At 55.9% G+C, this 63,963-nt stretch overlaps 7 protein-coding genes across 9 annotated transcripts; 5 read left to right on the top strand and 2 right to left on the bottom strand.

The window, feature by feature from the left end:
• Window positions 1-9,025: 9,025 nt before the first annotated feature.
• On the top strand, window positions 9,026-28,187 carry TET3 (tet methylcytosine dioxygenase 3). Its single transcript, XM_039384606.1, has 9 exons — window positions 9,026-11,451; window positions 14,650-14,740; window positions 15,473-15,566; window positions 16,014-16,222; window positions 17,228-17,378; window positions 17,814-17,903; window positions 18,003-18,140; window positions 18,660-18,993; window positions 19,420-28,187. The coding sequence occupies exons 1-9, from the start codon at window positions 9,120-9,122 to the stop codon at window positions 21,153-21,155; spliced, it is 5,175 nt and encodes a 1,724-aa protein (XP_039240540.1). The 5' UTR covers window positions 9,026-9,119; the 3' UTR covers window positions 21,156-28,187.
• BOLA3 (bolA family member 3) lies at window positions 18,973-31,970 on the top strand. 2 transcript variants are annotated; one of them, XM_039384609.1, is made up of 4 exons: window positions 18,973-18,993; window positions 29,906-30,029; window positions 30,159-30,247; window positions 31,837-31,970. In XM_039384609.1, the coding sequence occupies exons 1-4, from the start codon at window positions 18,988-18,990 to the stop codon at window positions 31,900-31,902; spliced, it is 285 nt and encodes a 94-aa protein (XP_039240543.1). In that variant the 5' UTR covers window positions 18,973-18,987; the 3' UTR covers window positions 31,903-31,970. The 2 variants fall into 2 exon arrangements, with proteins under 2 accessions (XP_039240543.1, XP_027592455.1); XM_027736654.2 differs by lacking the exon at window positions 18,973-18,993 and adding an exon at window positions 29,057-29,113.
• Window positions 24,574-28,187, top strand: LOC120323882. The gene is made up of 2 exons (XM_039384608.1): window positions 24,574-25,560; window positions 25,713-28,187. Exons 1-2 carry the CDS (start codon window positions 24,589-24,591, stop codon window positions 25,821-25,823), a joined length of 1,083 nt encoding a protein of 360 aa, XP_039240542.1. The 5' UTR covers window positions 24,574-24,588; the 3' UTR covers window positions 25,824-28,187.
• LOC120323881 (leucine-rich repeat extensin-like protein 5) lies at window positions 26,332-28,187 on the top strand. The gene is made up of 2 exons (XM_039384607.1): window positions 26,332-26,779; window positions 26,814-28,187. Exons 1-2 carry the CDS (start codon window positions 26,337-26,339, stop codon window positions 27,595-27,597), a joined length of 1,227 nt encoding a protein of 408 aa, XP_039240541.1. The 5' UTR covers window positions 26,332-26,336; the 3' UTR covers window positions 27,598-28,187.
• Window positions 31,971-32,035: 65 nt separating the features above from the next.
• Window positions 32,036-38,742, bottom strand: MOB1A (MOB kinase activator 1A). 2 transcript variants are annotated; one of them, XM_027736653.2, is made up of 6 exons: window positions 38,562-38,742; window positions 36,036-36,202; window positions 35,178-35,271; window positions 33,380-33,513; window positions 33,139-33,302; window positions 32,036-32,623 (listed from the first exon to the last, which is right to left on the bottom strand). In XM_027736653.2, exons 1-6 carry the CDS (start codon window positions 38,573-38,575, stop codon window positions 32,546-32,548), a joined length of 651 nt encoding a protein of 216 aa, XP_027592454.1. In that variant the 5' UTR covers window positions 38,576-38,742; the 3' UTR covers window positions 32,036-32,545. The 2 variants fall into 2 exon arrangements, with proteins under 2 accessions (XP_027592454.1, XP_027592452.1); XM_027736651.2 differs by lacking the exon at window positions 38,562-38,742 and having other exon boundaries at window positions 36,036-36,492.
• Window positions 38,743-42,947: 4,205 nt separating this feature from the next.
• Window positions 42,948-54,392, top strand: MTHFD2 (methylenetetrahydrofolate dehydrogenase (NADP+ dependent) 2, methenyltetrahydrofolate cyclohydrolase). Its single transcript, XM_027736646.2, has 8 exons — window positions 42,948-43,066; window positions 45,527-45,711; window positions 46,491-46,613; window positions 47,206-47,358; window positions 48,425-48,532; window positions 49,167-49,259; window positions 52,787-52,912; window positions 53,546-54,392. The coding sequence occupies exons 1-8, from the start codon at window positions 42,981-42,983 to the stop codon at window positions 53,683-53,685; spliced, it is 1,014 nt and encodes a 337-aa protein (XP_027592447.1). The 5' UTR covers window positions 42,948-42,980; the 3' UTR covers window positions 53,686-54,392.
• A 2,373-nt stretch (window positions 54,393-56,765) lies between these two features.
• Window positions 56,766-63,576, bottom strand: SLC4A5 (solute carrier family 4 member 5). Its single transcript, XM_039384636.1, has 4 exons — window positions 63,406-63,576; window positions 61,763-61,924; window positions 59,007-59,074; window positions 56,766-57,457 (listed from the first exon to the last, which is right to left on the bottom strand). The coding sequence occupies exons 1-4, from the start codon at window positions 63,550-63,552 to the stop codon at window positions 57,292-57,294; spliced, it is 543 nt and encodes a 180-aa protein (XP_039240570.1). The 5' UTR covers window positions 63,553-63,576; the 3' UTR covers window positions 56,766-57,291.
• Between the last annotated feature and the right edge of the window lie 387 nt (window positions 63,577-63,963).

Below are 63,963 nucleotides of genomic sequence, written 5' to 3'. Positions count from 1 at the left end.
TTCTTCGAGTGCCTCCGTGAGCCTCCCTCCTTGGGGTGGTTGGTGCTGGAGCACGCTGGGATCGTGCTGGATCACACTGGGATCACACTGGCATCACACTGCCTGCCCTCCAGAGCACACTGGGAGCACACTGGGATTGCACTGCTTGCTTGTCTGGATTGCACTGGAAGCACACTGGGATCGCACTGGAAGCAAACTGGGAATACACTGCCTGCCCTCTGGACCAGACTGGTAGCACACTGCCTGCCCTCTGGAGCACACCTGGGATCACACTGCCTGCCCTCTGGACCAGACTGGGAGCACACTGCCTACCCTCTGGAAAATGCTGCCTGCGCTCTGGAGCACACTGGGAGCATACTGGGAGCCCACTGCCTTCTCTCTGGAGCACACTGCCTGCCCTTCCAGAGCACTCTCCTGGTCCTTCAGACCACGTTCCCTGCCCTCCAGAGCACTCTTCCTGCCCTCCGGAGCACATTCCCTGCCCTGCAGGCAGGCTCCCTGCCCTCCAGACCACGCTGCCTGCCCGCACATGGCTTTTTTTAGGTTTACAAACACAAGGGCCCCGTGCACGCGCCGCTTCCCCCCCTCCTTGCCGTGAGTCACCAGCCCTGTCACCGGGCCGGGGAAGCCGGAGGCGGCGGCACTTTCCCCGCGGTGCCGATGACCCGAGCGAGGGGGAAAAAAGGCACAATCACACTTTGTTTTTCTCTTCTTTCATCATTCCTGTTCCTCTTCTGGGAGGAAATGGGTGCTGGGTGGTCCTGAATGAGGTGTTTTCAGAGAGGACCCTGGCACCGGTGGGAAGGTGGGAGAGTTTAAACGCCCCCGGCTTCCCTGGCTCCCTCACTCTTTGTTGGTTGGGTTTCCTTGGATTCGAGGTGATGCCAATCGCTGTGGTTTTGGGAATGGGTGAGATTTTAGCAGGGAGAGGCTGGTGAGATCCCAAAACATTGGCAGAGGTGCTGGCAAAAGCCTCCCAGCAGTGGTGGTGAGCATGGCGATGCCAAAGCCCCCGCGCTGAGCTCATCGTGGAGCCGGTTGGCGTTGGGGCTGAGGTGGCTGCGGTGACTCAGCAGTGCCGGTGCTGACTCAGCGGCTCCAGCCCCCAGGGAGGCAGCGGGATAGCGGGAGAGCTTGAAATTTTTGGGTAGAAAAAGGGCTATTTTTGATCCGGCGCGCTGCAGAGTTGCTGATGCCGAGCTGGTGTTTTCCACCCTGCGCTCCTTCCTCTGGCTTGGGAAAAGGGATTTCATGCAGAGGGGTCACGTCTCCCACCTGCCACAAGGTGCTTTTCCCTGTGGGGAACGGGTCATGGTGGTGAAACCAGCTCTGGGTTTGGCAGAGGCGGCGTTTTCCCTGCTCCCAGATGGGGCAGGGCTCGGCTCCCACTCGTCTCCCGGCTGCTGCCCGCCGGCCCTCCTGCCGCCGACTTGCCCGTGCTTGCCAGGTGGGAGGGCGGTGGCACACGCGGTTCTCCTCCTCCTCCTCCTGCTGTGCCGAAGGTCGGGCGAGTGGCACCGCGGTGTCGGCGTGAGGATCCCCACGTCCCAGGGAGGGGGGGCACTGCAGCATCCCCCAGGTATGACGGGGTAGGGATGACCTGGAGGGAAGCTGAGCACCCTTGGGTGCTGGGTGGCACATCGTCGATGTGGAGGACCGGGAGGGTGCAGGGACCCTTCCCCTGCTCAACCTGGGGGGCAAAGGCTTGAAAATTGGGGCGTGTTTGGTCAGCACAGGAGTGTGGGGCAGATTTCCATCCTGCTTTCCAAAATCGGACTTTTCCCACCTGGTTTGCAATGCAGAGCAGTTGGCATGGTGGGAATGTCCCCACTGGGGGCTGTGGGGGTGCCGGGAGCAGACTGAACCTGGTCCCACAGGGAGTGCTGGCAGTGGGGGTGGGAAATCAGGCCCAGCCCCGCAGGGGTGACTGGAGTGGGACGGGAAATGCTGCCGGGTGGGAGGCGAGGAGAGGCCCCTTCCTTCCCCTCCCCTTCCCTCTTCCTTCCTGACTCCTTCCTCCCTCTCCCTGCCCCCTTCCTACCTACCCCCTTCCCATTCTTCCCCTTGTTTCCCTTCCCATCCCCATTTTCATCTTCTTCCTCTTCTCCTCCTTCCCCATCCCATTTCTCCGCTTCCTTCTCCCCTTTCTCCCCTTCTTCCCCTTTCTCCCCTTCTTCCCTTTTCTCCCCATTTCTTTCCATCCCCTTCTTCTCCTTCCCCATTTCCATTTTCCCCTTCCCTTTACCTTCCCCTTCTTCACCTAGTCTTTTTGCTTCTCCTTTTCCTTCGTATCCTTCCCCTTCATCTCCTTCCTTTTCACTCTAATCTCCTTCCCTTTCCACTGCTCCTTCCTCTTCCTCCTCCTCTTCCCCTTCCTCTTCTTCCTCTTCCCCTTCCTCCCTATGTTCCTCTTCCATTTCTTCCCTTTCCCCTTCCTCTTCCCCTTCTTCCCACCCTCCTTCCCCTTCCCCACGGACAGAGCAGGCACAGCGATCTGGCCGTGCTGCGCCGGCCCCGATGCCAATCCGGGAGCGCCGGCACGAGAGGCTCCAGCTGTGTTTGAGGAAAAAACCGCTCCAAGGAACAAAAATAGTGCCGTGGGTTTTTTTTTTTCCTCCTCCTTTTCCCTTTCAAGAGCTCAGCTCCCTCCCTGTCCGCCCGGAGCCGGCAGCCTGACGCGGCTCCGAGCTGTGCCAAGCCTTTCCAGCCTTTCCTCCTGCCCGTGCCAACTGGCGGCTCCCGGCTCGGCTCCGCGCTGCGGTGGGAATGTGCCGCGGTGGGAACACACGCCGGGGCTTGGCTGAGGCATCCTGCTTCCCAAAAACTGCTCTGGTGGGAGCATCCACTGCGGCAGCGCTCGCTGAGCTTCCCTGCTCCAGACATCCCTGCTCTAAGTGTCCCTGCTCCAGACATCCCTGCTCCAAACATCCCTGCTCCAGACATCCCTGCTCTAAGTGTCCCTGCTCCAAACCTCCCTGCTCCGAGTGTCCTGACCCCAGACATCCTCACCTGAACGTGCCCACTCTGAGCATCCCACTCCAAACATTCCAACGCCAGGCATTTCCTCACTGAGCATTCCTGCCTCAAACGTCCCCTCGCTGAGCATTCCCAACCCCAAGATCCCTGCCCCAAGCATTCTAACCCCAAACGTTCCCTTACTGAGCATTCCCGCCCCAAATTCCCCTTGCTGAGCATTCCTCATCCCAAGCATCCCCACTCCAAGCATCCCCACTCTGAGTGTTCCCACCCTGATTAACATTCGAACCCCAAGCATCCTGCTCCCAAGTATCCCTTCCAAAAGGGAAAACACTTTTCCTGGAGGAAACAAGGAAGATGGAGGTGGGAATAAATTTTTTTTCCACCTGGAAAAAGATCCCCCACATCCCTCAGAACGTGCAGGAACTGGGAGTGGGATTGTATCGTGTTCAACTGGCTCAGTGAGAAGGAAAAAGGGGTGGGAATAGTTGCTCCAGCACCATCCAGAGAGGGATCACAGCCATGGAGGTCCCTGAAAGTGCTCCCGGGGCTGGAGCAAAGCAGAGCCGGGCTCCCCGCGGCGTAAATCAGCTCAGCTCCCTCGGCATCACCACTATTCCGGCTTTTCTCCAGGCTAAATGAGGACAGGAGCGAGCGGCTCAGCCCCAGCACTGGGGTCAGCCGGGGCCATGGAAACAGCTTGGAAAACAAGGCGGGAGAGGCAGCGGTGGCTGCCTGCGGCGGTGGGAGGCAGCGGGACCACGGGTGGGTACCCGGCCAAGGGGAGCCGGGGGCATCGCTGCTCCCACGGGGTGCTCAGGCTTCCCACATTTCCTTGGTTTTCCGTTTTCACGGGCGTTGAGCGTGAATTTAGGTCATTCAACTCCTCTCTGGTCTCCTCCCACTGACACTGGGAGGCTGTGGCAGTGGTTTGGGGTTGGGAAGGGGTTTCCCATGTCTTGGGGTCTGGTGATTTGAAGTGGTGCCCCCCAGGAGCGTCGATCCGGGCGCAGAGCGTGCGTGTGATTCCAGCAGCATTCCCTTCCCGTCAGATCCCTTCGGTGGCGCCGCCTGGGTGGGTTGTTATTGTAGGGCCTCGGGACGCTCTGAGATTCTGTGGGATTCTCCAGGATTCTCCGGGCTTCCCCCACGGTGCCCCCCAACCCACCATCCCGGCGGAGGATCTCCCGGGGTTGTTGCCAGAGGAGGAAAACCGCAGTGGGATGCCGGGGCTGGCCGGGCTCCACCGGAGCGGGGCCGGCAGCCAAAGGAGCTCTTGGCCGGCCCGTGCCGGCACTGGCAGTGGCTCCCGCTGACCTCTGGAGCTCCCGACCGTGCCCTTGCCGCAGCCCCGGCACACGGTGCCCTGTGACCCCCCCAGTGCCACTGGGAACACCTTGGCATTCCCACCAGCCTTCCCCGGCTCCCAAATTGCGCGCTTTAAATCAAATCAAGCGTTTTCTCCAGCGGCGTTTCCCGAGCCGCTTTGTGTGCGCCGAGTTCATCCGTTCTCTGCAGCTCTGGACAAGGGCTTTAATAAATGTCCAACGTATTAATTTTGGGAATTTTCAGGGTCCTGGCGGAGGGAATACGTATTTTGGGAGAGTGAAGGATTTAAGCCCATTTCCCTGTGGGTTTTGGATGGGTTTAGTTCGGGTTTCCTACAGCCCAGAAAGGAGGTGGAAAGGAATAATTTGAAAAAGAGGGAGAAAAAGGAAAAATAAGGAGGGGAAAGAGGGTTTGGAACATCTTGGACTGTTGGAAGAATGGATGGATGGATGGATGGATGGATGGATGTCCCTGTGGGATTCAGCTCATCCCCTGGTTTTTGGGTCAGTTTGAGGCTGCTTTGAGATTTGGATGTACAGAACTGGGAGATATTCAGGTTCCTGGCCATATAGGGCTGTTGCACGGATAGGTTACTGGATATATAGGACTTGGGAATTCAGGGTTGCTGAATGTTTAGGGGGGCTGCATATATGGGATTGTGGGATATATGTGTTGCTGGATGAAATGAGTTGCTGGATATGTCGGGTCCCTGGATGTGTGGGTTGCTGGATGTATAAGATTGGTGATTATACAGGAATCCTGGATATATAGGGCTACTGGATAGATGGGGTTGCTGTATGTGTAGAGTTGCTGGATATATGAACTGCTGGCCATATGGGGTTGTTGGGTGTATAGGTCCCACGATTTGGTATATAGAACTTGGATATTTAGGGCTGCTGAGTGTTTAGGGTTGCTGGATTATAGGTCTGCTGGATATATGGGATTGTGGAGTATATAAGGTGCTGAATATATAAACTGCTGAATATTATTTGTTGCTGGATGTCTAGGATTACTGGATATGCAGGTTGCTGGATGTCTAAGATTACTGATTATATAGGGCTGCTGGACATATAGGGCTGCTGGATGTATGAGGTTGTGGGATATACAGGTTTTTGGTTATATAGGGTTGCTGGATATATATAGTTGCTGGATATATAAGATTGCTGAATACATGGATTGCTGGATATCTGGGTCAGTGGATCTATAGGCAGTGGGATCTATATGACAGATGTATAGAGGAGTAGGATCTATGGGGTTGCAGGATCTATAAGGGAGCAGGATCTATAGGGCAGTGGAATCTATAGGACAGCAGGATCTATAGGGCACAGAACAGTGGGATCTATAGGGGAGCAGGATCTATAGGGCAGCAGGATCTATAGGGCACAGAACAGTGGGATCTATAGAGCAGCAGGATCTGTAGGGCAGCGAAGCAGTGGGTTCTGTAGGGCAGTGGGATCTATAGGACAGCAGGATCTATAGGGCAGCAGGATCTATAGGGCAGTGGAATCTATAGGACAGCAGGATCTATAGGGCACAGAACAGTGGGATCTATAGGGGAGCAGGATCTATAGGGCAGCAGGATCTATAGGGCAGTGGGATCTATAGGGGAGCAGGATCTATAGGGCACAGAACAGTGGGATCTATAGGACAGCAGGATCTATAGGGCAGCGGGATCTATAGGGGAGCAGGATCTATAGGGCAGCGGGATCTATAGGGCAGTGGGATCTATAGGGCAGCGGGATCTATAGGGGAGCAGGATCTATAGGACAGCAGGATCTATAGGGCAGTGGGATCTATAGGATAGCAGGATCTGTAGGGCAGTGGAATCTATAGGATAGCAGGATCTGTAGGGCAGTGGAATCTATAGGACAGCAGGATCTATAGGACAGCAGGATCTATAGGACAGCAGGATCTCTAGGGCAGCGGGATCTATAGGGCCACCATTCCCGGCTGCAGCAGCTGGAGCCGTATTGGTCCCTCCTCGCCGACTCCGGGGTCGGGGTCCCCCCGCACCCCGCGGGGCTGTTCCGGGGGCCCGGCGCAGGCGGGGGCGGCGGGGCTGTGGCGGGCCCTGCACCGTCCGTCCGTCTGTCCGTCCCTGGCTCCCTCCATCCCCGCATCCCTCCATCCATCCCTACGTGCGCGCCGCGCCGGCACTAATGGCTCCTCCAGCTGCCTTGGCAGGGGGCGGGGAGGGCCGGGGCGGCTGCGGCTCCAACAACCCGCTGCGGGCCCTCTTTGCTGCCCGGCCGGGCCCGCGTCGCCTTCGCCTTCGCCTCCCGCCCCGCACACGTAAGTGCCGTCCGGGCAGCGCCGGCCCCGCACCGGCCCCGCGCCCCCGCCGCGCTCCCCGGCGCTCGCTGCCTTCCCTACAGACGGCTCCCGACTATTCCCAGGGAGCGCAGCCCAGGCTGGAAACCCTCCAAGCCAGGCTCTGCCTGTGTGGTTATTTTCTTTTTTATTTTTTTTTTCTTCCCTTCCTTCCCTCCGTTTAAGGCATTTAAACAGGGGAAAAATAAAAAAAAAAAAAAAAGAGGAAAAATAGATTAAAATAAAAATAAGTGTTTTCGTCCTCAGGGGGATTTCCCCCCGTTTTATAGAAGGGGCCGTGCAGGACCAGCTGAATTAATCCAAACCAAAGCGCTTAGTTTTATCTTTATTTTAATTTATTCCCCCCCCTCCTTCAGCCCCAGCCCCCTCCCCAGCTTTTATCCTTTCCCGGGCTGAATGGGAGGAGGTTTGGGCAGGCAGCACTTTTTCCAGGGAAAAGGGGCTAAATAGGTGCCCACGGCAGTGATGGAGGGGACTTCTGTGGAACGCGTTGGGATGGAGAGGGGGATCGATTTCGGGGGGAAGCCGTGAGGTCTTTCCATCTCCCAGCCCACGGGGCTGGGAACAAAAGGAGCTGGATGAGAGAAGCAGGAAAAAATAATTACGTTTCATACATACATATATATATATATATGGCATATTTTTCCTCCGCTGATTTGGGGAAGGTTGTGGCTTTTGTATTAGCCCTTTAGGAGCATCGGGGAATGCTCAGTCCTGCATTGGATTCACACGGTGAACTATTTTCATGCGTCCCCAGCCCGGATCCATAACCTGGTTTATGGGATGGAGCAGCCCAGGGTGCCTCCCTGACCCCGCGGCTGTTTTTTGGGGCTTCCCCCGCCCTTCCCCAGCAGGTTCTTCCCCCTGGGAAGACCCTCGGGGGCGGCAGCCGCTCCCACCCGGAGCCAAACAGGTTTGTCATCATTTCCCCGGGGTGGCATCACCGCTGTGACACTTGGGGGCCCCGGCACGTCCCCCCCGCGCTCTCGGAGGGGGCTGGTGGTGTTTATCTCCAACGCTTGGGAAAATCCCCTTTGGCTGGGCGGGAGGAGGAGGAGGAGGAAGATGACAGTGAAGGAAGGACAGGCGAGGTTGTTTCTGCCGTGCTTTGCAAAGGAGAGCGGAGGCGTGTTTGTGTTGTCCCCACCCTGCCCGGGCTGAAGCACTTTCTCCCCAGACCTGCCGGACCGGTCCCATCGCCCGCGGCTCCGGGGATGCTGCGAGGGCACCGCAGCCCCTCCGAACCCACGGCAGCGCCAGGGTGAGCCCTGTGCCAAAGCGGGGCCACCGCGGTTTGTGCTGTGCCCCCCTGGGGGTTTTCACCCCGCTCCACAGGGAGGAGGGATTTTCGGGGATTCAGTCGTGCTGAAAGTGGCTCCTCCAAGGTTTCACTGGGGTTTTGCCAGAGTTAGCAGCGTTCTCACCTCAGGTGTGGGATCTGAGCGTGGCTCTACTCACGTTCCCACCACGAAGGGGAAGGTGAAGGATGCGGTGGGGCCGGTGGTTGAGGGGTTAAACATGGCCCCGACACCAACAGCCCCATGCGGACAACTGGCTTGGACACCAGCCCTTACTCAGAGCTGTGAGTTGTAATTTGGAGCTCTAACTTGTAACTCGGAGCTGTAACTTGGAGCTGTGACTTGTAACTCGGGGTGTCCCCACTGAATCTGAGCCTCGGCTCCTTCCCACGAGCCGAGCCAGTGCCGGCCCCATCCAGCGGCAGGAAGCTCTGCCCACAGCCCTTGCTTGCTTTGGCATGGTTTTTCCAGCGAACTGGGGTGTATTTTTAGCCTGCCGGAAGCTCCCCCTGGTCATCGGCAAAGGGCTCCATGTGCTGCCGGCGCCCGGCACACCCAGCTGCCGGAGCACCGACATCCCCGCTGCCCAGGGGGGACGGAGCCACAGGGCACAGAAACACCCCCATCCCTGGCAGAGCCCCTGGGAAGGTCTTATCCAGGGTGTGCATCCCAGATGGGCTCCCTGGGTGCCCGACGTGGACGGCTGGGTTTGGTCCGTCCCTGGCACGCAGCCGGTGCTGCCGGCGCTGCCAGCGCTTCTGGGGAGCCCTGGCCGGCCGTGTTGATACAGACACCGGGTTATTTGAGGTGAAAGCAGCCCCTGGCACCGGCATAGCCAACTCTGGCAGCTTCCTGCCGTGCCGCGGCCCCCGGCAAAGGCCGGCTGCTCCCGGCCAGGATGTTTGTACAGGGCACAGGGCCAAAAAAACCCCCCTCTCCTTCCCCGTGCTGCTTCCTTCACCGTGTAAACTGTGTCACCGGAGCCAGGATGGGGATGGAAATCCCAAACCTCCCCGTGAGCAATTTCGAAAGTGGGTGGCGGGGTGGGGACGTGGGTGGAAAGCGGGTGCCTTCCGAGACGAGCTGGTCCTTACTCAGCCGGGCAAACCCCGTGTGGCTTTGCCGCCAGTGATTAGTTTTTCACATGGCTCGTCTGCATCTTCATCCCCTGGGTTTGAAAAGGAGATGGGGAAAAGGAGACTGAAGGAAAAAGAGGGAGAAAATAGGCTGGGGGGTGATGGCACGTGGGTCATGGAGGGGGAATTCACCTCTCTCCTCTGTCTCTCCTCACAGACAGGTTCGGCGGGTGACGTGGTTGATGGACCCAGCAGAAGCCAAATGGAAGAAGGGCCAATTAATTATGTGGAAGAAAGGCGGCTGAACGAGGGCAGCGGACTCAGCCTGGTGAATGGGGGCCGGCTGGAGCCGGGGGGCACCGCGCTGATGGAGTCCAGCGGGTGGTCGCCAGGCCAGCCGCCCGCCGCCGGCAAAGCCCCCCTGGAAGACGTCCGGAACCTGGTGGCCTTCTCGGCGGTGGCCGAAGCCGTCTCCTCCTACCGGCTCCCGCCGCCAGGCTCGCCGTCGCTGCTGTACGAGAAGTTCGACTCGGAGATGAGCCGGGGCGGGCTGGGCGCGGCGGATGGCGTGCCCAGGGGCGAGGACCTGCACGCCCTCAAGGCCGCTCTGGCGCTGGCCAAGCACGGTGTGAAGCCCCCCAACTGCAACTGCGACGGCCCTGAGTGCCCCGACTACCTGGAATGGCTGGAACAGAAGATCAAGACGGCTCTGGGCGAAGAACTGGCGTCCCCGCGTCCCCGCGCCGCCGCCATCCCCCCTCCCACCCCCCAGGAAGGTGCTATTGACCCCCAGCCGGTGCCTGAGGCTGCCGAGCCGTGCCCGCCCGACGGCCTCCCCTTTTCCCAGAGCGCGCTGACCATTGCCAAGGAGAAGAACATCAGCCTGCAGACCGCCATCGCCATCGAGGCCCTCACGCAGCTCTCGGCCGCCCTGCCCCAGCCCGTGGGTGATGGGCAGCCGCCGCTGCCGCCCCCCCCGCCGCCCCCCGCCGCCCCCTTCGGCCCAGGCCCCCTCGCCCCGCCGGGGGCCGTGTGGCAGCGAGGGGACGAGCCCCGGTACCCGCCCGAGCCGGGGGCAGCACCTGAGCCATTTTTCGGTGCGGCACCGCCCCGGGGCAACTTCTCAGCACCGTGGGGGCTGGAGGCCGAGGGGGCGACGGGGGCTGGAGACCCCATGGCAGAGCTGGAGCAGCTGCTGGGGAACGCTGACGACTACATCAAGGCAGCTTTTAAGAGACCTGAAGCGACCCCTGGCAAAGTGACGGCCCCCAAAACAGAGCCCCCTGAGCGAGCAGCCAGCAAGGAGGCACCGGCTGGCCCCCCATTGCCGCCGGTGCCACCAGAGCCCGACCTGCACAAGAAGACACAGCTGGTCCTGCAGCAGCATCTCCACCACAAGCGCAGCCTCTTCCTCGAGCAAAGCCTGGCGGCGGCAGCTCCCCCGGACCGGCCGGGAGGATGGTGGGCTCCCGGCACCCCTGCTGCGCCCCCCAAACCCTTCGAAAAGCAGCCCAAAGAGAAGAAGAAGAAAATGCCGCCTGAAAAGCCCCCCCCGGCCAAACCTCTCCGCAAGCAAGTGCAGATCAAGAAGGCGAAGCAGAAGGACTCGCAGCCACTCTTCCTGCCCCTCTGGCAGATCAGCCTGGAGGGGTTTCGGGCGCCCGCCGAACCTCCCGCCGAACCCCCCCCCGAGGAGATGCAAACGGACCCGCCGCCGCCGCCATCGGCCTTCCCGCACCAGCCTCTTGCACTAGCCCAGCCCGCCGCATGCCCCCCGCCACCCAACCCCCCCGGTGGCATCCCCCCCGCTCCCGACTCTCAGGAAAGGGGTGCCCCCGGGGGGGGCCCCCAAATTCACTCGGCGCCAGCGGGCTCGGAGGAAGCGCTGGCTGCCCCCCTGCCGGCCACCTCGGCTCCCATCATGGTGGATGACAAGTTGGAAGAGCTTATCCGACAATTTGAAGCCGAATTCGGGGAGAACTTCAACCTGCCGCCCCCTGAGACGCCCGCCCCGCTCGCCCCTGGGGCTGCTGAGGAGCCAGGGGGACCAGCACCAGCCTCGCAAGGGTCCCCTCAAGCCACCGCCGCCGCCTCGGCCCCGAGCAGCGCTCCCCAGCCCAGCCCCAAGAGCTGCGCGTTGTCTCCGGGGAAGGCTCTGCTGTCAGAGCCCCCCTTTACCGCCCGCTCCCCCAAACAGATCAAAATTGAATCTTCTGGTGCTATCACCGTGGTGTCCACCACGTGTTTTTACTCCGAGGAAAGCCAAAACCCGGACGTGGACGATGCCGACAGAACGCCCACCAAGGATGAGGTGCCGCTGACGCCGACTCTGAGCGGCTTTTTGGAGTCTCCGCTGAAGTACCTGGACACACCGACCAAAAGCCTCCTGGACACCCCGGCCAAGAGGGCACAGGCAGAATTCCCCACCTGCGACTGCGTTGGTGAGTGGCCGTGCCAAGGGGTTACTGGGGTGGCATTTCCAGGCGTTTATTTTTCCAGGATTGCCCTGGATATATAACAGAATGTGCCACGGCACCAGTAAAGCGCCTGATTTTTGGGGGGATCACAGAATCACAGAGTCAGCCAGGTTGGTAAAGACCTCTGAGATCATCGAGTCCAACCTGTGACCCAACCCCACCTTGTCCCCCCCACCATGGCACTGATGCCACATCCAGGCTCTGCTCAAACCCCTCCAGGGACGGGGACTCCCCCCCTCCCTGGGCAGCCCATTCCAAGGGCTGATCCCTCTCTCTGGGAAGAACTTCTTCCCCAGGGCCAACCTAAACCTGCCCTGGGGCAGCTCCAGGCTGTGCCCTCTTGTCCCACTGCTGGTTCCTGGGAGCAGAGCCCGACCCCCCCCGGCTCCCCCCTCCTGGCAGGGAGTTGCAGAGAGTGAGAAGGTCTCCCCTGAGCCTCCTCCTGTCCAGGCTGAGCCCCCCCAGCTCCCTCAGCCTCTCCTCACAGCACTTGTGCTCCACACCCTTCCCCAGCCTCGTTGCCCTTCTCTGGCCCTGCTCCAGCCCCTCCACATCCTTCCCAACCTGAGGGCCCAGAGCTGGGCGCAGCACTCGAGATGCAGCGCTCACGTGGTGAAAGGCTGGTGCTGTGGAGCTGCTTCTGCTTTCTGTTCTCGCCTGTTATTTTTATTGGAAATGCTGAGCACCCACCGTGTCGCCGCGGGGGTGGCACCAACACCACGGGCTGGGCTGCTGGGGGTTGGATGAGCAGCAAAACCAAAGGGCTGTTGGGTTTTATTTCAGCCACTCAGCTGAATCCCACGAGTGCATGGTGGTCCCAGTGCCAAAACCCACCTAAACCCCTGGTTCTTTAGGATATTTTCAGCCAAATTAGCTGGTTTGGGGTACCCAGAGTAACCCAAACTTTGGCTTTTCATGTGCACTTATCCCTGGAGAAATCCTTGCTGCTGGGATGCTGCCTTGTTCACTGGCCAATCCAACCAGGATGCATTGAAAAATCACCAAACTCTTGGATTTGTGGGGTTTTGGGGTCTTTTTCTGGTGTGCGTTGGCATTTGTTAGATTTTGCAGCAAGCCCTAGAAAATTCCCATCTGGTCCTTTCAGTCCACCTTCATCCGAGTGCAGGGAGCTGGATCTTCCCTCCCCAGTGTTTATACCAGAGCTGGGAGGAGCAGGGTGAGGATTTGGAGCATCTAGCTGGAAAAATGACCCCCCTACTGCTGGGAGAGGTGGCCTCGGGCTAAGACCAAGCTGCACTTTATTAGTGGGGCTGATGATTATTTATTTATTTGCCTGTAAATGGCAGCAGGAATCAGCCCAAAAGTCACGGAGCAAAGGAAAAGCTTTTCTGGAGCCGCTCGAACTGATCTTGGAGTTTGCCAGGAAAAGATTGGAGTTGCTTTTTCTTTTCCAGCGTGGTTTAAGGGGCTGGGAGAGGGGGGATTCCTGTGCTGCCACCTCTCTGTTTTCCCAAGGAAAACCTGTGGAAGAAGCAATTCAGGAGTGGGGCTTGTTGCCTTATTGGGTGCTGTTGGAGGCTGGGATGAAATCAGCCTTCTCCGCGCGTCCCGTATTGATCCCTGTCTGGACATCTGCATCCCAGCTGAGCCCGGCTTTCTCCTCGGCCTGGCTCCCAGCCAGCTGGACATGATGGGAATGAAAATCAGAGTGGTGAGAGCAGAGAACACAGATCAGACCCGGCCGTGGTGCTGGATGCGTCCCACCCAGAGATGTCAGAGCGTCCCGGTGTGCTGGGGATCCATCCCTGTACCTGCCTGGGGCATCTAGTGCTTCCCACATGGCACCTTCATGCCCTGAAAGCCCTGAGGGGGCTGTTGTTGTGATGGAGGTGTTGGTGGCAGGGCTGTAGCCCCAGTGTCCTACTCCTGTATCCTGAGTGCCCTCCTCTGGTTGCCCCAGTGTCCTTCTCCTGTAATCCCAGGATCCTCCCATAGCCCCAGCATCCTTCTCTTGTGTTTTGATCATCCTTGCCATGGTCTAGTAACCTTGGCAGCGTTGGATCAGGGGTTGGACTTGATGATCTCGGAGGTCTTTTCTGACCTGGTTGATTCTGTGATTCTATGATTCTCCCATAGACCCAGTGTCCTGTAGCCCCAGAATCCTCGTGTAACCCAAGTATCCCTGTCCCAAAGCCCCAGCATCCTTCTCCCATAGTCCCAGCATCCTTCTCTCGTAGCCCCAGTGTGCCCCAGCATCCTTCTCCCATAGTCCCAGCATCCTTCTCTCGTAGCCCCAGTGTGCTTCTCCCATAGCCCATGTCCTTTTCCTGTACCCCACATCTTTCTCTCACAGCCCCAGCATCCTCCCTTAGCCCCAATGTCCTTCTCCTGAAGCCTCAGCATCCTCTTACAGCCCCACTGTCCTTCTTCCATAGCCCCAGTGTCCTTCCTTAGCTCCAGCACCCTCCTGAAGCCTCAGCATCCTTCTCCCACAGTCCCAGCATCCTTCTCCCACAGTCCCAGCATCCTTCTCCCACAGTCCCAGCATTCTTTGGTAGCCTGTATCCTTCTCCCATAGCCCCAACATCCTTCCACCTCTTCCTGGCACTGCAGCTCCTTCCTTGCACAGTCAACTTGGATCATCCCATGAACATCCCCAAATCCTCCAGGAAAGCCTAAAGCAGCACCAATAGTTTTCAGCCCCCAAATTATCCCGTGTTGGTTTTGGCAGCATCCAACCCTGTGGGCAGGACCAAAGGGATGCTCCAGGTGGTGAGCAGGGGCAGGGATGAGGAGGGGGTTTGGAATCTGAATCTCGAATTGGAGTCCAGTGGAATTTGGAATCCAAATCCAGAGCTGGAGTGGCTGGAGCGAATCCCCTGAGCCAGGATGGAGCCGTGGTCACTGCTGGGGTGCTTGGAAGGGCTGTGGCTGCTCGGGGAGGTTTTTCGGTCCCCAACAGGGGTGGGTTTGAGCACCCATTTCCAAGTTTTCCAGTGGCATTTTAGTGCTGGGAGCATCTTCCAGAGCAGAAAATGATGCAGAGCTGCCAGGCTGTTTAATGAATCCCTTCTCTGACGCTCTGACGGGGAGATGAACCCTTGAGTTTGGTTTGAGGGAATTTGGGGGTTTGGAATCCTTTGGAGCAGCTGATGGAAGTGCAAACCCCAAAATCTCAGTCTCCCCCTCCTGTGTCTTCAGAGCAAATCGTGGAGAAGGACGAGGGGCCGTATTACACCCACCTGGGCTCGGGGCCCACTGTGGCCTCCATCAGGGAGCTCATGGAGGAGCGGTGAGGACCTTTTCCCATCCCATCCCTGGGGGGCTGAGAGGGCAGGGGGCCATCAGGGAGAGTGGGGGTCTGTGGGGACCTGCCAGGGGGAGTGGGGGCTCCTGAGAGTGAGTGAGGAGCCATGAGGGGTCCCATGAGGGTGAGTGGAGTCCTGTGATGATGAGTGGGGGCTTGGAAGGGGGAATGGGGACCCACGAGGGGGCTCCTGAGGGTGAGTAGGGTCCTGTGAGGCTGAGTGGGATCCTGTGAGGGGGCTTGTGAGGGTGAATGGGGCTTGTGAGGGCAAGTGGGAACCTATGGGGTCCTGTCAGGGTGAGTGGAGGCTTGAGAGAGTGAGGGGTCCCATGAGTGTGAGTGAGGACCCATGAGGGGGCTGAGGTCATGAGTGGGGCCCTGTGAGGGAGAATGGAGACCCAGGAGGGTGAGTGGGGACCCATGAGGGTCAGTGTGGACTTGTGGGGGTGAATGGAGACCCATGAAGGGGCTCCTGAGGATGAGTGGGGTCTCATGAGGGTGAATGGGACCCATGAGGGAAAACTGGGGCTTTTGAGGGGTCCTGTGAGGGCAAATGAGGGTCTGTGAGGGACCCCATGAGGGCAAGTGAGGATGACCAGAGTCCTGCAAGGGTGAGAGGAGTCCTGTGAATGGGGGCTTCTGAGGGGCTCACGAGGGCGACTGGGGGTCTCCTGAGTGTGGAGGTGGGCGAGTGGGGCTGATGGCTGTTCCTGGCAGGTACGGTGAGAAGGGCAAGGCCATCCGCATCGAGAAGGTCATCTACACCGGGAAAGAGGGCAAGAGCTCCCGGGGCTGCCCCATTGCCAAGTGGGTGAGTGCCTGTGCCCCGCTTCTGTCCCCCCTTGGAGCCCCCCAATGCTCCTGCCCCCCCTTCCTGGGCACAAGGAGGTCCTCCACCAGTGGTGGTTACAGTGGGCAGGGGTGGGATGGTCAATTCGTGGCTGGCAAGGAGGAGGCAAGAGCTGTGCCCACCCCCAGGGAAGCTCCGTGGGGATTCCCACCCTCAGCACGTCCATTGCCTACACTCCAAAGCCCATGGGGGTGAACACAACCATGGGACACCCACATCCCCACAGAAAGCAACCAGGACCCACTTTTGGAGTCCTCCCCATCCCAGGAGGTGGTTGATGGAGTGGTATTTATTGACTTGGCCCCCCCACGTCCCCACAGAAAGAATCCAGGACCTACTTTTGGGTTCCCTCATCCCAGGAGGTGTTTTTGGAGTGGTGTTTGTTGAATTGGCCCCTGTGTTTCCCAGGTGATTCGCAGACACAACCAGGAGGAGAAGCTGCTGTGCCTGGTGCGGCACCGGGCCGGGCACCACTGCCAGAACGCCGTGATCATCATCCTCATCCTGGCCTGGGAGGGCATCCCCAGGACCCTGGGGGACACCCTGTACCAGGAGCTCACCGACACCCTCACCAAGTACGGCAACCCCACGAGCCGCCGCTGCGGCCTCAACGACGAGTAAGTGCCACTGCTGCCAAATCCCCTGAAACCATTGGGATTTCAGTGTTAGGGAGCAAGGCAGTGCTTTAGTCTTGGCCAGGAGGTTTCAGAATCTCAGAATCATTTCAGGTTGGAAAAGATCATCAAGGTCATCAAGTCCAACCATCAACCAGGACCACCACCGTGTTCAGTACTAACCAAGTGTCTCTGAGTGCCACATCCACACATTCTCTGAACACTTCCAGGGGTGGTGACTCCACCAGCTCCCTGGGCAGCCCATTCCAATACATGACCACCCTCTCAGTGAAGGGATTCAATCTAAACTTCCCCTGGCACAACTTGAGGCCGTTTCCTCTTGTCCTGTCTCTTGTTCCCTTTGTGTGTGACCAACAAAATCCTGGCCTCCACACCGACACTGATTCAAAACTTTTTCACCTGTTTATACATTTTTAGCAAACAATGAAATTAATGTTCATTGGTTCTAAATTGCATAATTCTCTTTCATTAATTAGTGTTCTCTGTTGGTTATTGATTTCTTACTTTTTATGCTAATTAGTCCATATTTTTACTCCTTTTAGTATCTTCGGTATCTTTTTTCCTCTGGCAGGGACTTATCAACACACGTACTGAGCCTTTGTTAGTCTCTTCTTTATTTTCTGCTCTCTGCAAAATGTCCTTGTGGTCCTTAAATTCTGCATTCCAGATGTCCAACTTCAACAATCCATGTTTGTGTCCCAGGCTTTAGTTCATTGAAACACATCAGGATTAGTTTATCAAAACTTCAAGTTTCACTGATTTTCCTAAGCTGTGTTCCCACAAAAGTAACTCAACAACTTTGCTAAATGCTAAGAGCGATTTAAGAATAACACACCATTTATAATTAATTTATATGGATTATGATTAATTAAATGGGACAGGACAGGATAGGATGGGGTGGCAATGGGATGTGGGGTCCCTGCTCTTCCCAGAACTGCTGTCACCAAGCTGGTGGCTGATGTTCCTCATGGTGTCCCTCCCTCCCAGCCGGACCTGTGCCTGCCAAGGCAAGGACCCCAACACCTGTGGTGCTTCCTTCTCCTTCGGCTGCTCCTGGAGCATGTACTTCAACGGCTGCAAATACGCCCGGAGCAAAACCCCCCGCAAGTTCAGGCTGGTGGGAGACAATCCCAAAGAGGTGGGTGAGGGGGCTGGAGTGGGATGGCACTGGGGAGGGGTGGGTTTGGACCTCCTTCACCTTCAGCTCCAGGTTTTGCAGCCTGAAAGTAGGATTCCTTGTGAAGCCTGAAAATAGGATTCCCTGTGAATCCTGAGGATAGGGTTCCTTGCAGAATTTTTGATGGATTAGGGAGATGAAGAAAAGAAAGGTGGCGCAAATGGGGTCCCTGTAGAAGCTCCAAGGAAGAAGCCAAAGGGCTGATGGGTTGAGTGAGTGAAAGCACAACAGGTCAGAGGCTGGAGGCTGAACAGTCAGATCTTCATCAGGAATTTAAGCACGTGCTTTGTGCAGGTCATGGTGGGAAGGGTTGGGTGCTGTGTGCTGTCTGTAGGCTCTGTCCGTGATTCCATTCCAAAACCCCTGGGTGACATCCTCCTGCTTTCCCTGCCACAGGAAGAGCTGCTCCGGAGAAGCTTTCAGGACTTGGCCACCGAGGTTGCCCCGCTTTACAAGAGGCTGGCGCCACAAGCCTACCAAAACCAGGTACTGCCACCCCCTTGTCCCCCTGGCAATATGAATGGGTACCAAGTGGTGGTGTTTGGGAGATTTTGGATAACCAGAGCCCTCTCCTCCTTCCACCAGGTCACCAACGAGGACGTAGCAATCGACTGCCGGCTGGGCCTGAAGGAGGGGAGGCCGTTCTCAGGGGTGACGGCGTGTATGGACTTCTGTGCCCATGCTCACAAGGACCAGCACAACCTCTACAACGGCTGCACGGTGGTAAGCAGGCACGGGGTGGGGGGTTGGGGTGCTCCCACCCCAGTTTGGGATGCTCCTTTATGAGCCACTGGGTCCCCAGTTGTCCTACCCCAGGGCAGTGGTCAAAGCACCAAGCCTGATGGAGTTCAAGGACTGTTTGGACAACAGTCTCAGGCACATGGTGGGATTTTGGGGATGTCCTGTGCAGGGCTGAGTTGGACTTGATTATCCTTGTGGGTCCCTTCCAGCTCAGCATATTCTGTCCTCCCTGCCTGGCTCCAGGTCCTTGGTGTGACACCTCAAATGACACCTCAGGTCTGTGAGTGCTGAAGCCACCCCAGCCAGACTCAGGTGCTAACGGGGACCAGCATTTGCTTGTGTCCAACCCACGGGAGGTTTCCATATGGCAGCTGGGGACCAGAGCAGAGGGAATGCCAGGCTGGTGTGGATTCATGTTGATGGGGGAATAAGGAGGAGGTTTGGCCCATCCAGCACAGACCACATCCCTCAGCACCCCGCTGACAGCACCCACCCCCTCAGGTCTGCACACTGACCAAGGAAGACAATCGTGTGGTGGGCAAAATCCCCGAGGATGAGCAGCTGCACGTCCTGCCCCTCTACAAGATGTCCAGCACGGATGAGTTTGGCAGCGAGGAGAACCAAAATGCCAAGGTGGGCAGCGGGGCCATCCAGGTGCTCACGTCCTTCCCGCGCGAGGTCCGCAGGCTGCCTGAACCTGCCAAGTCCTGCCGGCAGAGGCAGCTGGAGGCCAGGAAAGCCGCTGCGGAGAAGAAGAAGCAAAAGGAGAAGCTGATGACGCCGGAGAAGATCAAGCAGGAAGTGCTGGAGCTCCCCACGCTCCAGCCAAATGCAGGTAACAGGGGCACAGGTGAGGTCCTGCCACCCCCAAGCCGGCCGGGAAGCGTGTGAGGGGATTGGGATATGATTGGATGGACTGGTGTGTTGAGGTGGAGAGCGGGAGCCTGGTGGGGTTTTTGGGGTGCTCCCCCCTAATTTGGGATGCTCCTTGAGCCACCAAGTCCCCAGTTGTCCTGCCTATCCAGATGGCATGGATGACTTTTCCATGGCACCTGGGTTTTTCCCTGTGCCGTGGAGCGGTGGGAGCTCTCTCTGCAGCGCTCAGCATGGGTGTGAATCCCGGGCAATGCTGGGCAATGCCAACCCCAACCTGTGTGCTCTGTGGAATTCCCGAGCCTGGCCAAGTGTTTCAGGGTTGTCGCTCCCCTCCGGTGGCTCCCTCAGCCGGCGGGTCACAGGGGCTGTGTGTGCTGTCCCGCAGGTATGGCCTTGAAAAGCGGGATCCCCCCGCAGCCACTGAAACCTTCCATCAAGGTGGAACCCCAGAGCCATTACAACGCCTTCAAGTACAATGGCAACGCGGTGGTGGAGAGCTACTCGGTGCTGGGCAGCTGCCGGCCCTCCGACCCCTACAGCATGAACAGTGTTTACTCTTACCATTCCTACTATGCACAGCCCAATCTGCCTTCCGTGAACGGGTTTCACTCCAAGTTCGCGCTTCCCTCCTTCGGGTATTACGGCTTTTCCAGCAACCACGTGTTCCCCTCGCAGTTCCTCAACTACGGGGCGCCTGAGCGGGGCGGGAGCACCTGGGTGAGCAATGGCTATGAGAAGAAGCCCGACGTCTCGGTGCTGCAGGAGAACCTCAACCACACCTACGGGAACACCAACTTCCCTGAGCCCGTCCCGCATGGCATGCGGAGCAAGAACCACCACCAGCGCACCTACGAGCGGGCCAACCGCTACGCCAGCCAGCAGAAAGCGACGGCTGCCGGGGCACACAGGACTAACCCAGGCTCAGAGGAGGCACCATCCTTTGCACAGAACTGTTTTGGCAGCCGCCCCATCAAGCAGGAGCCTCCGGACCCTCCGCCTGCCATCGAGCCCCTTCCCGGTGCAGCGGCCGTGCCCAGTGCCGACCTGACACTGCCGGCCATCCCGGCACACGGCGCGGCGCCAGAGCAGCGCTGGAGCCCCTTCAAGGCGCCACGGGGTGCGTCTTCCCCCGAGAGGACTAACACGGCCGAGGGCTCGTGGGGTGCGCTGGTGCCAGGCGCAGGCGGGCGGGAGAAGCTGAGCGCCTTTGATGCCACCGCACGCCTGCCGCCACCGGAGAAGCAGTGGCCCAACGTTCTGGCGGCAGGAGAGCCAACGGCGGCGCCGGCGCGCGGGTCGGGATTGCTGCCAAAGCCGTGGAGCCCCTGCAAGCTCGGGGAGACAGCGCTGGCCGGCACGGGCACCTCCAGCTTGCTGGGCTCACTGGGCTTCAACTCGGCTCTGCCGGGACTGCCCAGCTTCCCCGAGGAGCCGTGGGGCTCCGTGAAGGTGGAGGAGCGCAGGACGCCGGCGCCCAGCCCGGGGCTGCCGGAGAAGCCGTGGGAGGCAGCGTTGGGTGAGAAGGGGGCGGCAGGGCCCCGCCGGGACAAACCGTGGGACCCCTTTGGCTTGGAGGAGGATCTGTCAGAGAAGGCGGTGAAGGAGGAGGAGGAAGAGGAGGAGGAGGAGGAGGAGGAAGAGGAGGAGGAGTGGTCGGACAGCGAGCACAACTTCCTGGACGAAAACATCGGCGGCGTGGCCGTGGCACCTGCCCACGGCTCCATCCTCATTGAATGTGCCCGCCGCGAGCTCCATGCCACCACCCCGCTGAAGAAACCCAACCGCTGCCACCCCACCCGCATCTCCCTCGTCTTCTACCAACACAAGAACTTGAACCAGCCCAACCACGGCCTGGCGCTGTGGGAGGCCAAGATGAAGCAGCTGGCAGAGCGGGCGCGGGCCCGGCAGGAGGAGGCAGCGCGCCTGGGTCTGCCGCCGGACGCCAAAGCCTTCGCCAAGAAGCGCAAGTGGGGCGGAGCGTTGGCGACCGAGGCGCCCAGCAAGGAGAGGAGGGACTCGGTCCCCACGCGGCAGGCGGTGGCCATCCCCACCAACTCCGCCATCACTGTGTCCTCCTACGCCTACACCAAGGTGACAGGCCCCTACAGCCGCTGGATCTGAGACGGGCGCAACCGCCGTGGCCCCATCTTACCTCAACCCTCGGCAGTGCCGGTGCCCGGCGTTGCTTCGTGGTGCTTTCTCCTCGGGCGTGGGGAGAAGAAAAAAAATAAAAAATAAAGAGACAAAAGTGAAGCAAAACACAACAGCCACACCACAAAAAAAAAAAATATCCAACCCATAGGAAGCGAACCCGACGCGCGGAGCTGGCGCGGGCATGCGCCGTCAAAGAGCTGCGCCCGGTGAGGAGTTGGCATACCAAGCAAAACTGGGTAAAAAAAGCACCCAGGAGGAACGATGCTGTTTGATGATTTTAGGTAATCTCCTATTTATATCTCCATGTTTTTTAATCTAGCCTCAGATGAATTTCCTAGCGTCCTTTCACGAGGAGAGGTTTTTAATTCCACTTAAAGGAAAAGCCTATTTGTCGGATTTGATTTGATTTTATTTTTTACTCCGATGACGACGACGAAGCCGATCTTCGAAAGAGAAGCCAACGTGGAAAAAACCCACCCTGAACACAAATCCAAACCAACCTGAACACCAAACCAGCTTAAAGGCAAGAGGTGACTCCCTGCAGCTCTGAGGCTATCGGGATCATGTGCTTTACTGTCAGCCGGACACGCTGAACAGCCGAATATTTTTATTCCTAAAGGACATAAAAATACTTATTTTGCAGCTCGAGGAGCCCTTTCTTACAGCGACGGGAGCCCACGAACAAGTGGGACATCCCGGGGCGGCACGTCTTGACTCGGCTCCTCCTCCAGCGGGATTGGCTCCACCGGGACGGAGCGGGCCAGCATCTTTCCTGGTGCCGGAGACCTCAGGACACGGCCGGGCTGGGAATGCCGCTGCTGGGGGGGCCGTGCTCGGGCTCGGACTTGTGGCTACTTTGCCAACGGCCCCAGGGCGAGCAGTGGCGGCGGCGGCATCTCCAAAGGAGCTGACAAGACAAAGAAACAGAAACAAAAAAATACAAAAAACCAGGAAAAAAAAAAACCACAAACCAACCCCAAACTGTGAATAGCGAGTGTTGCTCTCTGTACATCACTGTTGCTAAAGTCTGGTGCTTTCCGTCTCCGGGGGACTTTCTCTGCGCGATCGGCTCCGGGAAGAGCGAATCCCGAAGACTTGGCTGGGCCAAATCCCGCCGGGTCCGCCTTCCCTGCCGGTCCCAGCAAGCCGGCGTAGCGGCCCCAGCGCCGCCGGGGCTCGGTGCTCTTTACTCTCCCCGGGTGCCATCCCTCCTTCCTATGGATCACCGTTCTTCCCGCAAAAAAACCACCCAAACCCAGCTGACAACCCAACGACGATGACGACGACAACCGCGTGGTGCTTTTGGAACAATCTCCGTCGAGACTTCCCGCCCGACGCCGGAGCCGCGCCCAGATGGAGGGGCGGGAGAGCTCCCCAGGAGCGCGGCACAGACAGATCCGGGTTCCCGGCGTCCCCAGGGGGGTTGTTGCTTTTGCACTTTGAGGTGCCTTTTGGAAGAGCCAGCGAGGCAGCGCCGACGCCGTCACCGTGCGGGAACCACCTCGTGTTTACTGTCACCCTCCTTCCCCGCGCACGGGACACGGATCAGCAGGATCTCGGTAAAAAACAACCTGAACATTTACGTGGTCTGATTTTAAACCTGTACATAGGGAAAGAATTTTTTTAAAAGCACTTTCACCTAGATTTAAAAAGCGAAACTTAAAAAAAAAAGCAAACAACTCCCCTTCTTCCCTCTCCCCTCCCCTCCCACCCCCCCCAACTTGAAGCAGTATGTTTTAAACAAGATTATCGTGGGAGAACTGTAAATACTGGCAGAATATTTAACATGCTTTGTCCGTCCTTCATCATTAATGATTTTTTTTTTTTGTTTGTTTTTTAACCGTAATCTGTAAAGTCGCGTATATTTGACAAGGAAACTCAACGAGCTATTCCCGCTTTTCTTATAAATACCCAATAGCATATCAGGATTGTAAGAGTTGACGGCAAGTCGGATTTTAGGGATGCCTGTTCCAGCGGGGGACCCGCCGTGTGGTTGGGAGGGGGGAGAGGGGACCCGGCTGATGTGGGGCCGGATTCGGGTGCCGGCCCCATCGGCATCGCCGGGGGTTTGTCTCTGGCTGGCGCGGCGGGGGTGCCTTGGAGCTTCGCCTGGAGCGTGGGGGGGAGAAGGAGCGTTCGGAGAAGGCGATGGTCCGTGTAACCTGTCTAAGTCCTGCTTCCTTGGAGGTGTTTTTGATGCAGGGAGGGGGGTTGGTCCGTTGGCTCTGGGGGGAGCGGGAGCTGCCGGCGCCGTGGGTTGGGGGGAGCAAGAACTGCTGCAGTCTCACGTTTTTACACTACATAACGTCTAACCTACCTCAACTCTCAGTCATTACAAATTCGCACGCTTCAGACTTCTACACAAAACTCGAAATCTATGCACAGCTCTTTTACCCCTTGCTGCTGAGAGGCTGTTTCCAAGCAAAATCTTTCCCTTTACCCGCCCTGGCGGCCGCGCTCATCCCGCCCGCACCGAAGCCACAGGGGTCACGGAGTTCGAGGGGGGAAGGAACGTTTTTAATCGCTTCGGAATGGGATGTGGGGACCTCGTTTTGCAGCAGGTCGTGGCCACAATGGTGCTAGAACAAAACCCGTGGTGGAAACCCCGGGGAGAGCTCGGCACGGGGAGCCCCAACCGGCTTCTTCCGTCCCGCTGCAGGCGGGAAATGAGGGGTGCATTTCGGGTCCCCCCGTCCCGATGCTCTCGGGATGAGGCGTGGGAAGGAGAAGGAAACCAGAATCCCTGAGGTGCCTCAATTGCTGATTTTTCCTTTTAATACTGGAGTACGCTTTGTGGGCTCTATAAGGCATATTTTTATTAAATGAAATCTTGTAATACAAACGGTGCTATGGTGTTTTAACAAACTGTATCACGCTTCTGCCTGATTCCATCTCGCTGAGGTGCTACTAATGTATATATGAAACTAAGGAACCAAGATATAAAAAAATAAAGCAATGTCGTTGAGAAGGAAGTTTACCTTTCCGGAGCGACAGCTCAAGGTGTGCCGGGAGCCGGTTGGGTTGATGCAAACCGGAGTTTTGTCATGTCCAATGTGTCCCGGGGTCGTGGTGGAGCCGTTCCCTGCAGAGCCGGTGTGGTGGTGGGATGAGGTGCTCAGATGTATGTGGGTGTAGGGTTTGGTCAGAGGTGTGATCTCGGTGCTCAGCGGTGCTTGGTCGTGGTGTGTGGACATGGTGCTGAGACGCGGTGTTTGGCCACGCACCGTGGATGTAGTGCTGGGGCGTGGTGGTCAGTCACACACTGGGGACATGGTGCTGGGACACAGTGTTTGGTCACACACCGTGGGTGTGATGCTCGGGCGTGGTGTGCAGACATGGTGCTCAGACGTGGTGTTTGGCCACACACTGCGGACGTGGTGCTCGGGCACAGCGGTCAGTCATGCATCGGGGGCGTGGCACGTGGACATGGCTCTTGGACATGGTGATCAGTCACACATCGGGGATGTGGTGCTCAGACGTGGTGCGTGGACACAGTGCTTGGATGTGGTGCTTGGCCACGGTGCTCGGACATGGCACGTGGACATGGTGCTCAAGCACAGTCACACATCGTGGATGTGGTGCTCGGGTGTGGTGCTTGGACATGGTGCTTGGGCACGGTGCTCGGCCAGGCATCACGGACATGGCACGTGAACATGGTGCTCAGACATGGTGTTCAGACATGGTGCGTGGACACGGTCACACATCGTGGACGTGGTGCTCGGGTGTGGTGCTCGAACAGGGTGTGTGGACATGGTGCTCGGACACGGTGCTTGGACACAGTGCTCAGCCACACATGGTGGACGTGGTGCTCGGGCATGGTGCTCTGCTGTGGTGCTTGGACGTGGTGTGTGGACATGGTGCTCGGGGCACGGTGCTCGTCCACATCCCATGGACATGGTGTGCAGGCACCGCGCTCGGACATGCTGTGTGGACACGGTGCACGAACGTGGTGTGTGGACATGGTGCTCGACCACGGTGTTCAGACGCAGCACACGGACACGGTGCTCTGCTGTGGTGCTTGGACTTGGTGCATGGACATGGTGCTTGGGCACGGTGCTTGACCACGTCATGGACATGGTGCATGGATATGGTGCTCGGGCACGGTGCTCAGCCATGCGCTGTGGACATGATGCGTGGGTACGGTGCTCAGACGTGGTGCGTGGACATGGTGCTCTGCTTGGTGCTTGGACTTGGTGCATGGACTCGGTGCCTGACCATGGTGTGTGAACCTGGTGCTCGACCGCAGTGCTCCGACATGAGGTGTGGACACGGTGCTCAGTCGGGGGTGTGTTCACGGTGCTTGACCACGGTGCTCGGACATGGTGCATGGACGTGGTGCTCGGGCACAGTGCCTGACCACATCATGGACATGGTGCATGGACGTGGTGCTCGGGCACAGTGCCTGACCACATCATGGACATGGTGCATGGACGTGGTGCTCAGGCACAGTGCCTGACCACATCATGGACATGGTGCATGGACGTGGTGCTCAGGCACGGTGCTTGACCATGTGTCATGGATATGGTGCATGGACGTGGTGCTCGGGCACGGTGCTCAGCCATGCACCATGGACGTGGTGCTTGGCGACAGTGCGTGGACATGGTGCTCTGCTTGATGCTTGGACTTGGTGCTTGACCACATGTCGTGGACATGGTGGATGGACACTGTGCTCAGATGTGGTGTGCGGGCATGGTGCTTGACCACGGTGCTTGGACTTGGTGCATTGACTCAGTGCTCAGCCACGATGTGTGAACACGGTGCTCGACCACGGTGCTGAGCCAAGGGGTGTGGACGTGGTGCTCGGACGTGGTGCTCAGACGTGGTGCATGGACACGGTGCTCGGACGCGGTGCTCAGACGTGGTGCTCTGCTTGGTGCTTGGACTTATTGCATGGACTCCGAGCTCGGACAATGGTGCTCCACCACGTGTTGTGGGTGTGGTGCTTGGCCGTGGTGGGTGGACACGGCACTCGGACATGGTGTGTGGGCACGGTGCTCAGCCATGAGGGGTGAACACGGCACTTGGCCATGGGGTGTGGGCGTGGTGCTGAGCCAGGATGTGTGACCGTGGTGCTTGGACTCGGTGCTCAGCCCAGTGCACGTGGTGTTGTGCCCACACGTGGGTGCCGTGTGTGGGTTCCACGTGTGGATGCGGCGCTCGGGCACCGTGCACGACCACGGGGCTCGGATGTGCTGTGTGACCGTGGTGCTCGGGGACGGTGCTCAGGCACACGTGGTGCTGGTCCGGGTGCACGGGCGTGGAGAGGGCGCTGGGCACGGTGCATGGACGCGGTGCTTGGGCACGGTGCTCACACAGCAGGCACAGGCACGGTGCTTGGGCACAGAGCATGGGCACGGTGCTCGGGCACAGAGCATGGGCACGGTGCTCGGGCAGAGCGCCTGGCACGGCTGTGGTGCTCGGGCACTGTGCACCCCATGGCACCCCCATGGCACCCCCGTGGTGCTTGGGCCAGTGCACAGCACCCCTGACCCCACGGCACAGCCCCCCAGCACCGCCTGGCCGGGCCCTAATCCTGGCACTGCCCCCTGCACCGTGCCAGCCCCACACCTCTGGTGCTGCTCAGCACCGCCACCCCCGGCTCCCAGCACCGCGTCCCGCACCACAATCCCGGCTCCCAGCACCGCGTCCCGCACCACAATCCCGGCTCCCAGCACCGCGTCCCGCACCACAGTCCCAGCTCCCAGCACCGCGATCCCGGCTCCCAGCCCCGCGTCCAGCCCCGCGTCCAGCCCCGCGCTCCCGGGCTCAGCCCCACATCCAGCCCCGAGCCACCCCCGCGCCCCCGCAGCTCCTCGCGCTCATCCTCCCCCATCCCGCTTCTGCCCGGCTCTTTCTTTTCCCCTTTTCCCCCCTTTTTTTTCCATTTTTTGGGGTTTATTGGTGCTACTTCCCCCCCCCCCCCCGGGCAGCAGCCCACCCGCGCCCCTCAAGGCAAATACCTCAGCCCCCCCCAGCCCCCGCCAGCGAGTCCGGGGTGAATCTTTCCGAAATCAGGGATCCTTTCGCAGCGGTGTTTCCTCCTCCTTCATTTCCCCCTCTTTGTTTTTGCCCTCCTTTTCTCCCCCTCCCCTTTCCGCCCGGGTTTTTCCTCAGTTCTCCGCATCCTTCAGGGATTTACAAACCGCCGGAATTTCAGCCTCATTTTAATTTCGGGAGCGAGGAGGTTTTGGGGTGGTTTTTTTGTTGGTGTTTTTGTTTTTTTTGTTTTTTTTTGTGTTTTTTTTTGCCGGTGGTTTTTTTCCGCACCGCGGCGCGAAGGAAAAAAAGAGGCGATAATTCCAAATTAAAAACCAGGCGCCGTTTCTTCTCAGATTCGGGAATTCGGTCGGAGGCGGGGGGGGGGTATTTTGGCGTTTTTGTTGGGCTTTTTTTTTTTTTTTTGGGATAATCGAGGAGGGGAGGTGGGACGGCGGCAGGTGGAGGGAGGAGACATCGCACGGGTGTCCCGGCGGCTCCGAAAAATCACACTTGAAGATTTCTTGGTCGGCTCGGGACTGTGGTTACTTGAAATGAAGTTTTTTTCCGGGGCGGATCGAGGACCGGTAGATTTTTTTCCCATGTCTCAAGGCAATAGGATTAATGTGTATTAAACTGTAGATACTTCTAGGACAGTAAATTTATGCTGATAATTTTATTTTGTATAATTTTCCCGTCTTTCTTCCCCCCCCCCCCTTCTTTGTGTTGTTTTATTTCCCCTTAACCCCCTTTTCTTTCCCCCAGTGTGTCGGTAAATTTATTTTTTAGGATGCCTAAAAATTGCAAGTTTGGATCCTCCCCCTCCCTCCCCCCCTGGTTTTGGTTTTCTTTTTTTTGTTTGTTTATTTTTTGTTCTGTTGTTGTTTTCTGTTCTTTTTTTTTTTTTAATTTGTATTTTATTCTGAGTTGGCGCGGCCGTGGGGCCGTGGGCTGTATTATTCCTGATATCTTTAAAATATTGTGGGTGTTTTAATAAATTTTATATTTATTTTTTGCACTCAACATGCGGCTCCTCCACGGCTTTGTGTTCCCAGATGGAATGGAATGGGGTGGGAATGGGCGGGGAGGGAGATGTGGGGTGGGAATGGGGGGCAGGATGGGGGGCTGTGGGATGGGGGGGCAGGATGGGGCACTGGGTGTGGGAATAGGGGGGAAGGATTGGGCCCACCTGAGGGAGGGGCAGGATTTAGGGAGAGGGGTTGGGATAGAAGGGCAGGATGGAGCCTTTTTGGGAACAGGGGAGCAGGATGGGGCCCTGGATATTGGAATGGGGATCAGGATGGGGCTCTGTGAGTGGGAATGGGGGGGCAGGATGGGCCTTTACAGGAATGAGGGAGTCAGATATGGGAGTCTGGGAATGGGATGGAGAGTGGGATGGGGCCCTGTAAACGGGAATGGGGGGGGCTGGATGGGATCCTTTGGGGGGTGGTTTGATGGAACCCTGTCTGTGGGATGGGGGCAGGATGGGGCTCTGGATAAGGGTTGGGGTGGGAGTGGGGGACAAGCCTGGGCTCGATGGGAGGGGAAGGATTTTGGGGGGGGAATGGGATAGAAGGGCAGGATGGAACTTCCTTTAGGATGGGGTTCTGGAGAGGGGTTGGGAGGGCAGGATGGGGCCCTTCTGGGGGGAATGGGAGGATGGGGCCCTGTCTGGGGGGGTGGGACTTTCCTTGTGGGAAGGGGGGGCAGGATGGGGCCCTGTGTGTGTGTGTGTGGGGGGGGCTCGATGTGGAAATGAGGGGGTCAGGTTGAGACTCTCTTTTGGGGAGGGGCAGGATGGGACCTTTTGGGAATGGCGGGGGGGAGGGGTCGGGTCCCCTCCTCTGGGGTCCTCCGAGCCGCCAGGGGGCGCTCGGCGGTGCAGGGCTGAGCCGCGGGGTGACCCCGGCGCGCGCCCCGGGATGGCGGCGGGGCTGGGCCGGGGCCCGGTGAGTGTCCGTCTGTCCCCGCGTCCCTGTGTCCCTGTGTCCGTCTGTCCCCGCGTCCGTGTGTCCCTGTGTCCGTCTGTCTGTCCCCGCATCCGTGTATCCCTGTGTCCGTCTGTCTGTCCCCGCATCCGTGTGTCCCTGTGTCCGTCTGTCCCCGCGTCCGTGTGTCCCTGTGTACGTCTGTCCCTGTGTGTCCCTGTGTCCGTCTGTCTGACCCTCTCCCTGTGTGTCCCTGCGTCCGTCTGTCCCTGTCCGTGTTCGTCACTGTGTCCCCGTGTCCGTCTGTCCCTGTCCGTGTCCCCCCGGTGCCGGCCCGCGGCTCCCCCCGGGAGATGTATCCCTCCCCTCGCTCCCCTCCCGGGCCCTCGGTGCCCCTGAAGGCAGCCCCGTTTCCATCCCTCCTTTCCCTGGTTCCCCTCTTCTGGTTTCCCCCCACTCCAGTTCGCCCCTTTCTGCGATGCCTCTGAAGGCAGCCCCCATTTCATCCCATCTTCCCGCATTCCCATTCCTCCATCCCTCAGTTGCCCCGGTGTCCCCCACTCTGTACCAGCAGCCTTCCCTTCCCTTGCCTTGCCTTCCCAAACCTTCCCTTCCCTCCTCCCATATCCCCCCGGGCACAGACAGCCCCCACCCACTCCCACCCCCAGCCCCCTCTGTGTGTGTTTGGGGTCTCTCCAGGGTCTGCCCATTTCCTGTGTGTGTGTTTGGGGTCCCCCAAGGTCCCCCCACTCTCTGTGTGTGTGTTTGGGGTCCCCCAGGGCCCCCCCAGTCTCCCATCACTGTCCCCCCCAGCTGTTCCTGCGCTGCCGCTCCTGGCGCAGCCTCAGCTCCGGCTCCGAGGGGGAGTCGCACCTGACGCGGGTCCTGCGGGAGAGGTTCCCCAGGGCCTCCTCCATCAAGGTCGTGGACATCTCAGGTAAAGCTCCTTGTTCTCCTCCTCCGTCCTCCCAGTTACCCTGTCCCAGACCCCCGGCGGGTCGGGGCTGTGGGGGCACAGCAGTCCCTCCTGTTTGCTGGAGGATTTGCTGCCCGTGTCATTTCTCAGGAGGCTGCGGGGCCATGTACGAGATCCACATCGAGTCCGAGGAGTTCAGGGAGAAGAGGACAGTGCAGCAGCACCAGATGGTCAACCAGGTGAGGGGGCCGGGGGTCAGGGGGGACCCCAAGGGAGCACAAAGGGTGTGGAGGGCACTGGGGAGGGCACAGTGAGGGTGAGCAGCACAGAGCTGGGCACTCTGGGGCACTTGAACCTTCACGGATGTCTCCCAGAGTCACTGCTGGACACACACACTGGGACTGGGAAGGGTAGTTCTTCCTTCCCGGTTCAAAAAGTGTGTGCAGCTCTGAGCTGGGGGCTCTGGTGGTGTCTGTGCACTCAGTGCCTGCAGTGCTGCACACACTGACAGGATTTGTGCTGTGCCTGCACCCAGTGAGTGCTTCACACTTCCTTTCCCCAATAATAACCAGTGCAGCCCTCTTTTCCCCTCCCTTCCCAGTTCAAACCAGTTTAGCTCTGTGTGCAGCACTGGGTTGGTGCTTTGGTGCACACACAGTGCCAGAAGTGCTGCACACACACACTGAGAGATTCCTGCTGTGCCTTTCACTGCAGCCCTTCTTTTTCCCAGTAATAACCAACGCAGCCCTTTCCCCCCTCCTTTCCCAGTGCAAAGCCAGCCCTTCCCAATGAATTCTGGAGCTGTGGGTGCTCAGAGCTGTGCAGTTGTGGGCTCTGGGGGTGTGTGAACACACAGTGCCCAGCTAAAAGTGGGTGTTGCAGGCACAGTGCTGTGCACAGAGAGGATCAAATGCTGTACAGGGTGGCTAAAACTGCAGCATTTCCCCTGTAACAAAGTCTAGCTCGTTTTTGCCTCCCCAAAGCCTTTCCCTTTTCCCCTAATCATTACTGAGGAAACAGCAAAGCCCTTCCTGTGACAGTTCAGGTGCTGCTCCGTGAGTGCAGCACTTTGTGGGCACCGTGTGTGCACAGACCCCCCCCTCATGCCCAGCTGGGAGGGCAGCCAGCACAGCCCCCCTTTCCTGGTAATAAATAGCGGCCATTCCTTATTTCTCTCCTCATAAATGAGGAGGTGTCTGTGTGGCACCTGTAGCTGTGTCCTGTGGGTGCTCAGTGGTGGGGGTGGCACACACACAGCCGGGTGCTGAGCTCACCTGGGCAGTCGCAGTCCTGCCCACAGGTGAGCGTTTAAGAGCCCAGCCTGCCCTGTTTTTACCCCAATAATCATCAGAATCATCATGGAAAACAAGGGCTCAGAGCTGGTGTAGCTCTGGTGTGGCATTTAAAGCTGCCTGCAGCACTTCACGGAATATCCTGAGCTGGAAGGGACAAGGATCATGGATCCAACTCCTGGCCCTGCACAGACACCCCAAAATCCCACCCCGTCCCTGAGCGTGTTTTCCAAACCCTCCTTGAGCTCTGGCAGCCTTGGGGCCGTGATCAAATCCTGGGGGGCTGTTCAGGGTGCCCCTGACAGTGCAGGCCTCTTTGGGGCTGCATTCAGAGCTTTCGACCCTTTAGAACGTCCCTCCCTGGGCTGGTTTGTGTCACACACAGGACCGGGTGTCTGCCAGCACAGCAGAACCTGGAAGTCGTGTGTGATTCCACGTGAGACTCTGCCCCACTGGTTCTTTGATCCCAGTGACCTGAGAGCCCCAAAGCTGTGCCCAGCCCCGGGAGTGACCCCAGAGCTGTGCTTGCCTTGCAGGCCCTGAGTGAGGAGATCAAGCACATGCACGGGCTGCGCATCTTCACCTCCATCCCCAAGCCCTGAGGCTGCTCCACACCAATAAAGTGCTCCAGGGCTGCTCTGGCTCTGCCTCCCTGGATGTATAAACTTCAGCCAGTGTCGTGTTTTCAATCAGGGTGCCTGTGGGACGGGGAAAGAAGAGGAGGAGACCCCCCTCTTCCTCTGAAAGAAGAGCAGGAATAAACTTTATTATTGCCTTGCCACACAGGAGGGTTCCTCATGTCCCCCCCCATCCATGGGACACCCCAGAGCTGCTCCTCCCTCCCAGGGACAGGGACACCCCCCTGGGACCAGGCACTTCTTTCCCCCCCTCGGTGCTGCTGCCAAGGGGAGCTTTAAGGCTCTGGGCCAAAGTGCACCTCTTATCCTAAAAAAAGCACTTCCAAAAATAAGCTGAGCCACTCTCAGCCCCGGCCAGGCGGCTGCAGAGCCCAGAGGGAAACTCTGGGAGCAGGAAGCAGCTGTGCAGGACTTGGAATGTCACCCTGTGAGGGACAGAACCTGCTCCACCTTCACCCAGCCCACAGCTGTGGGGCACAGGAGCCCAGTGGGGGCTGCACAGCAGGAGTGGAGCCACTTGGTGTGTCCAGCATTCCTGGAGCCAAGCGCTGAGGTGGCTGAAGAAGAAGCAGAAAGGAGAGGCCAAAAGGGTCCCCCCAGGAATGTTTTATCTGTCCTTGGAGCCCAACTTCTCAATCAGTTCCTGCAGAGGAGCCAATTCCCTCCTGTCAATCAGGTTGAACTCCTGGCAAGGGAAAAGAGACAAAAAATTAAAGGCAGCTCTCAAAGAGCTGCTGGAAAACGTGGCTGGTCACCCTGGAAGGCACCGTGTGGCAGCTCCTGGGAGAACCACAGAGGAGCAGCCACCTCTCCCTGTTCTCTGTGGAGAAATCCAAGTGTTCAGGGCAACAAAACTTCTGCCACGTTGCTGTGCACAGAACAGGAAAAAAAAGGCACTGGTGCTGCTACTTTGGAGTCGATTCTTAAGCTGCAAACTCCCCCAGGTTCTGTGCTAAGCCTGGGTTTCTTGCTGCAGGTTGATAAGTGAAACCTGAGAGGGAAACTCAAGCATTCACAACCAACCCAGCCCCACTTCCTGGAAAAAAACCCACAAAAAGCCCAAGCCACAAACAGCACAGCTGGGTACAGAGGGGGGCTGGGTGTTATCTCCCAGCACACACCACAGCCGCTCATCTGCAGGGAAGGGCTTAAAATCCAGCTCCCTTTAAATGGGGAACAAGAAAGCCCTTCCCAGCTCACCTGCACGAAGAAGATGAAGTGCTTGAAGGAGGTGTTGAGATGGGCCTCCTCCTGCAGCCGGATCACCGAGTCGAAGTGCTGGTGGTAGATGTGGGCGTAGACACGGAAGAGCCGCTTCAGGATCGTCTTGGCCACCGACATGAAGTTCTTGGGAAAGGGGACACCTGGAATGCACAGACACACAGGGATGAGGCTGTGCTTGCTCAGGAGGTGCCATCCTGTGTCACACAGCACCACTCACCGATCTTGGAGGGAAAGAGGGTCTCGTCGTCCAGCTGGTCCTGCACCCACGTCATCAGGTAGTCGATGTATTTGGGCGCCGAGCACTTGATGGGCTTCTTGATGTTGGTGCCGTCTGCCCAGTGGTACTCGTACCTGGGACAGGGGACAGGGGGTCTGTGCTCCCACAGGAAAAGGGCGTTTTCAGGCCCTGTGACCTCCTCCTTATCTCAGGAAGGGGCCACACTGGTACCCTGGGGAGCAAGAGCAGTGCCTGGCCTGTTCGAGTTTGTCAAGCCCAACACAACGGCGTTGACCCCTCCAGGGCTTCACCCTCCAACATCACAGGATACGCTGTGCTGGATCCCATCAGGATCAGAGTCCAGCTCCTGGCCCTGCACAGACACCCCAACAATCCCACTCTGTCCCTCAGAGCATTGTCCAAACAACCCTGGAGCTCTGGCAGCCTTGGGGCTGTGCCCACTGCCCTGGGGAGCCTGGTCAGTGCCCAACCAGCCTGTGGGGGAAGAACCTTTGCCTGAGATCCAACCTGACCCTGCCCTGACACAGCTCCAGCTGTTCCAGGGTCCTGTCCCTGCTCACAGAGAGCAGAGATCAGAGCTGCCCCTCCACTGCCCCTCTGGATGTTAAAAATGAGCCTCAACTTCACGGCAACCTCCTCTGACATCATAATTTCCTTAAAACAACCCAAAAACTGGCCAAAAGGAAGCCCAGGGCCATCACCCACCATCTGGATAAATTCCCCTCTAGCTTCCAGACACCCTCCAGGAATTTGGCACTCACACAAGACTTCTGTGATAGACCATCCCAGGAGCTGGGAGCCTCCAGATCCAGTCCCCACATGTGCTCATCAATCCCAGGGCCCCTCCAAGCCAGGGCAGACATGGACTGACAGCACACAACCCACTTTCTCCGAGATCTTCCACAAAATCCCTCAAAAGCAGGAACCCCCCCCCCACCACGTTTCGACTGTCACCTCTTGCTCTACAAGTGAAAACAGTGCCCTTCAAACATTTCCTGTTGTCACAGGAAATGGCCCCAAAAATAGAGGCAGGAAGTGGCAGTGTTGGGGAGGAAAGCAAGGCAGGATGTTCCAGGGCACCTGCAAGTGCTGCCCAAAGCTGGGCTTAAAAACTGAGAGCCCTGAGCAACCTTACAGAGAAGATTCCCAGCTGGAGCTTTGCCTTGGTAAAATATGAGTGCAGAGCCAACAGCTGGTGTTCTCCCTGCAGGATTCACCCCTAAAATCAATGAGGTGGCCCCAAAATGTTCCTTCACTATCTTCTTTCCACCTTCCACAATGCCCTGACCTTCTCCCACGCAGCAGTAACACCTTGTCAGGAGGCTGCCAGTGTCTCCTAAGAACCACAGCCCTGGGGATGTCCAAGGCCAGGCTGGAGCAACCTGGGCCAGTGGAAGGTGTCCCTGCCCATGGCAGGGGGTGGCACTGCATGAGCTTTAAGGTCCCTTCCAACCTAAACCATTCCATGATTCTCTACAACTATGACAACAAGACCAGACTCTTCCAGTTGAGTTGGATCTCTCATTTTCTTTAAAACCAACTTTTCCAATCTCTTCAGCTTCCAGACATAAGGGCCTGATGGACAGGGAAAAGAGATCCCAGAGGGTGTGACCACAAGCAGGTGAACACCACGAAAAGAGGGCAGTGCTGGGCCTTGAGCCCATGGGGACACATCCCATCCTCTTTTTAGCTTCTTTCTCCACACTGCTGAGTGATCTGTGCACTCACCTGGGTCCCCACAGAGAAATGTGGCCCCAGCCCCCAGCAGAGCCCTCACCTGGGCCCTGCAGACATGACAGGGCAGCTGCTCTCTGTGCAGAATTCTGTGATGGTCCCGTACAACATGTTGATTTGGTTGAAGAAATCCACAGCTGGGAAGGAAAGGCATCAAGGTGACTCAAAGAGTGAACACAAAATGGTCTCTGAGGATCCCTGTGCACCCAAAAAACCCTCTGAAGAACCAAACATCCCCTTCCATGTGATGTCACCTGGCTCATGACTTTGAAACAGTTCAACCATCCAGGAACTGGAATTTCTCTGTCAATTTTTCACTGCCTGGCTCATTTCCCACCTGACTTGCACAGCATGAAGCTCCACTTAGCATTCCATATCCTTGGAAATAACAGCTTTGGGTTCCAGGCTCCCCAAAACCCTGACTGATCTGAAAAACCAGGAGAGACTTCCCTTAGGCTGAACTCTCCCTGCTCTCCTTTAAAACTGCTTTTTCCTCCTCTAAACTCCAAAGAAATTAAGTTCAAGGCCATGGGGAGCAGCTGCTAAAAGCAAACTGAACCTGCAGGCTTTGAAAACAGAAAACAAGAAAGGAGCTCTCCAAAGCTGGAGTTCAGTGGAAATACTCCACTTCCTCCCTGGATTATTTGGTGCAGCTTTTGCAGACAACAACAGGAACTTTCTAACACCAAAAATAACCCTTCACAAACCCAGCCACCTCTGAGAGTCTGAGCTGGTGAAAACCCACCCCAAACCCACGGCGGGGCAGGTTTGTCTCTTCCTTTTTTCCACTGACACTTGCTTTCCTTTTATTCCACCTAAGCAGAGTCGCCTGGGGAATTCCCAGGTTTGTGCAGGGATAAACGCCGAGGGTTTCGGGGTGTTCCCCCCCCGGAGGACTCACTGTTGACAGCGATCCACTCGTTGAGGTCCTCCCCCTCGGGCAGCATCACGGCCTGCCGCAGGTTCCCGCTGCCCAGCGTGGCCTCCGCGTGCTTCAGGAGCTCGTACTGGTGGGAGCCCTCGGGAATGTTCTTCTTGGGCTTGAAGGTCTTGGAGGAACGACTCCCGCTGGAGACAGAGGAGACACGTCCAGTTAGCCATGGAGTCATGGAATCACTGAGGCGGGAGAAGCTCTCCAAGATCACCCAGTCCAACTGTCCAGCAGCACCACCAAGGTCACTGGGCCAAGCCCTCGAGTGCCACATCCATGTCTCCTGAACATTCCCAGGGATGGGACTCCCCCGCTGCCCCGGGCAGCCCATTCCAGGGCTTTGCAACCATTGCTGTGAAGAACTGTCCCCTAACATCCAACCTAAACCTCCCCTGGGCTGAGGCTGATGGCCTGCAGCCATTTCCTCAAGTCCTTTTGGAGATAACAGAACTTGGAAATAGTATATATTGGGAAATAAAATATAATATTATATGATATTATTACATATAATAAAAGATGTTAATTATAATAATGCATTAATTATAATAATTAGATATTATATAATGTTATTACATTCTATATTACCTAATTATTATATAATGTAATATATGCTATATAATATATTTAATAAATTATATAATACTATAATTATATATAATTAAATATAATATAATATATAATTGTATATATATAATTATATATAATTATATATATAATTATATATAATATATAATATATATAATATATAATATATAATATACTATATATTATATATTATAATACAATATACAATATATAATATATAATATTAATGTATTAATATATAAAAATATCAATATATTAATATAATATATTATATTGTAATATATAATATATAATATATAATTGTATATATATATAATTATATATAATTAAATCTTCCTTCGTGAAGCCTAGCCATGAAAAATTATATAATAAATAATAATATATAATAAGACAATTATATAATTATATAATATAATAATATATACTATGTAATATATATTATATATAACATAATATATAAAATAATATATAATATATACTTGAAATAATTTAACCAACTTGGAAACAACAGAACTTTTGGAAATAATATAACCTGGAAATAACAGAACTTCTGGAAATAACATACCTCTTCTAGAATCAATAAGCATTAATTGTTTTGTTTGTTAAAACAAAATGTATAAACAGGTGACAAAGTGACCCTCTGTGCTCAAATGGGTGGGAAACTACCTGCTAAAAATGTGACTTGAGAGCCTCCTGAAATGGAAATTGTCCCCCCCTCGCTGTCCCCAGCAACCTCCCTGTCTCTCCTGCCTCTCCCAAACAGCCACACTGCCAAAACTGATGAATTTTGGTATTTCTCTACCACAGAATGTTAAATTTCAGACCCTGCCAGCTCCCAGAGAGAGGGATGGCCGGGAGCAGAGCATGGCTCATGGAAAACGGGATTCTCTGGTTGCCACACAACCCCTCCCTCCAAAACAACCCCTTCCCTCCAAAACTGCCCCCTCGAGGGCTTCCCACCCCCTCATGCACCCCCAAAGCCTCTCTCCAGGACTCCCTGCCCTCCAGGTCACCCCACTCCTGCTTCCAGCCCCCTCCTCATGCAGCCGAGTGCCCCCTCACCTTCTCCCAAGGCTTCCTCCCAAAAAACCCACCGCACCCCCACGGTTTCTTCCACTCCTCCCTGTGTCCCTCCAGGGCTCCCTCCTCCCCCCACAGTCTTCCTCAGCCCCTTCTTGTGCATCCCTAAGGAAACTTTTCAAGGTTTTTCTGCTCCCATACACACCCAGGGACCCCCCAAGCCCCTCATGAGCCCCCCAGCCCAATCCCACCCCGGGCCTCCCCCTAAATCTTCCCCTAAGAGCCCTCCCAGGCCTAGTAGTCATGGGCCTTCCTCAGCTCCCTGGGGGGGCCTCTGACCCCCCAAACCTTCCTGAAAGCCCAGGACTCCTCTCAGGATCCCCCCAGACCCCCTCCAGCTCCCTCACATCCTCCCCCAGCTCCCCCCACCCCAGGAAACCCACAGAGCCTCCCCAAAAAACCTTTCCCTCCCTCAACCCTCTCACAGTCCAGCCCTCAAACCCTCCCCAAACGCTTTCCTCCCGCCCCGAAAACCTCTCACAGACCAAGTCCAAGTGCCCCCCAGCCCCTCCCCACAGGCCCTTCACCTCCCCAAAGCCCCCCCAGCCCAATCCCACTCCAGGTTTCCCCCTAAACCTTCCCCTAAGAGCCCTCCCAGGACTCCCCTCAGACCCCTCCCCACGACACCCTCCAGCTTCCCCCGCCCCGGGAACCCCCTCAGAGCCTCTCCAAAAAACCCCTGCCCCCCTCAGCCCTCCAACCCTCCCCAAACGCTTCCCCCCACCCCAAAAACCTCTCATAGGCCGAGTCCAAGGGCCCCCACGGGCCTTTTCCCCCCACCCAAGCCGCCCATGAGCCCCCCGGGGTTCCCCTCCGGCCCGGGGCACTCACAAGAGGAAGCTCATGGCGAGAGAGGCCGGGCTGGGCTGAGGGAGCGGGAACGGGACCAGGGAGCGGGAATGGGCTGAGGGAGCGGGAAGGGGCCGGGCTGAAGGAAGCGGGCTCTGCCCGGGGTCTGTTCAGTCCGGTCCGGGCTCTGTCCGGTCTCTGTCCGGTCTCTGTCCGGGCTCTGTCCGGCTTCTATCTGGTCTCTGTCCGGGTCCGTCCTGGCTCTGCCCGGTCTCTGTCCGGGTCCGTCCTGGCTCTGTCCGGTCTCTGTCCGGGTCCGTCCCGGCTCCGTCCGCTCCGTTCCGAGGCAGCGGAGCCGCTCCCCGCGGGCCTCGCCCGGGCCGTGCCGTCAACTCTCGCGAGAGCTCCGCGAAGGGGGCGGAGCCTCGCCCGCCGCCGTCACCACGGCAACGGCCCCAGGCGCGGGGACACAGGCCTGGGGACCCCCGGGACCTCCCCACGGGGATGGGGACCCTCCAGGGACCCCCCGTGGGACTGCGGACCCTCCACACGGGGATGTGGACCCTCCAGGGACCCCCCGTGGGACTGGGGACCTCCCCACGGGAATGGGGACCCTCCAGGGACCCCCCCGTGGGACTGGGGACCTCCCCACGGGGATGGGGACCCTCCAGAGACCCCCCCCGTGGGACTGGGGACTCCCAGGAGCCCCCTGATGGGGATTGGGACCCTTCAGAGACTCCTCATGGGCCTGGGGACGTCTGGGACCCCCCACGGGGATGAGTATCCTCCAGAGTCCCCCATGGGCCTGAGGACCCCCATGGACCCCTGCGTGGGTCTGGGGACCCCCATGGACCCTCCCCATGGGGAAGGGGACTCTCCAGGGACCCACCCCATGGCCCTGGGCAGGGCCCTAATGGGTCTGGGGACCCCCCAGAACCCCCTCCCCACGACCCTGGGAACCACATAGGCCTGGGGACCCTCAGAGCCCCCTCCTCATGGGCCAGGGGACACTGCATGGGGCTGAGCACCCGCAAAGCCCCCATGGGCCTGGGGACCCCCAGAGCCCTGTTCCCATGGGGCTGGGCAGCCCCCCTGTGGGTTGGGGACCCCCAAAGTCCCCTCCTAATGGGCCTGGGGACTCCCAGAGTCCTGGTCCCATGGTCCTGGGCACCTCCTAATGGGTCTGGGTGCCCCCAAAGCCCCTTCCCCACAGACCTGGGCACCTTCCACCATGGGCTTGGGGACCCCCAGAGCCCCCTCCCCACAGGCCGGGGCATCCCCCCACCATGGACCTTTCCCCTGCCCAGAGTCCCCCCAACTCACAGGCTCTTCCCCACACCCTCCACCAACCCTTCCCCACCTAATTTAACCCCTCCCCAGCTGCCACCTGGCTGAAATCCTCCCAAAAATCCAAAAGTTCATCAACTCCTTTTCCCAGGGCTGATTCCTGCAGGTTTTCACCCTTTCTTTTGCTCCTTACATGGCTCCTTCAACCCTTGTCTTGGGAAGAAGCTGCTGTTCTTGACCTAAAATGACTTTTATAACTAAGGAGTGACCATGAGGAGTTAAAAGCTAAACTAAACACGGTGAGGTTGTTTGTGTAATTTATGTCGCCTCCCCCAGCTCCAACAATGGGCTCAGTGTGGAACCGGCTCTGCCAGCACGGACTGGGATGGGGCTGGTGATCCTTGGATTTATTGGACACTCAGGAAGGAATAAAACCCCCCCAGGCTTTTCTGGCACCTCCATGACCTCGAGATAAACCTCCAAGGTCGCCTTTCCCAGCTCAAGGGATACCAAGGACGAAGTTAAGGAAAATAAACACATAGGAGGGGGTTGGACTCTCTCCACACAGATTCTCAAGGACTTACAGGTCCTTCTTTACCTCTTTTCCTTATCCTGGGCTGATCCCACAGCCTGAGCAGCGGGGGAGGGGGAATTCTGCCCCTCTGCCCCACTCAGGTGAGACCCCACCTGCAGAGCTGCTCCAGCCCTGGAATCCCCAACATCAGAAGGATTTGGAGCTGCTGGAGCGAGTCCAGAGGAGGCCCCGGAGCTGCTCCAAGGGCTGGAGCCCCTCTGCTCTGGAGCCAGGCTGGGAGAGCTGGGGGGGTTCACCTGGAGAGGAGAAGGCTCCAGGGAGACCTGAGAGCCCCTTCCAGGGCCTAAAGGGAGTCCAAGAGCTGGAGAGGGACTGGGGACAAGGGAAGGAGGGACAGGACACAGGGAATGGCTTCCCAGTGCCAGAGGGCAGGGCTGGATGGGGAAGGAATTGTTGGCTGTGAGGGTGGGGAGGGGCTGGGCTGGAATTGCCAGAGAAGCTGAGACTGCCCCTGGATCCCTGGAAGTGTCCAAGGCCAGGGTGGAGCAACGTGGCCTGTGGAAGGTGTCCCTGCCCATGGCAGGGGGTGGCACTGGATGATCTCCAAGGTCCCTTCCCACCCAAACCATCCCATGTTCTTGCCCATCTCTGGCAGCTCCAGCTCCATCCCAGCAGCAGCACTGGGGGTCTCAGACCCTCCTCAGCTCCAGCCCAGAGGCAGCTGAAAGACTTGGGTTTAACCTGTCACTGTAATGGATTTAAATGCCAGGGAGTAGGGTGAGATGGGATTTGGGGAAGAGATTCTTCTCTGGGAGGGTGGGGAGGGTCTGGGCTGGGATTCCCAGAGAAGCTGTTGCTGCCCCATCCCTGGAAATGTCCAAGGCCAGGTTGGAGCAACCTGGGCTAGTGGAAGGTGTCTCTGCCCATGGCAGGGGTGGAATGGGATGATCCTTAAAATCCCTCCCAATCCAATCCATTCCATACCAACGAGCATCATCCACATCCATCCCCTCATGATCTGACGCCACGTTTTGCACAAAAACATTTAATTTTTCCGCCTGTGGAGAGCACAGCCAGAACAGGGGAGCATTCCAAAGGGGGAGTGTTATTATGCTGCTGCTGATAATAAGAATAAACTCCTCTCTCCACTGCTGGAGGCTGACGGGAGGCTGCCCTGCACCTGCTCCAGGATGAGATCCAGCTTCCCACTGCGCTCTCCTTGGATTGCCTTGTTGATGGCAGGAGTACAGAGATCGATGTGATCAGAGCGATGTCCAATTTATTATTTAAATCAGTTGACTTTTATCCAGTTTAGTTTGTTCCGGGTACGTGCTCACAACAGGGCGATTGGACAGCTCAGTCTGTGCACGCGCCTCGTGCTCTCAGTTCATTGGACCTGGTGCTCTGTCCATGCGGTCTGAAATCACACTTGGCATGCAGAGCTCCTTCTATTGATCCACCTTTAGGGTTTTCCCGAGATCTGCAGGTGTTTCATTATCTCCACCTTCTCAAGGCTTTCTTACTGTAAACGTACTATGTTCTCAAACCTTATAATTATAGACACAAGGCTAACAAGTATAAACATTGCATATTTTCACACTGCTTATAAGTGTAAACATTACACCGCTCGTCACTTCTAAAGTCATGGCAAGCAAGGCCTGCAGAATGCAAGAAAAATTGTTCAGAGAAATCTCTCTGCTCCGGCCTCATTGCCTGGAACTGGGAACACTCGGGACTGGGAGCACTTAGTCCCAAATCCAACCCTAATCCTAACCCTGATCTTAGTCTCAGTCCAGGTTTGGACACACTTAGTCCTGTATTTAATCTTATCCCAGGCTCAAGCCAAGCCCCTGCTCCCATCCCAACCACACCTCTAACCCTAATCCCATATTTAGCCTTGACCTCAGTCCCAGCTCTAACCCCAACCCCAGCCCTAAACCAAATTCCACATTTGTTCCTAACTCCAACCCCAACCCTAACACCAATCCCACATTTATCCCTAACTCACACTCCAGCCCCAATTCTAGCCCTGATCCCAACCCTACCCCTCATCCTAATCCCACATTTAGCCTTGACCCCAATTCCAGTCCTAACCCCAGTCCCAGATTTAGCCCTAACTCCAATCCCAGCCCCAATTCCAGCTCTAACCCCAATCCCAACCCCCTTCTAGCCCCGATCCCAACCCCAGCCCTAAACCTAATCGTACATTTAGCCCTAATTCCAACTCCACCCCAATCCCTCCCAACGTCACCAAGATCCCACTTTTACCCCCTTTCCCTCCCCCACCTCTGGCCCCGCCCGTCACACACAAGCCACGCCCCCGGCCCCCTGCCCTCCTCTTACGCCCCCCCCCCATCGTGTTGCACCCCACGGGCTCAGCCAATCAACGTCTCTTTGCCCTATTTAGGGCGGGAACCCGCGCGCTTCCCCACCAATCACGCCGCCCTCCCCTTCTCCCTCCATCCAATCGCAGCGCGCAGCTCCCGCTCCGTCCCCACCCATTCAACGCCCCATTGGCTCCCGCCGGTGCGCGCGCTAGGGGGCGGGTCTTACCCGCCTATATAATGGGGTGGGTGGCACGCGCCGCTCATACACTGAGGTGGTGCCGCTTCGGTGTCTTTATTGCTGTTTCTGCTGCCATGGCGACCGCGCTCTGCCCGCTCCGCGCCCTCGGCCGCGCCGCTCTCAGACCTCGCGACCGCCGCCTGCACCTCAGCGCGCCCAGGTACCCCGCGGGGAGGACTGGGGGTGGCCGGGCGGGAGCGGGGACAGAGGAGGTGGGAGCGCGGCCCGCCCGGTGCGGGCTGAGGAGGGGGCCGGGGCGATGGAACCCGCGCCGGGGGTCGCGGTTACCGGTCTCGCCCCGTAGCTGTGCCGGGGGAGAGGGGCAGATCCTCCCCCCAGCGGCCGCGCCGGGCGGTGCAGGCTGATGAAATCCCGCGCCCGCCTTGCGTGGGGGTGCGGGGCTGGACACGGGTGTCCCCCGGGGGCGGGGATGGAGACCCCCCGGGACGAGAGAGACAGAGACCACCCCGTGCATCTCCTGAGAGCGACAAAGACCTCCCAGCCATCCCCCAGGGCGGAGGGACAGAGACCCCTGAGCATCCCCCGGGCACTGGCCCTGGATTTAAACGCTGTAAGAGGGACGGAGACCCATCCCCCAGGGTGAGAGGGGTGGAGATCCTCCTCGGGCATCCCCTGAGAGAAGGACAAAGCCCCCTGAGCATTCCCTGGGGTGAGAGAAGCAGAGCCTCCCCTGGAGATCCCACGGGTTAAGATAGACAGAGCTCCCCCCAAGCATTCCCTGGGCACTGGACCTGAATTTAAACGGTGTGAGGGAAACAGAGACCCCCTGAGATCCCCCGGGGTGAGAGGGACAAAGGCCACCCAGGTCAGAGGAACAGAGACCCCCGACCAGCCCACCCTGCTCCAAACAGGGCTCTGAGCTCCCTCTTTGTCCCCCTGTAGCTCCCCCGGGGGCTGGTGCTTCTCCCTCTCCCTGAGAGCCCAGAGCACCCCAATCTCAGGGAAGATCCAGGTAGGTTTTGCCTCTGATTTAAGGAACTTTCCATTCTCTGGCTTGCCAGGCACTTGTCATAATTCCTTTTACATCCAAATCAGCGTCTGGTAGTTTGGCACAGGTTTAGCTCTGAAGCTGGAACAAGAATTAGAGACCCAGTGGTAAATGGGTTTGACTGGGGTGGTTGCAGGTAGGGATGAAGTAACACTTAATTCCCAGTAAATGGGGAAAACTGCATGTTTGAGTAAGGCAGGGATTAAAGCACAAAAGCTCCTCTGCATCTCCAAGTGAGGATTTAGGGAAAAGGCTTCTCCTACCTGAGAAGGCTCCTGTGTGTCTGGAGCAGTTATGGGAGTGGTTTTCCCTGGTTCCAGCTACTCCCAGAGTTCAAAGATTGTACCTGGGAAAGGTCAGAAAACAGCACTGTTGGACTCAGTCCAGGATCCTAGTAGGAGAAGATCCATCCGTGAGGCAGCCGATGGATTTTTGAGGAGAAACTGCAGCAATTCAGCTTTTTCTGGTGGATGTTGAGGTGCAGGGAGGGTGGGAAAGTGCTCTTGGTGCTGCTGGGCTTTGTGGGTCAGCTGTCTCCTGGGTTCCTGGGGAAAGTGGAGTGGGTTGTGATGGAGATTGTCTGGAAATTGCTTCAGGAATAGGCTGGTTCCTGCAATTTGGGAAGGCACCAGCAATGCCAGGAATGCTGAGGAGCATCTGTGCCTGTTCTGGATCTGAGGGCAGGGAAATTGGGCAAGGGAGGTGCTGGTCAGGAGGCCTTGCAGAAAGACTTAAATCATGGAATATCCTGAGCTGGAAGGGACCCACAAGGATGATGGATTCAGCTCCTGGTGGATCCTGCTCCTTGGGGTCCCTGAGCAGGAAGAGGCCTTGGAGACAGGAGTTTCCTGCAGTTTTAATGGGATTGGGAGCTCAGCAAAGCTGTTAAAACTGGGGAGCACAGGGAGCTCTGCTGGCACAGGGTAGGTGTGGCCCCTGGCTGGTGCTGGGGAGGGAGGATGGGCAGAGATCCAGGGATGTGGGAGGGCTGGGAAAGGCTGAAAAGTCATTTCAGGAGTTGGAGTTTCTGCAGATAAAAAGAAACAACACGAAAAGCAAAGTTCAAGGAGCATTTGGATATTGCTCTCTGCACAGGGTGGGGTTGTTGGGGCTGTGCAGGGCCAGGAGCTGGATCAGTGATCCTAAGGGGTTCCTTCCAGCTCAGGATATTCTGTGTTTGTCTTGCTTGGTCCCAGCAAAGCTGTAAATGAGCCTGCAAAGTGCTGCTTAACAAGATTTAACATCGAGGTGCAAAGAGCTTGTACAGAGCTCAAGGGAAAGAGCCTTTTCTCCCCTGGCTGTGGTTGGCTCCTGGTTTTCCTGTTCCATGTTGTACAAAGCTGGGAGTTGATGGTCCTGAGGATGCTGATGGTGACACTTGTTGCTCTGTTGGTCCCTGGCTCCTCTCAGCCTCGCTCCCTGGGGTCTCTGAGCAGGAAGAGGCTTTGGAGACAAGAGTTTCCTGCATTTTTAATGGAATTGGAAGCTCAGAAAGAGCCTTTTCTCCCCTGGCTGTGGTTGGCTCCTGGTTTTCCCAGTCCATGTCACACGAAGCTCGGGTGTGAAGGTCCTGAGGGTGCTGATGGTGTGGTGGCACTTCCCCTGTTGCAGAGCTGATGCCGTGGTGATCTCGGGGAGGAAGCTGGCCCGGCAGATCCGGCAGGAAGCCCGGCACGAGGTGGAGCAGTGGGTGGCAGCGGGGAACAAGAGGCCCCACCTGAGCGTGGTCCTGGTCGGGGAGAACCCAGCCAGTCACTCCTACGTCCTCAACAAGACCAAGGCAGCGGCTGACGTGGGTATGGCTGGGGCTCCCTGCCCAGAACAGCGGGGTTTGGGTGGGAATCCTCCGGGCTGGAGGCCGGGGGAAGCTTTTTGGACTGAATCCGTCTGGCAGCTTTTCACCTCTGTCCACCTTCACCTGGAATTTGGGTTCTTGTTATCCTGGGATGGGGCTGGTAAACATTGTCCATGTACCATTGGGATCCTTCAGGACAACATCAAGCTCTGTGCTTGGGATTTTCAGCCTTCCCAGAGGCATAAAAAGCACAGGAAGGGCTTTTTGGCCTCCCTTCCTCACCTCAGGAGTCACTGTTCAGCCTCGCTGCTCTGACTTCTTCCCATCTTGCAATCCAAGGTCCTGCTCAGGGTTGGGGGCAAGAAATGGTGTTATTTTAACTTGGGTTCTGCACTGCTGAGAGGTTTTTTTGGATTGGAGATTTTTGGAGCTGAGATTTTTTAAACTGCCATCCCTTTCCTCCTGTGCCCAGAGGGCTCACAGGATGTGTAGTTTTATTTTCATCCTTGGCTGGGTTTCTCTAATCCCTCCCTGCACTGTGAGAAACTCAAACACTCTATCCCAGGTCATTAATCCCATATAATTGTCCTGGGAAGGCTTGGGAAGGTCTCTCCAGCCTGGAAGCTGCTCCTTATTGCCTAATCCATCCAGTCCTTGGTGTGCACTTCTGGGATTTGGTAGAGCAATGAAACAGGGGGGCTTAAATCCACAAAGATCAGGAATGTTGCTGCCTTGTGCATAGCCTGGGCTCACTAATGAGGTGTTTGGGATGATTTCCAGGGATCAGCAGTGAGACCATCCTCAGACCAGCTTCCATCACTGAGGAGGAGCTGCTGGATTTGATCAGCAAACTCAACAACGATGCAAACGTGGATGGGCTGTTGGTGCAGCTCCCTCTGCCTGGTGAGGAGCTGAACTTCCACCTCTTTCCGTCCTACATGAAGTTTTTAAGGGTTTCCATGTGCTGGGAGGACAATCCTGTGCCACGAGAGGTGGGATCCTGCCCTGGTGGAGTTGAAAGATGTCCCTGCAACTCCTCAGCACCATCTGCCTGCAGGAGTTTGGTTTCTGGGGGTCACAGGATCTATTCCTGTGCTGGGAGTATCAACTTCCAGTATCAACTTGAACTCAGTTGTGGCCTTGAGGCTGCCTAAAAATACCCTCAGCATGAGCAAGGCTGTAATTCCAAAGTGCTGTCAGTCCCTCTCTGCTGGGAGCTTTGAGCTGGAAGTGCTGAGGAGCCTCAAGCCTCCACATTTTGAGGTGCTTCGAGGTCAGAGCTTGAGCCCAGGGCTGGGGCTCAGAACTAACTCAGGGGCAGAACCAAGTCTGGCTCAGGGCTGGGGCTCAGAACTAACTCAGGGGCAGAACCAAGTCTGGCTCAGGGCTGGGGCTCAGAACCAGGTCTGGCTCGGGGCTCAGAATCAGAGGTGGAGCCCAGGGCGTGCTGGGGTGCCCAGCACAGGGGCAGGCTGAGCCCCCTCTCTGTCCCCAGGACACATCGACGAGCGCAGGGTCTGCAACGCCGTCAGCCCCGACAAGGACGTCGACGGCTTCCACGTCATCAACGTGGGCCGCCTGTGCCTGGACCAGGACTCCATGTTACCTGCCACCCCCTGGGGCGTCTGGGAGATCATCAAGAGAACTGGTAAGATCATCAAGAGAGCTGGGAAGAGCTGCTGCTCCTGCAGGATGGGGCTGCTGTCCAGCAAAATTCCAGCTGATGTCTGGTTTAAGATTCCCAGCTGGACAACTGTGTTAGGAGGTGGTGAGGAACTGGCTCGTGGGTTGGGCACAAAGTCACAGTGACTGGGGTGGTGTCAGGCTGGCACTGGGGGTGTCCCACAGGGCTCCATCCTGCAGTTCTCTTCAACACCTTCATCAGCTCAAAGGAAAACTGAGGAACTTTGCTGAGGACACCAGACTGGGAGGAGCTGTTGACTCCCTCGAGGGCAGAGAGGCCTCAGCAGATGAGAGATGGACAATCCCCAACCGTGGGAAGTGGAACAAGGGCAAGGGCCGGATTGTGCCCCTGGGCCGGGGCAGCCCTGGCTGTGTGTGTGGGCTGGGGATGAGAGGCTGGAGAGCAGCTGCAGGAAGGGCCCTGGGGGTCCTGGTCCATGGCCAGTTGTTCCTGAGCCAGCAGTGCCCTGGCAGCCAGGAGGGCCAACGTGTCCTGGGGGCATCAGGCCCAGCATGGCCTCAACACTGGGGCAGTTTGGGGGGACACAATATAACAAAACCATTGGAGAGTGTCCAAAGGAGGCAACGAAGATGGGGAAGGGCCTTGATTTGAAGGCGTGTGAGGACACTGAGGGCACTTGGTGTGTTCAGCTGGAGCAGAGGAGACTGAGGGGAGACCTCAGTGCAGTTCCAGCTGCCTGGGCAGGGGTAGAGGAGGAGCAGGGACTGAGCTCTGCTCTGGGGGGACCAGGGACAGCACCCAGGGAATGGCTGGAGCTGTGCCAGGGCAGGGTTAGGCTGGATCTCAGGCAAAGGTTCTTCCCCCACAGGGTGGTTGGGCACTGCCCAGGCTCCCCAGGGTTTGGTCGCGGCCCCAGGGCTGCCAGAGCTCCAGGGTTGTTCAGACAACGCTCTCAGGGACAGGGTGGGATTGTTGGGGTGTCTGCAGGGCCAGGAGCTGCCCTTGGTGATCCTGGTGGGTTCCTTCCAACTCAGGATACTCCATGATTCTCTGATCTTGCCCTCTGCAGGGATCCCAACGCTGGGCAAGAACGTGGTGGTGGCCGGGAGGTCGAAGAACGTGGGGATGCCCATCGCGATGCTGCTCCACACTGATGGCAAACACGAGCGGCCTGGAGGTAGGAAACCTGTCCCACTGCCCTCTTCAGGCTCCTAGAGCCATCTCAGGGGTTCCTCGGGAATCTGGCCAAGGCTGGGGAGTTAATTCTGCACATGGTCTTAAAACTGTTAAGGTTGGAAAAGACCTTAAGGGTCATCAAGCCCAACCATCAACCAGCACCATGTTCACCACTAAACCATGTCCTCAAGTGCCACATCCACATGTTTTTTGAACACTTCCAGGGATGGTGACTCCACCATTTCCCTGGGCAGCCTGTTCCAATGTTTAACAACCCTTTTCTTGAAGGAATTTCCCCAGTATCCAACCTAAACTTCCCCTTCCTGTTTCCTCTCGTCCTGTCCCTTGTTCCCTGGGAGCAGAGCCCAACCCCCAGCTGGCTCCAGCCTCCTGTCAGGAAGTTGTAGAGACCAATAAGGTCTTCCCTGAGCCTCCTTGTAACATTTTGGAGCCTCCTTCATCAAGTCCTTATCCCCTTCCATCCCAAGACCTTCCCTCTGACTCCACAGGCTGTTCCCTGGGGTTTGTCAGCAGGCCCTGATGTTCCTGCTAAACACAGGGGTGTTCTTGAAGGGGGAAGATGCAGAGAACTGGCTGGGTTTGGGAATTAAAGCTCCATGGAATCACTCTCCCAGGTGATGCCACAGTCACGATCTCCCACCGCTACACCCCCAAGGAGCAGCTGAAGCAGCACATGATCCGTGCGGACATCGTGGTGGCAGCAGCAGGTAGGGCCTGGCTGGTGGCACAGCTGAGGGGCACAGAGGGTGCTCCAGGTGTTCCTGGTGGGAATCCTTGGCATGGAATGTTCTGGAGCCTCTCTGGCAGCGTGGGAGAGTCTGGTGCTCCCAGGGCTGCAGGTGAGGGGCTGCTGGAGCCAGTTCATGCTGTGCTGGAGCCAAGGAGCAGCATGTTTGGTGTTCCTAGCAGAGCTGTTTGTGGCTTTGCCTTTGAAATGGAAAATAACACCTGGCAAGAGGGGCTTGGCCTGCCCATGACACCTGATCAGATCCTAAAGAGCAACATGGAATCAGAGACTATAATGAGTTGGAAGGGACCCATCAAGTGCAGCTCCTGGGCCTGCACAGACACCCCAACAATCCCACTCTGTCCCTGAGAGCGTTGTCTGAACAACCCTGGAGCTCTGGCAGCCCTGGGGCCGTGACCAAACCCTGGGGAGCCTGGTCAGTGCCCAACCAGCCTGTGGGGGAAGAACCTTTGCCTGAGATCCAACCTGACCCTGCCCTGACACAGCTCCAGCTGTTCCAGGGTCCTGTCCCTGCTCACAGAGAGCAGAGATCAGAGCTGCCCCTCAGGAGGATGTTGAAGACCTCAGTCTCTTCTTCTCCAGCTGAACAAACCAAGTGCCCTCAGCTGCTCCTCATAAGGCCCCTCCAGACCCTTCCCCATCCTCATTGCCTCCTTTGGACACTCTCCAATGGTTTTGTTATATTGTGTCCCCCCAAACTGCCCCAATGTTGAGGTGAGGCCGCCCCAGGGCAGAGCAGAGCAGGACAATCCCCTCCCTGATGCCCCCAGGACACGTTGGCCCTCCTGGCTGCCAGGGCACTGCTGGCTCAGGAACAACTGGCCATGGACCAGGACCCCCAGGGCCCTTCCTGCAGCTGCTCTCCAGCCTCTCATCCCCAGCCCACACACACAGCCAGGGCTGCCCCGGCCCAGGGGCACAATCCGGCCCTTGCCCTTGTTCCACTTCCCACGGTTGGGGATTGTCCATCTCTGATCTGCTGAGGCCTCTCTGCCCTCGAGGGAGTCAACAGCTCCTCCCAGTCTGGTGTCCTCAGCAAAGTTCCTCAGTTTTCCTTTGAGCTGATGAAGGTGTTGAAGAGAACTGCAGGATGGAGCCCTGTGGAACACCCCCAGTGCCAGCCTGACACCACCCCAGTCACTGTGACTTTGTGCCCAACCCACGAGCCAGTTGTTCACCCATCCCATAAGGCTCCTATTCAGCTGTATAACAACAGGCTCTGTTGTACCTCCTGTTGTGTTTATGTGGGATGAGAAAAAATACCAAGAAAATAATTGCCAAGATAAGATCTGCTTACCTGGAGCAGCTGCAGAGGCACCCCCAGAGCATGAGGATCCACTCAGAGCTCTGCCCTGCTCCAGACTGTCCCCTTGGCAGAGGAGCTGAGCTGCTTTGGAGGGTCTTTTTGGCAGCAGAAGGTGGGTGGGAGCCTGTGGGGAGGGAGGAGAGAAAGTGTGGGGTGAGAATTGGGTGTGAAGAGAAAGTGTGGGAGGTTTGGGGGTGTGTAAGGACAGAAGGGGATGGAGTCACCTGGGAAGGTGTGAGAGGAGCAGAGAGAGGGTCACATGGATGAGAGAAAACAAGGGTGGGAGGGAATTCCTGTTAAAACCCAACCCTAAGAGTGAAGGGAACTCAGGTCATTGTTAATAGATCCCTTGGGGTGGATTGGAGTGAAAGGACACTCATTGATCAGTGTTTACATATATAAATTATTTTAGATCAATTTGGTTGCAATGGAAAGGGGGGATGGAGCTGTTTTATTATCTGTGGACATGCAACAATATAAAAGCATGAATATAACACTTCAGAAAAGAAAGAAAAGATCAGAGTAGGAAGATCTCACCAGCTGTGGATTCCAGTGTTGGAATTTTGATGTCTGTTGGTCAGTCTTGATCCATCAGGGATGGGGGAAGCCCCCAGAATGATGCCTTAGGACACTTTAGGCATCAAACCCACAATGATTAATGAGATAATCCAGGTTCAGGTGGGAAGGCCCAGGTACTTTCCCTGGCTGATGGGTCATGTGCCAAACTCTGGTGGAAGCCCCAAAAATGAATCTGGGGGCACTTTAGGGGTCTTTGGTGGTTTATGGCCCTTCTAAGACGTGACAGCTCCTCTCACAGTGTGGCTGAGCCAGTTCTGCCCCATCTGAAGGATGAAAACCTTCAGCCCTATGTGGGAATGTCCTGATACTCCCCCAGGGGGGTTTTCCACCTGGGCCAGGTGTGTGAGGGAGGACATTGGGATGATAAAAATCATCATCCCACCTCAGGACCTGCTTCTTCTCAGCCTCTTCCATTATCTGGCTCAAAAAAGAACTCATGGCTCATCAAAAGTTGATTTGTTGTGGTCACCCTCTGGTGTTCACCCCCCTCTGCACATCTTGGACAGCACTTTAATTCCCAATGTCAATTTTAACACATCCTCACAGTTATTTTTCTATAAAATGCCTGGAATTTTTATTAATATCATTTTAGAAATTTAGAAGGTTCACCCTCAGCAGAACTGTCCTCTCCAAAGAAAAGAGGTGATGTGAAATTTAAACAGGAGAACTAAAGGGTGTTTGTGACAAACTTGAAAATTGTTAGAAAAAATGAGGCACTGGGGAAGAATATTGATTCCAACAGTGGCAAGAAATTTCTCCCTTAACTAATAATAGTGATGGGTCAGCAAAGCACCTGCTGCCCCTGGAAGTGATTGTTTGAGTCATTAATTGTTAATATTTAGGTGTCTCTCAGTTCTTCTCCTCAGTATCTGGCTGAACCAGACAAACACAGCCCACCCTAAAAGGGAGGTTGTCCCTATCCCTCTGGGACAGCCCTGGGATAAATCCCAAGCCTCTGCCAGGCTGGGCTGGGGTGGGATCAGGCACTGCTCCAGGTTCCTGTCCCAGTGCAGCTGGAAAACCTGCTGGAGCTGCACCAAACAGCCACAGACCTCAAATGCTTTGAGGATTCCATGTGGAGAAGGTGTGAGGTCCCAGAGCTTCCTGGGCATGGATTCCAGCTCTTTGCTCTGAGTTCTCAGGGAACATCTCAAACAGAAACATGGAATCATGGAACGGTTGAGGGACCTTAAAGATGATGTTGTTCCAACCCCCAGACACCTTCCACTAGCCCAGGTTGCTCCAACCTGGCCTTGGACACTTCCAGGGACGGGGCAGCCACAGCTTCCCTGGCAATTCCAGCCCAGCTCCTCCCCACCCTCAAAGGGAGGAATTTCTTACCAATATCCAGCCTAAAATTCCCCTCTTTCAGTTTGAAAGTGAAATATCTGATTGAGCTGCACATCAGTAGCTGAAATGTGCTCCTGTCCATTTGCCTTTCGTGGGATCGTTTAGGTTGGAAAAGACCCTGAAGATTATGGAGTGCAGCTGGTCTGGGGGGCAGGAAGGCCCAGATGGGTCAGAACATCCTGGGAATGTGGGTGAGGAGGAGCAGGGGGGCTGTTTAACACCCCTGAGTGTGTAGTTCTGTGTTTTTCCAGGCATTCCCAACCTGATCACAGCTGACATGATCAAAGAAGGAGCTGCAGTGATTGATGTGGGAATAACCAGAGTGCAGGATCCTGTCACTGCCAAGCCCAGGCTGGTTGGGGACGTGGATTTTGAAGGTATGGAAAGGCTCTGGGTGTGGGTTCTGGAGCACTTGGGTGCTGCAAAGGGAGGAAAAGTCCTGGTTCGTGTGTCTGGTTCATCCAATATTGTTCCATGTTATCCCAGGACATGCCATGGGAAAGCTGCACAGGAGACTCACCCTGTTGGGTCACTTTGCCTCTATTCCAAAACCTCTTTTAAAATAAAGCCACGCAGAACTTACCTCCTGCCCTGTATTCCCTGGCCTTGATCCTCCTGGAGCTGCAGCCCCACAGGGGCTGTTGGGATGAGCCTGGGGGAAGACCTTGGAATTTCCTCCTGGAAGAAAGAGGGTGAATGTCCAGATTGATGAAGTACCGACATCAAGGCCACACCTAGTCTTGGATTTGACATTTCTGTGCTAGAAACCAGCTTTTAGACCTTACTTTAGATCCTTTAGTCCTCCCTTTGAGCTTTTCCCCAGCCTGGGCTTTGCAGCTGGGCTGGTTTAGAGCAGCAGGGATGGAAAGAGCGGGGCTGGATAACGGGGAAAAGGCCACGTGGGGAAACTCCTGTTCCTAAATGATGACCCTGGAGGAATCTGGGGGCTTTTAGACTGGGAGTTGTTGCTGCTGTTGCTTTTGCTGCTGAGCTGTGCCTTTCCTCCCCAGGGGTGAGGAAGAAGGCCAGTTACATCACCCCGGTGCCGGGGGGCGTGGGGCCCATGACCGTGGCCATGCTGATGAAAAACACCATCATTGCTGCCAAGAAGCTGCTGAAACCCAAAGAGTTGGAAGCACTGACTGCTTGACCTGGGCCATCCTTCTCCTTTGTAGCACTGAAAGCAACATTCCAAACTGACTCCCAAACAGGCCGATAGAAAATGCAATATTTTTTTATTTATTGTCTCGGAACGGGAAATTTCCCACTCGGAGGTCGCAGGTATTTATTGGAGCTGAAGCAGCTGCATCTGCTGGCACTGAGGTGTGTAAATCTTCATGCCTGTGCTCCTCCTGCTTGTAAAGCTGCTCTATGTGTGAGCCAGACCTGCTCCTGCAGGGATTTGGGATCCTGGGAATGCAGCTTTCCCGGGAACTCCGTCAGCACTCCCTTGGGATTTGCTCCATGGTACGAAGCCTCGATGGTTCTCTTCTCACAGATCTGGAGTGTGGCTTGTGCTGGTCTCCTGCTTAATGCTGGATGTTTAGTTCGAGCTCTTCTGTAGAAGAAATTACTTGAAAAATGAAAAATAAAGCCATATTTGTGCTCTGGGGCTGTGCAGGGCCCTGGGCAGTGGCAGAGCTGTTGTAACATGTTCTAGTGTGCAGCTAAGCTGGGTTTTTTTGCTGTTTGGTTGGTGAATTTTTTTAAAAAGCCTTTTTTTTCTAACCAAAGAACAGTGTGAGGAGGGTTTGGTGTCCACAAAGGGCACACAGGAGGTTCCCTGGGCTGTGTTATGAAGTGTGTAACTAGTGAGTAATGCAGGCTAACTAAATAAAGTGTGAGAAGGCAAAAAAATCCCTGTTTGTGCCCTGGAATTATTACTAGTCAACTACTTCACTTCCAGAAAAGCTGCCCTAGTTGTTTTTAGAGCAGTTGTGGGGTGAGCTATTCCCCCAGAGCAGGGGGAGGTCTGCCTTCCACCCAGAGCTTAGCTGGGACACAACTGCTCCACCAGCACCAACTGGCCTTGAAAGTAAGCAAATCTCTTGCTTTCAAGCCTGATCAAAACCTGTTCAGCTCCCCGAGTCTTATTTCTCAGCTAAATCCACACCACAGCATGAAGGATGTTTTTAAGCTCTAATTATCCTGTGAACATCAGCCTTACCTGAGGTGATGCCTCAAGCAGGGCGGAAAAACTTCCTTGCAGGATTATCCATGGGCAGCGAGGTGAATCTTGGACTCTTTCCTCTTCACATGTTCCCTGGTGTGACTGGTCCCACCCTCCTGAGAGCAGGAATATTGTGGTGCCATCGGTTGGACTGGGTCTTGGAAGCTTTTCCAACCTTTAACGGGCTGAAGGTACCAGCTGAGCTGGTGCCAAACCCCCTCTCCTGGAGGGGGGAGCACTGATAAAAACACAGGGGGAAGGAAATTCGGGGTTCAGGGGCTCTGCAGCAGAAACACACTAAGAGCTGAGACTCATTGAAACGAGGTTTATTGGGTTTTATCCAAGAAATACAAAATGTGACAGTGGTCCCAGGCTGGAGGCGGCGAATCTCGGACGCTCCGTTTGCTCATACAAAAAGTAGAATCCACGGTGCAAAATAGACAAATTGAGCCAAAACCAAGCTGGATTCTACAGTGGCTTCAGCTCTGCCCTATGGAACAGCTACCAGAGTCCACAAAGCCTGTCCAGGGGTGGTGGAAATAGAGCTGATGGGCTGGATAAAGCGAATTAACCCGGTTGATTAAAATCATAAGCCTACGATGCTTCTACCACACAGGATTGGTACAAAACGCTACAAAATAGACACAGTGCCTTCAAGTTGAAATGGTTCTGGCTGTTCATTAACACTGAAGTGGTGATGGGGTAACAATGTGTTATTTCTCTCACCCCCTGTCCCCGGGAAATGCACCTGAACCAGAAAAAAATTGCTATAAATAGGAAATTGCCTTCAAGTCTCTGTTGGCTTTGACTATTTACAGGGATCTGTCCCACACAAAGGTTCAGACCAGTTGCAATATTTAACTGGTGGCCCAGAAACCCCAGTAGTGCTGGTGTAAATATCAGGCAAGGTGATCCTGCTCCTGGGGAAGGGGTTTGGGGCCCTGGGAGGTTGGAAATAGAGAAAAAACATACAGAATGAGACTAGAAAAAAAATGAGTAAAAGAAACAGATTTGAGGGTTGTTTCAGAGCAGTGTTTGGGCTTGGTCTGTGGAGGGAAAAAAATCCTTGAAAGCCTCAGCACTGCCCTGGTGCTGCTGGAAAAAAGGTGTGGGAGCTGGGCAAAGGGAGCTCAGAGCCTCCCTGGCTCCAAACCTTCTCCCTTTCCTTCCTCTCCCAGAGGATCCAGAGGCAGCAGTGGGTGGGAAGAGCCCGTTACGGAGCTGAAATGCTGATGGACACCCAGCAGGGAGGTGCTGGGTGTGAGCCTGGAGCACAGGGGGGATGTCCTGGCTCTGCCCTCCCTGCTCCAGGTGCTTGTCCTCCCCTCCCTGTTCCAGCCACCGGCTGTTAAACTGCTGGGAATGACCAGGAGGGAGGAGCTGAAGTGGGAGTGAAGCCCCTTGGACAGGGCTGGGCAGCAGAGAATCCTTGAATTCCTCCAGTGAGAGAATTCCTCTAGTGAGAGCACGGCTTGGGAATGTCTGTCTCGCTCCTGTCTTGGGAATGTCTCACTCCCACCCAGAGGAAGGGACGGGGCTGTTCCCGGGCCAGGGGTGGCCCTGGAGAGCCATGGTGAGGACATGGGGATGGGCCACCAAAGGGCTTCACTGGAGCCACTGTTCCCATTTCCCTGCAGAAACCATTCCCAATACCCTACAGAACCTATTCCTGATTCCTACAGAAACCATTCCTCTTTGCTACAGAAACTGTTCCCAATTCCCTGCAGAAACCATTCCTGATTCCTACAGAAACCATTCCTCTTTCCTACAGAAACTGTTACCAATTCCCTGCAGGAACCATTCCCAATTTCCCTGCAGAACCCATTCCTGTTTCCTACAGAACTCATTCCTGTTTCCCTGTAGAACCCATTCCTGTTTCCCTGTAGAACCCATTCCTGTTTCCTACAGAAACCATTCCCAATTTCCTGCAGAAACCAAGGCCCCATTCCCTGCCCTGCTCTTGCTCCACAGCCTGGTTGTTGTTGCCCTCAAGTGGCAACAACCTTCACCTCGAGCTGCTTCTCCTCCTTCCCTTCCCTCCCTGGAGCTCCAGGCTCCTCTCCATCCTGCTGTGCCTCCTCTTCCTCCTCAGCCCAATCCCAGCAGATCCAGGTCCCTCTGGACGCTCCCACCACACCTGGGATCCCATGGAAAGGACCCCACCCCTTGGACCAGCACCCTTCCCAAAACAAGCCTCCCCAAGAGCCACATCGTGATTCCAGGGATTTGGGAGCAGGGCCAAATCTCCCTCAGCCACTCAACCCTCCTCCCTACCCCAAAATCCCCCCGAAAAGCATCACCCCCTTTTCCTCCAGCACATCAGCTGCTCCCACATCCCAATCCCCTCCAGCTGCTCCAGCCCTGCAGCAGCTCCGGGGCCAAAATCACCAATTCCACCTTTCCAGCCCCCTTTCCCAGCGGGAAGGGCTGGAAACCCGACACCTCACGGCACTAAAAACCCCTGGGGCAAAACCCCTGGGGCCTCCAGTCTCCCATAGAAAAATAAGCCCGATTTCCTTTATATATATATATATGAATGTGCAGGTGTCTGTGTATATATATATATATAAACTGGGGGCTGGGGGGCTATAACGTGGTCTCACTGCCCATGTCCCGCGGGGCCTTCTCCGTGTCCGTGTCCTCATAATCCGACTCCATCTCGATCTTCACCTGGGGCACGGCACAGATGGGGCTCCGGGAGTAGTTAAAGGCAGGAGAGGATGGGCAGGAAATCTTCAGGTGGAGGGTAATACTGGGAACGAGGAGGAGAGATGGGAATCAGCAGCTGGCTGGGGGATCCCCCATCCCAAAAAAACCACCCCGAGACCCTCAGGAAACACTCCGGGTGATGGGCAGGAAATCTTGAGGGGAAGGGGAATATGAGGAGGAGAGAGGGGAGTCAACAGCCAAACCCGTCAGAAGGTTGGATGTGTGGAGATTTTGGAGTCAAAGTATTGGATGCATGGAAATTTTGGAGTCAACATGTTGGATGCACAGAAATTCTGAAGTCAAAAGTATTGGATGCACAGATATTTTGGAGTCAAAGTACTGGATGCATGGATGCTGTGGAGTCGAAATGTTGGGCGAACAGGAATTTTGGAGTCAAAATGTTTGATGCACGGAAATTTTGGAGTCAAAGTGTTGGATACGTGGAAATTTTGCAGTCAAAATGTTGGATGCACAGAAATTCTGGAGTCAAAATATTGGATACATGGAAATTTTGGAGTCAAAATGTTGGATGCACAGAAATTCTGAAGTCAAAAGTATTGGATGCACAGATATTTTGTAGTCAAAGTACTGGATGCATGGATGCTGTGGAGTCAAAATGTTGGGTGAACAGGAATTTTGGAGTAAAAATGTTGGATGAACAGGAATTTTGGAGTAAAAATGTTGGATGAACAGGAATTTTGGAGTCAACATGTTTGATGCATGGAAATTTTCGGAGTCAAAAGTATTGGATACGTGGAAATTTCGCAGTCAAAACGTTGGTTTGGGGTCAAAATGTTGGATGCACAGATATTGTGGAGTCAAAATGTTGGATGAACAGGAATTTTGGAGTCAAAATGATGCACGGAAATGTTGGAGTCGAAGTATTGGATACGTGGAAATTTTGCAGTCAAAATGCTGGTTTGGGGTCAAAATTTGGAGTCATAATATTGAAACTTTGGAGGCAAAATACTGGATATGCAGATATTTTAGAGTCAAAATGTTTGATTCACAGAAATTTTGGATTCAAAGTACTGAATGCATGGAAATTTTGGAGTCAAATTATTGGATGTATGGATACCGTGTGTGAAATTATTGGATGCACAGAAATTTTGGAGAAAAAATAGGGGATTCACAGAAATTTTGGAGCCAAAATGTTGGATGCCTGGAAATTTTGGAGGCAAAATCCATCCCAAAGCTGCCCTGGGACCCTCAGGAAAACACTCGGCATGGTGCCGCTGCCAATAAATTAATTAAAACTGATGTTTTGCCTTTTATCTGCAGAGAATAACCCCAAATTTCAGGATTTGGAGACACCCCTATCCTAAAAATCCCTGTGATTGTTGCTCAGCAGTGTTTTCATGGCTCCACACCCCCTGGTGCAGCCCCGCTCCCAACAACCTGTTTGGCAACGAAACCGCCCCAAATCCAGAGGGATGGTGTGGAAATAAACCTGGGTGTTTGGGAAGTGCTCAGGGGTGGTGCCAGCTGGCTGGAGAAGGTGATGCCCAGCCAGGAGCAGTGGTGGGTTATCCCAAAAGTGTCCCCCCCGGGGATGGGGGAGAGGGTGGGGGACCCCTTTTGGGGCCGTTTACCTGCGATCCATGTCTGAACCATTCGGGGAGGAATCAGAACGCAAAGCTCCAGGTGGAGGCCCTCTTTCCTGGGGGGACACGGAGGTGAAACATTCCCCAGGTGAGGCAGAATCTTCCCCCCCCCAAAAAAAAACAAATCAACCCCCCCCTCACCCCCAACTCCAACCTGCCACCAGGTCCTGCATCTTCTGGCCGGTGGGAGCAGGAGAAAAGCTCCTGGGAAATGCTGATTTTTGGGGGTGATTAGAGGAAGACAAGGCCCTGCAAGCCCTGCCAAGAGCCATGTGAGGACCCAGTTAGTGAATCAGCCAGTCAAAACTTGCTGGAGTCGTGATGCAACCTGGAACAAACCCACCCAAAATTTATCCTGCGCGGTTCTGGTCATTCCTGTTGGGAAGGTTGAGCCAAACTGAACAAATCTGGGGAATTCCAACACAAGCTCTGCACCCCCTGCTTTGGGGGGGCTGCAAACATTCCCAAATGTATATATATATTTTTTTAGAATCCCCATTGTGGGGGATGAAACCCAGGAGAGTCCTGGCTTTTGTTGAGATTTAAGGAAATCTTAGTGGTCCCCTGGTCTTGGGGTCAGAGACGCTCTTGAAGATCCCACTCTCCCCTCCTTGATTTTCGCCCTGATCCTGGGGAGCAGGAGCAGGAGGGATCCAGGGTGCATCTTCCAGCAGGATTAGTGCCATGGGAAGCCGAGTGGGTGCTGTGGAGGGGGTTAGGAAGCAGCAGGGAAGGCGGGAGAGGCTCCTGAGCCCGTTACTTACGGCTGAGGCAATGGGGGCCCCCATTTCGGGGCTGTGCTGGGAGGGGCTCCATGGGGATCTTAATGAATGAGGGAGGTGGGAACTGGGGAAAAAACGGGGAAATTTGGTGAAAGCAGTGCTTGGGTGGGCTCTGAGACCACCTGGGGCACCCACAGGCACCCAAAACCTGGAGGGGTGGGTGCAGGAGGAGAAGGATTTGCCTTCATGATCCCAAATCCCCTGGCAGGGTCTGCAGCAGGAGGCTCTGCCCTGAGGAGGTGATGCCTTAAAATACACATTATGTCGATTTCAGTGGAGCTTTTTAGCACTTTTGGAACAGAACTTTCTAAGCACCTTCTGTATGAGATTCCCGAAATGCTGTTTAATATTTCTTGTCAAGGATTCCAACACGCAAAAGATTTTTAGCGAGGTAAAGAACATTTTTTTTCCTGTAGAAAATGTTCTTAGAATAAGACACAACGGGCCCACTGCTTGATATAACCAGGTCCAAACTATTCAGAAGACCCAGAAGCCTTGAAACCGTTCCAAGAAGGACAAAAGATGATGATGAAGAGGAGGATGAGGAGGAAGGAGGGGTCTTTTGGACCTCCAACTCAAATTTGGGAGGTGTGTCGAGGGTGCTACTGTGGGAGGGGCGGTTTTGGAAGTGGGTGTAACAGTAGCAGGTTTGAATTATTAACTCGATTAATTAATCAGGCAACCAAATAAAAGTGAGAGGCTTTTGGCCCTCTGCATGCATTCTTTGGAAGAAATTAGATTCTTGTGCATCTGACATCATCATAATAAAAGGAACTGCTGCTTCCTGAAGCTCACAAATTGAGTCTTGGGTTTGTTTTTTTTTAAGAGCCAATTTTAGGGTGATATATTTGGCCTGGAATCCAGGCACAGAATCCAAACAATCCAAGCTGGTTCACTGAGCTATCGCTGGTGCCAAGAGGCTGCTTTTAGTGTTGAACTGGGCTCAGACCAATTTCAAACACATCAAACTGCAAAATTTCAAACACATCTCCTGCTTTTTGGAGCAGGATTTGGCAGATGAGCTGCTGGCTGACCTGCAGTCAATTATTTTATAACTCTAAAAGCCCAGTCCAACCTTCACAGGGCAGATTCTTCCACAGACATTCCTGGAGTGTGTGGAGCTTCTCCCATGACCTCTTCATGGTCACTCTCCAGGGGTTCTGTGAGAGATCTGTCCACGATCCATGAGTCCCATCAATCTTTACTTAATGATTGTTTCTTTTTGCCAGCTTTGATAAAATTGTTGTGATATAATTGCTTTGCACTGTACTACTTCATGCTATGTTGCACCCTACCAGTAGTTTCTAGCTTTCTCACTGTATAGTAAATAATTCTGATTAAGGTCTTTCATCTGTTCATTCGTCATAATAAATCATTCATTTTATATAAAGATGTCTGATTTGTCTTCACTAAAACCTGTGGGACAGAAGTGGTTCAACACACTTCTACAGTTCCTTACATTTAAGCAGTTGACATAATCCAAGGCTAAGATTGGATCCAGCCGCCCCCAGACTCCTCTGGGAGAAGGAGTTTGGAATGCAAGGGAGCCCTGGGAGGTTTGGGGGTCTATGGGGGGTGTTGGGGGTCCTTTCTGCACCTCAAGAGGCTTCTCTAATGAACTTTGTCTCAGCTTTCCACTCCCCTCCGACAGGGTTGAACAGGTTAACGATGCTTTGCCATCACACAATGGGTTCTGTACCCTCAGCTGTGGGATTTGAGCTCTTCTCTCTTTTTTTGCCGTGATTTTCCAGCTTTCAGGGCAGTCTGAGCATTCCCTGGAGCCTCCTGCCAGCCCCTAAATGTCACTGAACCCCCCCAGTCAGCCTGTTGGATCTCTGCAGTGAAACACTTCCAGGAGTCACAGATCTTCATCCCAAACCCACCAACCTGGACGTTTCAGTGGGACCTTCCCCTCCCACTGGTCTGGAATGTCCCCACTGTCCACAGGAGCCCCTCACCCACCTCCTCGTCACTGCTGCTGTCTCCTTTATTGCCTTTTTTCTTCTTCTTCTTGTCATCCTCTTTCTTCTTCTCCTTCTCAGGGATGATGTTGTCGATCCAGGCCAGGTCGTGTTGGGAGAAGACAAAATCCAGCAGCCTCCTGACCAGGATCAGGGCTAAAATCTATGAGGGCAGAGAAACGAGAGTGGAATCCCAGAATGACAGAGTCAGCCAGGTTGGAAAAGACCTCTTAGACCATTGAGTCCAACCTGTGACCCAACCCCACCTTGTCCCCCCCACCATGGCACTGATGCCACGTCCAGGCTCTGCTCAAACCCCTCCAGGGACGGGGACTCCCCCCCTCCCTGGGCAGCCCATTCCAAGGGCTGATCCCTCTCTCTGGGAAGAACTTCTTCCCCAGGGCCAACCTAAACCTGCCCTGGGGCAGCTCCAGGCTGTGTCCTCTTGTCCCACTGCTGGTTCCTGGGAGCAGAGCCCGACCCCCCCCGGCTCCCCCCTCCTGTCAGGGAGTTGCAGAGAGTGAGAAGGTCTCCCCTGAGCCTCCTCCTGTCCAGGCTGAGCCCCCCCAGCTCCCTCAGCCTCTCCTCACAGCACTTGTGCTCCACACCCTTCCCCAGCCTCGCTGCCCTTCTCTGGCCCTGCTCCAGCCCCTCCACATCCTTCCCAACCTGAGGGCCCAGGGCTGGGCACAGCACTCCAGGGGTGGCCTCCCCAGTGCCCAGGGCAGGGGCACAATCCCTGCCCTGCTCCTGCTGCCACACTATTCCTGAGCCAGGCCAGGCTCCATTGGCCTCTTGCCCCCCTGGGCCCCCCTGGCTCCTGTTCAGCTGCTGTCAGTCAGTCCCCCCAGGGCCCTTTCTGTCCCCCCACTCTGGCCCAGCCCGTGGGGCTGCCGGGGGTTGTTGTGGCCAAAGGGCAGGACCCGGCCCTTGGCCTTGGGGAACCTCAGCCCGTTGGAATCAGCCCATGGATCCAGCCTGGCCAGGTCCCTCTGCAGAGCCCTCCAGCCCTCCAGCAGACCCACACTCCCCTCTGTGAGATGTCCCCCCATGGGAGGGGTGGCCACGCTGGCCAGACCATATCAACACAGGAGTGCAGGGGCTCCATTTTGCCCTTCTCTCCTGGGACCTCCCGTCATCCTGTGACCTCTCAGTGGTGGCTGTACAATTTTCTCATTCTAACCTCTTTCTTTACTCCTTCCTTCTTCTCTCAATCTCTTCCTCTCTCTCTTTACCCTTCCCTTAACCTCCTGTGGGTGACAAAACTGATGGGTTGTATTTTACTTCTGTTGTGGTTGTCATGTGCTGGGTGCTTTGGTGGGACCTTCTCCTTGGTCCTGTGTTACCCCTATGAACCTTTTCCCAAAATGCCTCTTTCCTCCCTAAATTAAAAGAAGTCTCTTGGGAAACGCCTGTAGCATGTTCCCTTTGTGGGACTTCAAGGTATAAAGAACCAAAGGCTCTGCGAGAGTTGTGGGGGAACTCTTGGAGTCTTAAATATAAGTAGAACTCCTGGGCAGCTCCTGGCTTGGACCCGGGGCTTTACACCCCCAGCCTGGGGGAGCACCTCTCACCCCGAGACCTGGGGGTCACCAAAATGCCCTTAAATCCCAAAAATCTCAGCCTAAGCCAGGCTGGAGCTACCATGACGGGGAAGATGATGGCGGCCACGGTGGATTTGAGGATCCAGAGCACGGCCAGGCAGATGATCTGCACCAGGGTGAAGAGGTGGATGCGCCGTAGGGGGACGTGCCGCAGGAACACGTAGTCGGGCTGGTGCTTGGCCGGCATGAGGAAGAGCTTGCACCGATCCCAAAACTGCCAGGGGAGGAAGATCCCTGTTAATCCTCACCCCTATCCCAGGAAAACCCTCTTTGAGTCCCCACATTGGGGATTTGGGGGGGTTTTTTTTGGGTGTTTCTCAGAGGGTTTTGCTGTTGCAAAGCATTGGGTGCGCGGAAATTTTGGGGTCAAAATGTTGGACGTGTGGAAATTTTGGGGTCAAAATGTTGGATGCCCAGAAATTTTGGACTCAGAATACTGGACGCAAGGAAATTTTGGAGGTGAAATATTGGATACGTGGATATTGTGGAGTCAAAAATTTGGATGCGCAGAAATTTTGGATGCACGGAAATTTTGGTGTAAAAATATTGGATGCAAAGAGATTTTGGAGGCAAAATGTTGGATGTAAGGAAATTTTGG

Source organism: Pipra filicauda, unplaced genomic scaffold (assembly GCF_003945595.2).
Source record: "Pipra filicauda isolate LSUMZ 115617 unplaced genomic scaffold, ASM394559v2 scaffold364_size791107_pilon, whole genome shotgun sequence".
NCBI classification, from domain to species: domain Eukaryota; kingdom Metazoa; phylum Chordata; class Aves; order Passeriformes; family Pipridae; genus Pipra; species Pipra filicauda.
This window is presented reverse-complemented; position numbering and strand designations above follow the sequence as displayed.

Coding starts and splice junctions, on each gene's coding strand:
- TET3 (XM_039384606.1), top strand. CDS start 9,120: ATGGGGAAAAGGAGACTGAAGGAAAAAGAGGGAGAAAATAGGCTGGGG. Junction 15,567..16,013: donor GCTGCCCCATTGCCAAGTGG/GTGAGTGCCTGT, acceptor TGTGTTTCCCAG/GTGATTCGCAGACACAACCA. Junction 18,141..18,659: donor TCTACAACGGCTGCACGGTG/GTAAGCAGGCAC, acceptor CCACCCCCTCAG/GTCTGCACACTGACCAAGGA.
- LOC120323882 (XM_039384608.1), top strand. CDS start 24,589: ATGCATCGGGGGCGTGGCACGTGGACATGGCTCTTGGACATGGTGATC. Junction 25,561..25,712: donor CTGACCACATCATGGACATG/GTGCATGGACGT, acceptor GTCATGGATATG/GTGCATGGACGTGGTGCTCG.
- LOC120323881 (XM_039384607.1), top strand. CDS start 26,337: ATGCGGCGCTCGGGCACCGTGCACGACCACGGGGCTCGGATGTGCTGT. Junction 26,780..26,813: donor TGGTGCTGCTCAGCACCGCC/ACCCCCGGCTCC, acceptor TCCCGCACCACA/ATCCCGGCTCCCAGCACCGC.
- BOLA3 (XM_027736654.2), top strand. CDS start 29,087: ATGGCGGCGGGGCTGGGCCGGGGCCCG. Junction 29,114..29,905: donor CGGGGCTGGGCCGGGGCCCG/GTGAGTGTCCGT, acceptor TGTCCCCCCCAG/CTGTTCCTGCGCTGCCGCTC. Junction 30,248..31,836: donor AGCACCAGATGGTCAACCAG/GTGAGGGGGCCG, acceptor CTTGCCTTGCAG/GCCCTGAGTGAGGAGATCAA.
- MOB1A (XM_027736651.2), bottom strand. CDS start 36,486: ATGGCTGCAGGCCATCAGCCTCAGCCCAGGGGAGGTTTAGGTTGGATG. Junction 35,272..36,035: donor CGAGTGGATCGCTGTCAACA/GTGAGTCCTCCG, acceptor TTTCCTTCCCAG/CTGTGGATTTCTTCAACCAA. Junction 33,514..35,177: donor GTCATGTCTGCAGGGCCCAG/GTGAGGGCTCTG, acceptor CCCCTGTCCCAG/GTACGAGTACCACTGGGCAG.
- MTHFD2 (XM_027736646.2), top strand. CDS start 42,981: ATGGCGACCGCGCTCTGCCCGCTCCGCGCCCTCGGCCGCGCCGCTCTC. Junction 43,067..45,526: donor CTGCACCTCAGCGCGCCCAG/GTACCCCGCGGG, acceptor CCCCTGTTGCAG/AGCTGATGCCGTGGTGATCT. Junction 48,533..49,166: donor CAAACACGAGCGGCCTGGAG/GTAGGAAACCTG, acceptor TCACTCTCCCAG/GTGATGCCACAGTCACGATC.
- SLC4A5 (XM_039384636.1), bottom strand. CDS start 63,552: ATGCCGGCCAAGCACCAGCCCGACTACGTGTTCCTGCGGCACGTCCCC. Junction 59,075..61,762: donor ACAGCAGCAGTGACGAGGAG/GTGGGTGAGGGG, acceptor GTGTCCCCCCAG/GAAAGAGGGCCTCCACCTGG. Junction 57,458..59,006: donor GGTTCAGACATGGATCGCAG/GTAAACGGCCCC, acceptor CCTCGTTCCCAG/TATTACCCTCCACCTGAAGA.